General features: G+C 43.5%; 1 protein-coding gene across 1 annotated transcript; it reads right to left on the reverse strand.

Annotated features, from left to right (window-relative positions):
- Positions 1-32792: 32792 nt before the first annotated feature.
- LOC140074603 (uncharacterized) lies at positions 32793-53676 on the reverse strand. Its single transcript, XM_072119619.1, has 5 exons — positions 53526-53676; positions 45131-45484; positions 41732-41871; positions 34074-34179; positions 32793-33202 (listed from the first exon to the last, which is right to left on the reverse strand). Exons 1-4 carry the CDS (start codon positions 53599-53601, stop codon positions 34075-34077), a joined length of 675 nt encoding a protein of 224 aa, XP_071975720.1. The 5' UTR covers positions 53602-53676; the 3' UTR covers positions 32793-33202; position 34074.
- Between the last annotated feature and the right edge of the window lie 18413 nt (positions 53677-72089).

Here is a 72089-nt window from a genome sequence, read left to right on the forward strand (position 1 = left end):
GTGGCATCATCACCGATAAGCGTACACGCCTGTCGACTGACAGCGCTGACAGGCTGACGCTTATTAAAATGAATAAAGGCTGGATTTCTCAGAATTTCCAATCTCCACCAGGTGAAGGAAGCTCAACCTGAATAATTGATCCACTCCTCCTCCTCCTCCTCATTTTCCTCCTTCTCCTCCTCTTTGTACAGTAAAGCAGAGGAAAATGGCTATTTTTTGACAGGGCCCACTGGCTCTTGCTATAGTACTTCATGCATTTAATTTTTCTGGAGGGCCACCTACCCGGTCCTCTGTTTGAAACAATTTTTGTGAGTGCCACATACAGGCACTCAATCTATTCCATTTTTCTGGAGGGCCACCTACCCGGTCCTCTGTTTTAAAAAATTTTTGGGACTGCCACATACAGGCACTCAATCTATTCCATTTTACTGCAGGGCCACCTACCTGCTCCTCTGGTTTGAACAATTTTTGGGACTGCCACATACAGGCACTCAATCTATTCCATTTTACTGGAGGGCCACCTACCTGCTCCTCTGGTTTGAACAATTTTTGGGACTGCCACATACAGGCACTCAATCTATTCCATTTTACTGCAGGGCCACCTACCTGCTCCTCTGGTTTGAACAATTTTTGGGACTGCCACATACAGGCACTCAATCTATTCCATTTTACTGGAGGGCCACCTACCTGCTCCTCTGGTTTGAAACATTTTTGGGACTGCCACATACAGGCACTCAATCTATTCCATTTTACTGCAGGGCCACCTACCTGCTCCTCTGGTTTGAACAATTTTTGGGACTGCCACATACAGGCACTCAATCTATTCCATTTTACTGCAGGGCCACCTACCTGCTCCTCTGGTTTGAACAATTTTTGGGACTGCCACATACAGGCACTCAATCTATTCCATTTTACTGCAGGGCCACCTACCTGCTCCTCTGGTTTGAACAATTTTTGGGACTGCCACATACAGGCACTCAATCTATTCCATTTTACTGCAGGGCCACCTACCTGCTCCTCTGGTTTGAACAATTTTTGGGACTGCCACATACAGGCACTCAATCTATTACATTTTACTGCAGGGCCACCTACCTGCTCCTCTGGTTTGAACAATTTTTGGGACTGCCACATACAGGCACTCAATCTATTCCATTTTACTGGAGGGCCACCTACCTGCTCCTCTGGTTTGAACAATTTTTGGGACTGCCACATACAGGCACTCAATCTATTCCATTTTACTGCAGGGCCACCTACCTGCTCCTCTGGTTTGAACAATTTTTGGGACTGCCACATACAGGCACTCAATCTATTCCATTTTACTGCAGGGCCACCTACCTGCTCCTCTGGTTTGAACAATTTTTGGGACTGCCACATACAGGCACTCAATCTATTCCATTTTACTGCAGGGCCACCTACCTGCTCCTCTGGTTTGAACAATTTTTGGGACTGCCACATACAGGCACTCAATCTATTCCATTTTACTGCAGGGCCACCTACCTGCTCCTCTGGTTTGAACAATTTTTGGGACTGCCACATACAGGCACTCAATCTATTCCATTTTACTGGAGGGCCACCTACCTGCTCCTCTGGTTTGAAACATTTTTGGGACTGCCACATACAGGCACTCAATCTATCCCATTTTACTGGAGGGCCACCTACCTGCTCCTCTGGTTTGAAAAATGTTTGGGACTGCCACATACAGGCACTATCCAAATTAAATTGTCTCCATAGCAGCCTCCACACGTTGTCTCCATTGCTACCTCCAAAAGTCGTCCATATAGCTGCCTCCATACATCGTCCCTTTATCAAACGAGGTGTGTCAGGCAGAAATTTGGGTTGTTTTCATGGATTCCACATCAAAGTTGTTAACTTTGTCGCCACCCTGCTGTGTAATCCCCAAAATATACTGGCAAACTTTTACCATTTAGGGATATTATTTCAGCGCTTCTTGCGCATCTGTTTACATTCCCCTCACCCGGCATATCCTAAACTTATAAGAACGCTACTACACTTGATCTTATACAAAAGGTTCTTAGAAGTGCTGTTTGGGGAGTAGCCTAGAGACAGGGGCTTGGATTGGCGAAAGCTCGCCTGGCAGCGGAACGCCAGCTCCATGCGCATCATGCGCTTCTTGCGCATCTGTTTACATTCCCCTCACCCGCCATATCCCAAACTTATAAGAACGCTACTACACTTAACTTGGTGCAGGCTGGGACCGAGTCTGACCCTTGGGCTGGTCATATACTGCCAACGCAGAGAATTGCGGGGCCTACCTCGGTCCAGGTCTCAAAGGCCTACTATACCTCCTCCCACCCCTCCTCCACCTCCTCCTCCTCCGAATTACCATCCGTGGGCATGGCGCCATCAGTCGGTAGCTCTAGGCACAGCAGCAGTGCCGTCGCTAAGCGACAGCAGGCGGTGCTGAAACTGCTGAGCCTAGGCGATAAAAGGCACACCGCCCAAGAGCTATTACAGGGCATTCCACATCAAAGTTGTTAACTTTGTCGCCACCCTGCTGTGTAATCCCCAAAATATACTTGCAAACTTTTACCATTTAGGGATATTATTTCAGCGCTTCTTGCGCATCTGTTTACATTCCCCTCACCCGGCATATCCTAAACTTATAAGAACGCTACTACACTTGATCTTATACAAAAGGTTCTTAGAAGTGCTGTTTGGGGAGTAGCCTAGAGACAGGGGCTTGGATTGGCGAAAGCTCGCCTGCCAGCGGAGCGCCAGCTCCATGCCAAGATCCAACTAACATAGTTTTAACTGCAGCACCTTTAATCTACTACTAGTTCACTGCCTCCATACATGGTCCCCTTATCAAACGAGCTGTGTCAGGCAGAATTTTGGGTTGTTTTCATGGCTTCCATGTTAACTTTGTCGCCACCCTGCTGTGTAATCCACAAAATATACTGGCAAACTTTTATCATGTACCGATATTATTTGAGCGCTTCTTGCTCACCTCCTTTGGTTCCTCTCTGCCACCCATTGGTTTGAAGCCTGAGTCCATTTAGGGTATGTCGCCATGCCACTCTCTAGCCTGCCGCTGCTGCCGCTGCCTCTGCATGAAGTCCCCTATAGTGTCAGGGTCAATTATTGGATGTTTTAGATGCTATCTAGCTTCATTCTGTCACTCTGTCATGGCCATGCTGTTGCCCATAATTTTGGCATAATGGTGCGATTATGCAGCCTCAGAGGCATCCATGCATGCTGCCCCTGCTGTTTCCTGTCCATTTCCGTGGTGTTTCCATCCTTTTCTGAGGTTCCCAGGTGTTTGGCCAAGCTTCCCTGTGCAGAGCCTTGGTCCCCTTGAAAAATGCTCGAGTCTCCCATTGACTTCAATGGGGTTCGTTATTCGAGACGAGCACTCGAGCATCGGGAAAAGTTCGTCTCGAATAACGAGTACCCGAGCATTTTAGTGTTCGCTCATCTCTAATGTTAAAATATGAGGGAATAACATAAGGCTTCTTGTTTGCAACACCGGTTTTGGAGACCTGTCATGTGAAACATACTATATTTAACTGAAGGAAAGCGATGCTAATAAACTATTTATTGTAATTGTTTGTTCCATGTTTACAGAAAAAGTAAGAACTCCTACAATTAGGATGGTATACTACTGCCATCTACAGGCCACCAGCCATAAGTTAAGTTTAAAATTGAATGAATGTAAAACAGTAAATGACTGTTGTTCCCCAATTTTACACTAATATGCATTTTGTTGAGAGATTTGCAGGTTCTAAAACTCTTAGTTAATCATTCAGAGTAGTGCTCCTAAAGAATAATGCATGTCCCAGATGCAGGAAGTAGCTTAACCTTACCTCCCACCCAGGGCCGGATTAAGGTTGGTGGGGGCCCCTGGGCGCAAAATCTGGTGGAGGCCCCCATTGAGTGTAGCATGCATACACGTCCTCCTGCTCACTTTCCACTATCCCAGCTGTAACACAGCTACATGCAGCCGCCTCATCCCCAGTAACACAGCTACATACAGCCGTCTCGCCCCCAGTAACACAGCTACATACAGCTGCTTCGCCCCCAGTAACACAGCTACATACAGCCGTCTCGCCCCCAGTAACACAGCTACATACAGCTGCCTCGCCCCCAGTAACACAGCTACATACAGCTGCCTCGCCCCCAGTAACACAGCTACATACAGCTGCCTCATCCCCAGTAGCACAGCTACATACAGCCGCCTCACCCCCAGTAACACAGCTACATACAGCCGCCTCGCCCCCAGTAACACAGCTACATACAGCCGCCTAATCCCCAGTAACACAGCTACATACAGCCGCCTCGCCCCCAGTAACACAGCTACATACAGCCGCCTCGTCCCCAGTAACACAGCTACATACAGCCGCCTCGTCCCCAGTAACACAGCTACATACAGCCGCCTCTTCCCCAGTAACACAGCTACATACAGCGGCCTCGCCCCCAGTAACACATCTTTATATCTACCTTCACCCCTACCAGATATGCAGTCCCATGTAACATACACCTCAGCCCGCACAGCCACACACATTCACTGTATAGAGCATATACATACATACCATATACACAGCATATACAAAAACAAACATCATATATATACATATATTTTAAGGTGTATATGCTGATATAAATTTATGCGCGTATAAATACAGCATATACATACACTCACCGGCCACTTTATTAGGTACACCATGATAGTAACGGGTTGGACCCCCTTTTGCCTTCAGAACTGCCTCAATTCTTCGTGGCATAGATTCAACAAGGTACTGGAAGCATTCCTCAGAGATTTTGGTCCATATTGACATGATGGCATCACACAGTTGCCGCAGATTTGTCGGCTGCACATCCATGATGCGAATCTCCCGTTCCACCACATCCCAAAGATGCTCTATTGGATTGAGATCTGGTGACTGTGGAGGCCATTTGAGTACAGTGAACTCATTGTCATGTTCAAGAAACCAGTCTGAGATGATTCCAGCTTTATGACATGGCGCATTATCCTGCTGAAAGTAGCCATCAGATGTTGGGTACATTGTGCTCATAAAGGGATGGACATGGTCAGCAACAATACTCAGGTAGGCTGTGGCATTGCAACGATGCTCAATTGGTACCAAGGGGCCCAAAGAGTGCCAAGAAAATATTCCCCACACCATGACACCACCAGCCTGAACTGTTGATACAAGGAAGGATGGATCCATGCTTTCATGTTGTTGACGCCAAATTCTGACCCTACCATCCAAATGTTGCAGCAGAAATCGAGACTCATCAGACCAGGCAACGTTTTTCCAATCTTCTACTGTCCAATTTCCATGAGCTTGTGCAAATTGTAGCCTCAGTTTCCTGTTCTTAGTTGAAAGGAGTGGCACCCGGTGTGGTCTTCTGCTGCTGTAGCCCATCTGCCTCAAAGTTCGACGTACTGTGCGTTCAGAGATGCTCTTCTGCCTACCTTGGTTGTAACGGGTGGTGATTTGAGTCACTGTTGCCTTTCTATCAGCTCGAACCAGTCTGCCCATTCCCCTCTGACCTCTGGCATCAACAAGGCATTTCCGCCCACAGAACTGCCGCTCACTGGATGTTTTTTCTTTTTCGGACCATTCTCTGTAAACCCTAGAGATGGTTGTGCGTGAAAATCCCAGTAGATCAGCAGTTTCTGAAATACTCAGACCAGCCCTTCTGGCACCAACAATCATGCCACGTTCAAAGGCACTCAAATCACCTTTCTTCCCCATACTGATGCTCGGTTTGACCTGCAGGAGATTGTCTTGACCATGTCTGAATGCCTAAATGCACTGAGTTGCCACCATGTGATTGGCTGATTAGAAATTAATTGTTAATGAGCAGTTGGACAGGTGTACCTAATAAAGTGGCCGGTGAGTGTATATACACAGTAGATTCATATATACACATATCCACAGTAGATTCATATATACACTATATGGCGGGCATACCGCGTGTGAATGTATCCATACACAGTATATACACAGTAGATGCACATATACACGGTATATACGCAGTAGATGCACATATACAGAGTATATAATCAGTAGATGCACATATAGAGTATATACGCCGTAGATGCACATATACAGAGTATATACGCCGTAGATGCACATATACAGAGTATATACGCCATAGACGCACATATACAGAGTATATACGCCGTAGACGCACATATACAGAGTATATACGCCGTAGACGCACATATACAGAGTATATACGCAGTAGACGCACATATACAGAGTATATACGCAGTAGACGCACATATACAGAGTATATACGCAGTAGACGCACATATACAGAGTATATACGCAGTAGACGCACATATACAGAGTATATACGCAGTAGACGCACATATACAGAGTATATACGCCGTAGACGCACATAGACAGAGTATATACGCAGTAGACGCACATAGACAGAGTATATACGCAGTAGACGCACATAGACAGAGTATATACGCAGTAGACGCACATAGACAGAGTATATACGCCGTAGACGCACATAGACAGAGTATATACGCCGTAGACGCACATAGACAGAGTATATACGCCGTAGACGCACATAGACAGAGTATATACGCCGTAGACGCACATAGACAGAGTATATACGCCGTAGACGCACATAGACAGAGTATATACGCCGTAGACGCACATAGACAGAGTATATACGCCGTAGACGCACATAGACAGAGTATATACGCCGTAGACGCACATAGACAGAGTATATACGCCGTAGACGCACATAGACAGAGTATATACGCCGTAGACGCACATAGACAGAGTATATACGCCGTAGACGCACATAGACAGAGTATATACGCCGTAGACGCACATAGACAGAGTATATACGCCGTAGATGCACATAGACAGAGTATATACGCCGTAGACGCACATAGACAGAGTATATACGCCGTAGACGCACATAGACAGAGTATATACGCCGTAGACGCACATAGACAGAGTATATACGCCGTAGACGCACATAGACAGAGTATATACGCCGTAGACGCACATAGACAGAGTATATACGCCGTAGACGCACATAGACAGAGTATATACGCCGTAGATGCACATATGCGCAGTATATACACCTACATATTTATATACTTACATTTGCAGGTGACTGTTCGTAGCGTCAGACGGGTGTTCGAGCGGGGGGGGGCGCGGGCCGGACTGTCGCTTGTACGGGCGCGGGGGGGGGCGCGGGCCGGACTGTCGCTTGTACGGGCGCGGGGGGGCGGTGGGTTCGCATGTTAGGAGGGGGCGTGTTCGGGTGGGTGGAGTGGCTGAGGGTGGGTGCTTTTTCGGGCGGGGGGCGGCGGGAGTTGCTTGTTCGGCCGGGGGAGGGGAGCGGTGTTCAGCCAGGTGCTGCGGAGTTGCGGAGGGCAGGGGGAGTTGCGGAGGGCGGGGGTGGCGTGCGTACTAGCGGGCTGCTTGGATGGCCGTGCGTGTGGGCGGGTGTGGAGGCGGTCAACTTTTCCGGGGGGGCGTGTGTCTCAGCTTTGCAGGGGAATAGGCGGAGGGCTGGCGTGGGGCGGTAAGCTTGAACATGCAAGCAGATGGGCGGGTGGGGAGGCTGTGACCTGTGCCGGGGGCCCGGGAAGGTGGCACTGGCAGTCTCCTGTGCCGGGGATGCGGCCGGGCTTCAGGGAGATGTCGGCTCAGGAGGGGAGGCGCAGGGGGTGGCATCTGGTGGGGGCCCCCTGGGGGGGCAAGATGGCCCCGCCTATAATCCGGCCCTGCTCCCACCTTTTATGGAGGTGTAAGGGATACAAAAGATGCGGTGTGCAATGCCTGCCACAGAAAATGTTTGACCTATGCCACGCCTTTTGCCCTCCCCTTTCTGCACCCACACACAGTATAACTTTACCCTTAGTTTCCCCACCGCTCCCTGTCACTTTGTGGCCCCCTTTTATCCCTTAAATTGTAGCTTTGCCAGCTCCCCCTCACATTGTGCCTAGCTCCCCCTCAAACTGTGTTCCCACTTTCCCCTCATATTGTACTCCCAGCGCGCACTCATATTGTGCTCCTAACAGCCCCTCATACCGTGCTACAAGCTCTCCCTCAGTGTGGCCCAAGCTACCCCTCATACTGTGCTCCAAACTTCCCCTCTTATTGCACCCAGCTTCCCTTAATACTGTGCTCACAGCTACCCCTCATACTGTGCCCCCATGTTGCTACTTGATAAAAATAAAAACCACGTACTTACCTCTCCCAATTCCTCCACAGCAGTTCTCCTCCCTGATGCACACTTTCCAAGCAGTGCAGGGGTTGACAGATTAATTGAGGATGTGCACCACTTTTCATGAATCTGGCGCACACTGCAAACTCCATAAACTGCATACACGGGCAGAGTGCATGTTGCACTTCTTTTGATAAATGTTCAGCTGTATTAAAACATTGGGGGGAATGTATTAAGATTAGAGTTCAAAACAGCCCAAACTGTCAGGAAATGAGAGATTTAAGTGCCTTCTCTGCTCCACAATGGATTTATCAGTCACTGTGCTAGTTTATACTCTGCGACAGATATATCGGTCACTGAACTGATGTTGGTGCTTTTGGGTGGGGTACCGATTATTGCTATAGTAACCATGGGGTCCGTTCAGGACGCCTGGGCTGTCCATATTCAGTGCCTGTAAGATTCTGCCACACATATCCGCCTAGGCTGCATAAACAGTAATGTAAAAAGTCTAAAAAGTACATGATGTTAATGCTGCATTTATGTAAATACAATGTGAATGCAATGTTTACACAGCGTTTATGTAAACACTATATGAAGGCAATGTTGTGCTGTGTTCTGATTTAAACCATATTTGCGTTTATACAATGTGAACATGATATGTAAATAACGTTTACATAAGCAGAATATGGAAGCCACGTTAGGCTGTGTTTGTAAATGCAATGTAAACACGATATTTACACCTCATTTATGTGAACTCGATCGTAGGCTTCATTTACATTGTGTTGATGATATGTTTACTCTGAATTTAAGTAAACACAATGAGCCAGATCTATAACACTGGCGGCGCCAGTTTTCTGTAGTACTTTGCAAATAAAGGACCATCTTATGAGCTTGCAAATGTCTTTGAGAAATGTCTGCACTAGTTCTGTGAAATGGCTGCACCACAAAATCCTGCACCTAAACCCACAAGTTGCTGCAGAGTTGGACTGTGCACCGCATTTATAACAGCGACTCGACATAAATGTGGTGCACACTCATTAAACTGAGTACTACAAAAAAAATCAATAATCTGGCGCACCCTGCAAATTAGATTCAGCAAACTGCACAAATATTCTGCTAACATTTGTAACATGCCTTACATTTCATTTACACCATGTTTATGTAAACACAATGTGAATACAATGATAAGTTTTCACAAGTCTACATCACATTAACATTGTGTTGACTGAACCCCCCAATGTCCCTGGATGTAAATGTACGTCCTGGTCAGTGGGTAATTCCGGCCCCTGGACAAACATTTTCATCCTGTACTGCTGTCTTCATGACAACTGTAACTCATAGATGCGATTATAGGTGATTAACATTTAGTGCTTCGTTTCTCCCCTCCTATCCGACATAGGGATGCATAGGCTGAATACTGTAATACACTGCCATACTTCAGTATTACAGTGTATTACTTTGAACAAGTGATTAGATGATCGCTTGTTCAAGTCCCTGAATGGAACAATAAAAATAAAAAAATTACAAATAATAAAATAAATAATAAAAGTCCCCTAAATGCCCCATAAATGATCAAATTTCTACATATTAAAAAAGTGAAAATCACTAATATATACATACCGATAATATAAAACCATTACTAAACCTGTACGGTGAAAAATGATAAAAATATATATCTATAAAAACAAAGAACAAAAAAAATAAAGAACAAAATGTCACATTTACACCCCAATGATTCCAATAAGAAGTACAACTCATCCTGCAAAAAAAGAAGTCCCAATTCAGCTCAATCAAAAAAAAAAAAATCTAAATCTTAAAAGGTGGTGATGCAAAAACAAGTGATTTTTTTTCTCCAAATGGGATATCGCAATAATTGTACGGAGCGATATAAAATAACATGATATCCATGCTATATGGTATATAAAACCAAAATTAAAGAATAGACCAGAAAAGATTTTTTTTTTAATATCGGCCAAAAAAGTTAATAAAATGTAATCAATGCGGTATAGCAAGCCCAAAATAGTGTAACTATACTCCTTGAAGGGTTCAGTTTTCAAATGGAGTAACTTTTTATGGGTGCTGGTTTCTCTTGTTCTGGTATGTTATAGGCCTAGCAAATGCCACATAGTGCCAGAAATTTGCTTCAGCAATTTGCCTTCCATGGGCCCATAAAGTGGTTTATATGCACATGAGGGTTATTGCCATGCTGGAGAAAAACTGCCCAACAAAATCTGAGATGTGTTTTATCTCATGTTATGCTGCATGACATAAACATTTTACTGTCAAAATTTGAAAATTCCATATAGAACCTCAATTTTGTTTTATATGAGGGGTGCAATTTAAAAATGTGGTACTTTGCTGGGTGTTCCTAATAAATAGAATGTTTAAAACCCCTATAAATATGAATAGGCCTCTAAAATAATAGTCAAAATAGTCAAAAATTTTCTTGAACATTTGGAAAATTTCTGATTTATCTGTAAGCCTCCTAAGTACCTTATAAAATAACATTAAACATTAAAACAGACTTATGGTTTATGTTAGTAACCTATTTGGGAGGTTAAACTTACCGTATGATGAGCATAACATTTAGAAATCCGAAAATTTCTAATTTCTCAAATTTTTTTACCAAATTTTCAAATTTTTTTATAAATTAATGCAAAACATTTCAACCAAAGTATACCACTTAGGTGAAGTACATCATGACATGAAAAAACAACCTGAAAATCAGCTTGTTAAGTTAAAGCATTCTAAAGTTAAATTGCATTTAGTGACACATGGCAGATTTGAGAAAAATTTGGATGGGTCCTTATGGGGTTAAACTGTTTACATAAATTAAATGTCAACATAATATTCACAACAAAAGATGTACGTAATCGTACCTCATAGGTCGAGGTAACTTACTGACCTGTGCTGTATTATTACGTCGCGCTTCTGGCAAGCGCTCCCAGACGAAGTCCATGCCAGAAGCTGCAGACACCCACCTGTAACACTGCATCCGGAGATTCCTCCAATCGTGGGTGTTAGCCGCTTACACAATGCAGTCAGACATGACCGCTGTGTGGAACTAGCTTCCGATGGCGATACCAAAACAAACGAGATGTTTTTTATGTTAGTTTTTACTCAGTAAAATTGTAAAACTATAGAAAATCCACCGTAATCCTTGTGATCCATAAAATAAATGTTTATGGTATCCGGAACCTCCCCAAAAAAAAAGATGCAAAAAATTTTAAACCAGAATTTATGGTTTTCTTTTTCGCCATACACTCAAGAGTTAATAAAATCTCAACAATAAGTTAAAGACCCGCTGAAAAGAAGAATTTTTAAAGTGCATCTTTAAAATAAGCCCTTATGTCCAAATTGTCCCCAAAAAATTAAGATTGTATAGTATTAAAAAAGTAACAATGCAAATCTAAATGGTGCACGTTCCCTTCAATGCCCTGGTGTATGCCCACACATAAATTTACCACCACATACTCAGGAGAAATTGTGTATCAAACTTTGTGGTTAATTTTATCATTTTATCCTCTGAGAATGTGTAAAACCATTTTGTAATACATTCATTTGGCCCAAAAAAATTTTAATTACAAAATTGCATCTGATTTTGATTTAACTTCGGTGAAACAATTAAAGGATTAACAAACTTGCTAAAAGTTATTTTGCATATGTTAAAGTGTGTAGTTTCTAAAATGGGTTAATTTAGGGGGCTTTACTAGTATTTAGGTCTCTCATTAGGTGACTTGAATGCTGAGCAGGGCTCAGGTTCTAAGCCTCATATTCTACAAAAATTAGACGACGCATAAACAACCATTTGGGAAATGTTAGTTATCAAGTTATTTTGTTGGAAAAGTAGAAAATATTATCTAAATTTACAGTATAGACAACTCTCCTGTGTTTAGTATATTGGAACTAAGTGCTAGGTCCACGTGGAAGAAATATCAGGAACAGAGCAGATTTATTATGATCATGAAATATTTTAGAGTAACAAGAGGTTACAGTGAGTTATTATTTTTTATAGTTTTTTGTCTTACACCTTTTGCTATTTATCTGTATGAACATTATTAATTGAGTAAGTGATGAATGTCAATTGTGGAAAACCAAATTGAAGAGAAAAAAATCATGAAGAAATTGTAAGCATCACAGAGAGTAATCAGAGCTATCTAATATAATGGGCAGTTCACCTGTGTCACATAACATGAACATAGACCAATTTCTCTCCACTTAAAAAAACATCTGCAAAGAGTTTGTATGTTTTCTTTATGTTTGCATGGGTTTCCTCCGGGTCCTCCAGTTTCCTCCCACAATCCAAAACATACTGGTAGGTTGAGTAGACTGTGAGCCCCTTTGGGGACAGGGACCGATTTGGCAAGCTCTGTGCAGCACTGCGTAATCTGTGTGTGCTATTTAAATAAAGGAATTATTATTATTATTATTAAACATAGCAGCTTTCCATATAATGACAGAAAACAGTTGTCAAGAAAAATGTGGGGAATTAATACAGAAAATATATTGGAAAATTATATAACTCTACATGATACAAACAATAACATTTATCTACTGACACGGGAACATTCCTTTAAAGGGAACCTTTCAACAGGAATTGACCTAATAAGCCACTACCAGTATATTGCCAAGCAGCTGAACACCCTGTTTCTTTCATGACCCAGTGTGGTGGCATCATCCAGAAAATCAATTTTGAGGTGAGATGGAAATTGGCTGTATAAAGTCATGGAGGCGGAGATTTAATACTGCAGTCATGCTGTCTCTTTCTCAGAAAGCCCACATCACTGTAATTGAAGGTCTTGCATCCAGAGACATCACTATCAGGATCTCCTGAAGTCCGATGCATAATGTCAGTCACAGAGGAGGAGGCGTTCAGAGCTCCCCACATTGACTTCAGTGTTAAACTCTCTGCCTCCTTGACTTTATACAACCGATTTACTTCAAAGTTTGTACTTCAAAGTTGATTTTCTGAATGATGCCACCACATCGAACCATAAAAGAAACAAAACCTAGAAGTGTTACGCTATTGACAATATACTGGTAGTGGTTTATTAGGCCAATTGTTGATGACAGGTTCCCTTTATGTGTCAAGTTGAACTTTGGTTCATGCTTTAATTGATAAAGTATAAAAATAAAATATTTCTACCTGGCCATTTTCCTTCGATGAGCCAGTGTTCCTTGTGCAAGCTTTGCAGTTCCTATTGTGACCAATGAGGCAGAATTTTTTTTTTATTATTCTACATTTAGAAAACTCCTGACACTTCTATGGGCACGGGCCACTTGATGAATTGACCAAGGTAGCCTGAGAATTAAAGATTCTAGGAGGATATTTCAAGGCAATTTACTTGTATGATTTGAGTTGTAGTTCAATAAACAGATGTCTGACATGATGGCCAAAGAAGTAATGAACTGAGACATGTTTCCAATGTAGTATGAAAAGATCCCATTTACCAAAGTGCATATTTTATTATTCTATGCATATAAAGCACCACATTAAGGTCAATAAGTGAGTATCAATTGCATCCACATATACATACAGAAATAGACATCCTGCTGCTCCATTCTATTCCACCAAGGCAGTAAAACTGACATTTAAATCGGAAGACAGTCACTAAAACGACATATCTGACTATGAACAACTGATGTCTCTTGCAATGTTTTCTCTCATACACTATGAGACTGTCAATATAATCGTATATTGAAGTAATAACATTGTTACACAAAGGCGCATATGTCTGTATTTTGCAGAGTGCAAACAATGCATACAAATACATCAAATTAATCATGCATCTTGTAACCCCAGTAGAGCACAATGGTTCATAGATGGGCAGCTTTTACATCTTATTTATTCAGGATGAAAATTGGACTTTAAATACCATTTTCCTTTTAGTTTGCGGCTCATGACCCCAGTGTACAGTTTGCCAGTCTACCAACTAAGTAAGTGAAACTGAAATTGTAATATAACATACACAAAATGAACAATATTTATGTCCTGATATATTGTTACACCTACTGAATGTTAAAGGAGTTTTCTAGTTCAAGTAACCCTTTTTTCTATACCATACTAGGAATTCAGGGTTAATAGAAGGGAGCCCAGTCTTCAAAATTCATTCATTATTTTATTAAGTATTTCTGGCGCTGGTTGTTCTTTTTTGGCCCCACAATTTTAGCGTTGATTTGCACTGTGGTGTTATATTGTGAGGCACAACCTTAATGTATTTGGTGCACTGTAAGAAAAACAAATAAGTGTCAGAAATGTGGAACCACATTCATGAAGTGGTTTAGAAGTTGGTAGACTTGCTTTTTGGTAAACTAAAAAATGAGCCAAAAAATGCGCCAAAAAAAATTGTGAAACTAGGTACAGGAAAAGTGACTGGATTGAGCAACAAAAAAAATTGTGAGTGTCATAAAAGAACCCAAATTGTGGTACTGACACATCATAAATGTTACATCACAAAAATACACAGCCAACAAAAACATGGCGCAAACTTAATAATGAATCCCCCCTTTTCAGTGTCTGTTGCAGAGCCTGTTCTGTCCTAAAGGACAGCTTATTGATTCCAATGGTATCTGTGTAAGGCATCCTGCATACAACATTTTTTTTGTCCTTTTTTTCAGGTCATGTGTCAAAAGTATTTTCCCTGATTCTGAGTAATATGCCAGCAAATAAAAGTCCACATGTCACCCATATATTATCCATGTTTGTGGATCCACAAAAATTAACAGGAGGCTAGCAAATGATGAGAGTAGCTTGTCCTAATCCCTTGGTTGTTAGCTGGCAACTGACCTGCAAATACAGATGGCACAAGTGATGCTTGTGTGTCATCCGTATTTTTAATGTTCCCATCAATTACTTTAAGACGGCAGAGCTGCACACAACAGATCCATTGTCCATTTTTGCTATCAATATCTCATCAGTGCTTAATCAGTTTTTAAGATATATGTCCACAAAAATAGTAAGTGGTCCACCTGTATATAATCCACTTTGTGGATCCGCAAAAAAGAAAGATGATTCCCAACCTCTTGAAAGGTCACATGAAGTAGCCACTGATCTGCACATCCAGACCACATGCAAAGCTGATACCTGTGTGGCTTCAGTATTTTTCATGTTCAAGTATATCCATGGGGAGATTGTAAACAGCAACAGGAAGCAACTGGTCCTGATTTTTCCACAATTCCCTCAATAATTAGTTAAAAATTATTAAGAATGTGTCAGTGTGCCATCCACATGAGTTTATACATGGTGAAGAGAGGCAACGCCTGAATGTGAATAAGAGCTAACTGATGGATAAAAAATGTAATATGTACTAGACATACAATTTCTTACTTTGAAAAATAAATACATGGTGGAAAGAATCAGCACATGAATGTGAACTTAAACCAATGGGAAACATAGTAAGTATTGTAATAAGCATACCCTTTGTAAAACATATGGTGAAGTTAAAGAATGTTTATTCCAGCATCCAGGAAGAGCGTATTTTAAAGGCATAAGATTGATACCAATATCGGTTCTTAACCCCTTCGCATCGCAGTTTATTCGTTCATTTTTCACTTTCCACATTCAAAAATCTGTAACTTTTTAATTTTTCAGTGTACCTAGCTGTGTGAGGGCTTATTTTCTGTGTAGCAAATTTTACTTCTCAGTGGTATTATTTATTATTCTATTCCATGTACTGGGAAGCTGAAAAAAATGTAAAACGCTATGAAATTGGCAAAAAAAGGGCATTTTCTTGTGGCCTCATTTTTTACGACTTTCACTGTGCGCTCCAAATGATAAATCTACTCTATTCTTTGGTTCGGGATGATCATGGTGATACCACATTTATATATACATTTTCAAAAATTAAAAAAATTCAAAAAATAGTTTCATCTTCTGACGCTAATAACTTTGGTGTATGGAGCCGTGTATTTTTTAGACCATCTAGGTCTTCTCAATGCCGCAGGCAGCTCTGGGAGTAATACCAGCAGTGAAATATGCAGCGAAACCCACTTCTGTATGACAAGGGCTCACCCCATAAGCCTTCATCATAGACCCTTAGAAGCTCTGTGTCATATGTATATGTACGTGAAGAGGTGAATCATTATTGAACAAATGGACTCCATGTTGGATAATACTTCAACAGCATTGTCAATAAATTCAACTGCAGGTAACAAATTTCTTTTACACTTTTTTTTAAAAATCACATGAATAATAAAGCACATTTTATGACATGGAGGATTGAGAAAAAGAAATCCCTCTCATTATCAACATTAACCTCGCACATATCCCTAAACTTTTTCATTTCTACTTGGTTCTTGAAATGCACTTTCTCATATTTAATCACTTAGCTCACTAAGGCCGGCTGCATGCTAACATGTTCAGTTTGTGGAAACTGGACTTGTGGAATAAGCAAACCAGGTACAGTGCTGGGGATGGGATTTTTGTGGGGAAGCAGGAAATCCATGCATCATATTTCACTATGGACTATCCACTTCACTGTGACCCAGGGCCATTTCACATTTCTGTCATGTATTCAGACCTAGAGAGAGTGAGTAGCCAATATCTAGTGTTTTGTGAGTTTTCTAATTGATAAATACACTTTATTCTTGGGATTATCACTGCAACTGCTAGGTACTCGTGTATAACACAGGTATACATCCATATAATCTAACTATTGACTGCTAGACCAGTTGGGAATAGGTGCAAAAAGTATATAAGTTTGACATAAAAATTAGCTTCTAACCCCCAACTTGGTCTTCCTTAGCATCTTAGTTGATACCCAAATATTTTAACTTTGTGGTTGAGCCCTTCTTTTTTGACTTTTAATGTTTAGTTGTCTTCAAAATATGTATGAGTAATCAGTGTTCTGTGTGCTTCTAATAAAGCATTTAAGAAATCTTTTAAGCAAAAAAAGGTGTGAGGCTCTATAACTTAGTAGGGTTTCATGTATTCAGTTATTTGCATCAGTTATTGTGAGCCAAATCGGATGTAGTCTAACACACAAAACAAGTGCAAGTCTTTTCATTATTCCTTACTAGAGATGAGCGAACATACTCGTCCGAGCTTGATGCTCGTTCGAGCATTAGCGTACTCGAAACTGCTCGTTGCTCGGACGAATACTTCGCCCGCTCGAGAAAATGGCAGCTCCCGCCGTTTTGCTTTTTGGCGGCCAGAAACAGAGCCAATCACAAGCCAGGAGACTCTGCACTCCACCCAGCATGACGTGGTACCCTTACACGTCGATAGCAGTGGTTGGCTGGCCAGATCAGGTGACCCTGGGATAGACTAGCCGCTGCCCGCGCTGCTCGGATCATTCTGTGTCTGGATGCCGCTAGGGAGAGAGCTGCTGCTGGTCAGGGAAAGCGTTAGGGTGTTCTATTAGAATAGTGTTAGGCAGGAGTGATTCAACAAGAACCCAACAGCCCTTCTTAGGGCTACAATAACGTTATACTTTTTTTTTTTTTATTTGCAGCTAGTACCATATTGTGAGGAATTTGCAGGGGGACTTGCTACCGTTGTGTTTAGCTCTTAGTGACACACATATCCACCTCAAACACCAAAGTGGGAAAATTTATTAGGGGTTTGATTTCAATTAGGCACAGTCTGGCAGTTTCTTTTTATTTTACGTTTATTTTTTCATAACTCAGCGTCATCTCATCAGTGTGCTTTCCTACTTGGCTAGAAAATAGCCAAAGGAGAATCCAAACGGCTTACTTACGCCTACAATAGCGTTATATATATTTTATTTCTGGTTGATCTGCTGGTGGCTGTCCTTGCTGCAGTGCATATACTAGCCAATTGTCAGGAATTTGGAGTGAGACTTGCGACCGCTGTGTTTAGCGCTTAGTGACGCACATATCCATCGCAAAGACCGAAGTGGGACAATTTATTAGGGGTTGGATTTCAATTAGGCACAGTCTGCCATTTCCTTTTTATTTTACGTTTATTTTTTCATAACTCAGCGTCATCTCATCTGGCATAGCAGTGTGCTTTCATACTTGGCTAGAAAATAGCCATAGCAATAGGATAGCATTGTTTGGCTTTAAAAACTAAAAAACACAAAAAAAAACAAAAAAAACTAAAAAACACAAAAAAAAGTTAAAAAAAAAATTAAAGTTATAACTTTCATTTTCAAAATGTTTAACCCGAGGGCTAGGGGTAGAGGACGAGGGCGGGGACGTGGGCGTCCAACTACTGCAGGGGTCAGAGGCCGTGGTCCTGGGCAGGGTGAGACACCACCTGCTGATGAGGGAGCAGGGGAACGCCGCAGAGCTACACTCCCTAGGTTCATGTCTGAAGTTACTGGGACTCGTGGTAGAGCACTGTTGAGGCCAGAACAGTGCGAACAGGTGATGTCGTGGATTGCCGACAATGCTTCGAGCAATTTGTCCACCAGTCAGTCTTACACGCAGTCCACCCATGTCACCAAAATCGGCACTCCTCCAGCTCCTGCACCTCAGCCTCCTCCCCCCCAGTCTGCCCCCTCCCAGGAAAATTTGGCATTTGAACCGGCATACTCTGAGGAACTGTTTTCTGGACCCTTCCCACAGTCACAAACCACTTGTCCGGTTGCTGATGAGCAATTTTCCGATGCCCAGGTTTTCCACCAGTCGCAGTCTGTGGGTGATGATGACCTTCTTGACGTAGTGGAAGAAGTGTGTAAAGAGGTGTCCGACGATGAGGAGACACGGTTGTCAGACAGTGGTGAAGTTGTTGTCAGGGCAGGAAGTCCGAGGGGGGAGCAGACTGAGGGATCGGAGGATGATGAGGTGACAGACCCAAGCTGGGTTGAGAGGCCGGGTGAACACAGTGCTTCTGAGACGGAGGAGAGTCCTTGACCAGAACAGGTTGGAAGAGGCAGTGGTGGGGCCAGACGGAGAGGCAGGGCCAGAGCAGGTGCATCAGCGCCAAATGTGTCACGTAGTGAAGCTCCCGTGGCGAGGGCTCCCGCGGCGAGGGCTAGATTTTCAGAAGTCTGGAGGTTCTTTAAGGAAACACAGGATGACCGACGGACTGTGGTGTGCAACCTTTGCCAAACCAGGATCAGCAGGGGTTCCACCACTACTAGCTTAACTACCACCAGTATGCGCAGGCATATGAACGCTAAACACCCCACTCAGTGGCACCAAGCCCGTTCACCTCCGGCCGTGCACACCACTGCTCCTTCCCCTGTTTCAGCTGATAGTCAGCCCCCTGCCCAGGACCCTGGCACAAAAACCCCATCGTCGCCTCCACGATCCTCCACAGCATCCACCAGCGTTCAGCTCTCCATACCCCAGACGCTGGAGCGGAAACGCAAATATAGTGCAACCCACCCGCACGCCCAAGCCCTTAATGTCCACATCTCCAGATTGCTTAGCCTGGAGATGCTGCCCTATAGGCTAGTGGAGACCGAGGCCTTTGGCAACCTCATGGCGGCGGCCGCCCCTCGGTATTCGGTCCCCAGCCGCCACTACTTTTCCCGATGTGCCGTCCCAGCCCTGCACCAGCACGTGTCAGACAACATAATCCGTGCCCTGACCAACGCCGTTTCTGACAAGGTCCACCTGACCACAGACACGTGGACGAGTGCTGCCGGGCAGGGCCACTATATATCGCTGACGGCACATTGGGTTAACTTGGTAGAGGCTGGGACCGAGTCTGACCCTGCGGCTGGTCATATACTGCCGACGCCGAGGATTGCGGGGCCTACCTCGGTCCAGGTCTTTCAGGCCTACTATGCCTCCTCCTCCTCCCACCCCTCCTCCACCTCCTCCTCCGAACTACCATCCGTGGGCATGCCGCCATCAGTCGGTAGCTCTAGGCACAGCAGCAGTGCCGTCGCTAAGCGACAGCAGGTGGTGCTCAAACTGCTGAGCCTAGGCGATAAAAGGCACACCGCCCAAGAGCTATTACGGGGCATCACGGCGCAGACTGATCTGTGGCTGGCACCGCTGAACCTGAAGCCAGGCATGGTTGTGTGTGACAACGGCCGTAACCTGGTGGCGGCTCTGCAACTCGGCAGACTGACATATGTGCCATGCCTGGCCCATGTGTTAAATCTCATAGTTCAGCGTTTCCTCAAGACATACCCCAATCTGTCTGATTTGCTCACGAAGGTGCGCCACATCTGTGCGCATTTCAGGAAGTCCAGCACAGATGCTGCCACTCTCAGGGCAGCGCAGCGCCGCCTCCAACTGCCCACTCACCGACTGTTGTGCGACGTGCCCACGAGGTGGAATTCAACATTAACCATGTTATCCAGAGTTTACCAGCAGCGCATAGCAATTGTAGACTGCCAGATGTCAACTTCCACCAGAACTGGTAGTCAGGTCAGTCAGCTTCCTCAAGTCTACAATGAGGAGTGGACGTGGATGTCTGATATCTGTCAGGTGCTGAGTAACTTCGAGGAGTCAACACAGATGGTCAGTGGCGATGCCGCCATCATCAGCCTCACCATCCCGCTGCTTGGCCTGTTGAAAAACTCTCTGATCAGCATGAAGTCGGAAGCTTTGCGCTCGTCACAAGAGACGGGGGAAGAAGATTCCCTTGTTGATAGCCAAAGCACCCTTAGGTCTGTTTCTCAGCGCATATCGGAGGAGGTGGAGGTGGAGGAGGATGAGGAGGAAGAGGAGGAGAATGTTGGCGAGACACGAGGGGACCATTGTTCAGTCCTTCACTGTTCAGCGTGTATGGGCAGAAGAAGAGGAGTTGGAGGAGTTGGAGGAGGAGGAAATGGACAGTCAGGCCAGTGAGGGGAGTGAATTCTTACGCGTTGGTACTCTGGCGCATATGGCAGATTTCATGCTAGGCTGCCTATCCCGTGACCCTCGCGTTCAAAGAATTTATTCCAGCACCGATTACTGGGTATTCACTCTCCTGGACCCACGGTACAAGCAAAATCTTTCCACTCTCATCCCTGGAGAGGAAAGGAGTGTGAGAATGCATGAATACCAGCAGGCCCTGGTGCACAAGCTGAAACAGTATTTCCCTTCTGACAGCGCTAGCGGCAGAGGGCGTAGTTCTGCGGGACAAGTAACGAGGGAGAGTAGGCGAGCAGGCAGCTTGTCCAGCACTGGCAAGGGTACGCTTTACAAGGCTTTTGCCAGCTTTATGTCACCCCAGCAAGACACTGTCACCTGTCCCCAGTCTCGGCAGAGTAGGGCTGATCTTTACAGAAAGATGGTGAGGGAGTACGTAGCTGACCATACCATCGTCCTAAATGATCACACAGCTCCCTACAACTACTGGGTTTCAAAGCTGGACATGTGGCACGAACTGGCGCTGTACGCCTTGGAGGTTCTTGCCTGCCCTGCCGCTAGCGTCTTGTCCGAGCGGGTTTTCAGTGTAGCTGGTGGCATCATCACCGATAAGCGTACACGCCTGTCGACTGACAGCGCTGACAGGCTGACGCTTATTAAGATGAATAAAGCCTGGATTTCTCATAATTTCCAATCTCCACCAGGTGAAGGAAGCTCAACCTGAATAATTTATCCACTCCTCCTCCTCCTCATTTTCCTCCTTCTCCTCCTCTTTGTACACTAAAGCAGAGGAAACTGGCTATTTTTTGACAGGGCCCACTGGCTCTAGCTATAGTACTTTATGCATTTAATTTTTCTGGAGGGCCACCTACCCGGTCCTCTGTTTTAAACAATTTTTGGGAGTGCCACATACAGGCACTCAATCTACTTCATTTTTCTGGAGGGCCACCTACCTGCTCCTCTGGTTTGAAAACTTTTTTGGACTGCCACATACAGGCACTCAATCTATTTCATTTTTCTGGAGGGCCACCTACCTGCTCCTCTGGTTTGAAAACTTTTTTGGACTGCCACATACAGGCACTCAATCTATTTCATTTTTCTGGAGGGCCACCTACCTGCTCCTCTGGTTTGAAAACTTTTTTGGACTGCCACATACAGGCACTCAATCTATTTCATTTTTCTGGAGGGCCACCTACCTGCTCCTCTGGTTTGAAGACTTTTTTGGACTGCCACATACAGGCACTCAATCTATTTCATTTTTCTGGAGGGCCACCTACCTGCTCCTCTGGTTTGAAAACTTTTTTGGACTGCCACATACAGGCACTATCCAAATTAAATTGTCTCCATAGCAGCCTCCACACGTTGTCTCCATTGCTACCTCCAAAAGTCGTCCATATAGCTGCCTCCATACATCGTCCCCTTATCAAACGAGGTGTGTCAGGCAGAAATTTGGGTTGTTTTCATGGATTCCACATCAAAGTTGTTAACTTTGTCGCCACCCTGCTGTGTTATCCACAAAATATACTGGCAAACTTTTATCATTTACCAATATTATTTCAGCGCTTCTTGCGCATCTGTTTACATTCCCCTCACCCGCCAAATCCTAAACTTATAAGAACGCTACTACACTTGATCTTATACAAAAGGTTCTCTTAGAAGTGCTGTTTGGGGAGTAGCCTAGAGACAGGGGCTTGGATTGGCGAAAGCTCGCCTGGCAGCGGAGCGCCAGCTCCATGCGCATCATGCGCTTCTTGCGCATCTGTTTACATTCCCCTCACCCGCCATATCCCAAACTTATAAGAACGCTACTACACTTGATCTTATACAAAAGGTTCTTAGAAGTGCTGTTTGGGGAGTAGCCTAGAGACAGGGGCTTGGATTGGCGAAAGCTCGCCTGGCAGCGGAGCGCCAGCTCCATGCGCATCATGCGCTTCTTGCGCATCTGTTTACATTCCCCTCACCCGCCATATCCCAAACTTATAAGAACGCTACTACACTTGATCTTATACAAAAGGTTCTTAGAAGTGCTGTTTGGGGAGTAGCCTAGAGACAGGGGCTTGGATTGGCGAAAGCTCGCCTGGCAGCGGAGCGCCAGCTCCATGCGCATCATGCGCTTCTTGCACATCTGTTTACATTCCCCTCACCCGCCATATCCCAAACTTATAAGAACGCTACTACACTTAACTTGGTGCAGGCTGGGACCGAGTCTGACCCTGGGGCTGGTCATATACTGCCGATGCAGAGGATTGCGGGGCCTACCTCGGTCCAGGTCTCAAAGGCCTACTATACCTCCTCCTCCTCCCACCCCTCCTCCACCTCCTCCTCCGAATTACCATCCGTGGCCATGGCGCCATCAGTCGGTAGCTCTAGGCACAGCAGCAGTGCCGTCGCTAAGCGACAGCAGGCGGTGCTCAAACTGCTGAGCCTAGGCGATAAAAGGCACACCGCCCAAGAGCTATTACAGGGCATTCCACATCAAACTTGTTAACTTTGTCGCCACCCTGCTGTGTAATCCACAAAATATACTGGCAAACTTTTATCATTTACCGATATTATTTCAGCGCTTCTTGCGCATCTGTTTACATTCCCCTCACCCGCCATATCCCAAACTTATAAGAACGCTACTACACTTGATCTTATACAAAAGGTTCTTAGAAGTGCTGTTTGGGGAGTAGCCTAGAGACAGGGGCTTGGATTGGCGAAAGCTCGCCTGGCAGCGGAGCGCCAGCTCCGTCCAACTAACATAGTTTTAACTGCAGCACCTTTAATCTACTACTAGTTCACTGCCTCCATACATGGTCCCCTTATCAAACGAGCTGTGTCAGGCAGAATTTTGGGTTGTTTTCATGGCTTCCATGTTAACTTTGTCGCCACCCTGCTGTGTAATCCACAAAATATACTGGCAAACTTTTATCATGTACCGATATTATTTGAGCGCTTCTTGCTCACCTCCTTTGGTTCCTCTCTGCCACCCATTGGTTTGAAGCCTGAGTCCATTTAGGGTATGTCGCCATGCCACTCTCTAGCCTGCAGCTGCTGCCGCTGTCTCTGCATGCCGTCCCCTATAGTGTCAGGGTCAATTATTGGATGTTTTAGATGCTATCTTGCTTCATTCTGTCACTCTGTCATGGCCATGCTGTTGCCCATAATTTTGGCATAATGGTGTGATTAAGCAGCCTCAGAGGCATCCATGCATGCTGCCCCTGCTGTTTCCTGTCCATTTCCGTGGTGTTTCCATCCTTTTCTGAGGTTTCCAGGTGTTTGGCCAAGCTTCCCTGTGCAGAGCCTTGGTCCCCTTGAAAAATGCTTGAGTCTCCCATTGACTTCAATGGGGCTCGTTATTCGAGACGAGCACTCGAGCATCGGGAAAAGTTCGTCTCGAATAACGAGTACCCGAGCATTTTAGTGCTCGCTCATCTCTATTCCTTACCTATGTTTAGTTCTCTAACCTGGTTGTGGCTCATAATAACAGATGCAGATAACTGAAGACCTAACAGAGAGGTTAACATTACACATGTTCCTCACATCCATTATCTAGTTACCGTATTTTTAGGCCTATAAGACGCACCGGAGAATAAGGCGCACCTCTAATAAATGCCTGCTAAGACATCTAGGTTCATATATAAGGCGCACTGGAGTATAAGGTGCAGGATCAAATGCAGTACCTAAAAATGACCAGCAGGTAACACAGACCTGTGCACAGTTTAAGCCAGCTACACTTCCCGGGAAATTTGTCTTCAGCGTTTCAGAGAGCTCCGATCTCAGAGGTATGGGCTGGGTGATGCAGCAGGGGTTAAGCGGTCTCCCTCTGCCCCTTCTCCTTCCCTCCTCAGCCAGGGTGTTATTCCTGTGGAGTTCCCTGTGGCTCCTTCTCTTTCCCCTGTTACAGGGCTGTCAGGTATGGGGGATTTCTTACTGATGATGATGATTGCCTCGTGGTCGGCACTATGGCGGCTCCGGTCTCTCCGTGCTAGGGGAGGGCAGGATGGGCACAATGTTAGTTGTGGTCCCAGGGCACTTCAGGAGCTAGGGACCCTGTATACTGTGTGGGAAGGTGCAGGACATTTCTGGGGATGGAGCTTTTAAACACTGGTAAATGTACAGTACATCTTGTCTGTAGTACATTTCTGTATAAGTTCATATATAAGGCGCACTGGCCTATAAGGCGCACCTTTGATTTCTGAGAAAATGGATTTTTGGTGCGCCTTATAGGCCGAAAAATACGGTATTACAATTTTAGCCAAAAGGGTGCATTTGCTGATGGTTATTTATAATATTCTTAGAAAGAGGAGGTTATTGGTTTGGGGTTAAAACAACTAAGAAGGATTAGTTTAGCAGGGAAAAGGAGTTTTCTGTATTTTAATGACTATAAAAATTGTAGAATCACACTCTTTCCACCTGTCCATATGATGCACACTTTATGGTGACACTATGAATTACATAATCGGGTAGTGCAAGATGGGATTAATAAATAAATATATATATATATATATATATATATATATATATATATATATATATATATATATATATATAATTTCAGCAGTGTTGCATTTTATCTTGATATGAATTCTATATGTATTCTTTTGTATGCTGCACTAAGACATTCCTCCTTATATTGATTGTGTACTATGTTTCCTATATATACCTAATGTGGGTCACTTGTTAGTTGCTTGATGAAGGTGTTGTACACTGAAACGTCACAACTTGTTCAATAAAGATCACCCTGCTTTGAATAAGGAACTCTGAAGTGCTGCCCACTTTTTACCTTTTTTGTCTATAGGACCAAGCCAGGAACTATGGGGGCACTGCACCCCTCCTTCTGCTGACTTGAACTTTATCTATCTATCTCTTCTATTTTTATAAATCCCTACCCATTGTTCAATGAATTCCCTATATTTTTTCCCAGTGTTTTTTGCTGTGAACAATAGTAAGCAAAAACTCCCTATATATCAACTTTAGATAAATAAATCTTTAGAATTATGTTCTTTTACTCACCTATTTTAACCCCTTAACGCTCTGCGCCGTAGCTCTACGGCGCAGAGGTATAAGGGATGTATGAAGAGGGCTCACGGGCTGAGTCCTCTTCATACAAAGGTGGGGGTTTTTGCAAAATGCATAAAACCCCCACCGCTAATAACCGCGGTCGGTGCTAGCACCGATCGCGGCTATTAACCCCCCCGTTGCCGCCGGCGGCATTTAAAAGCCGGCGGCATTTAAAAGACGGCGGCGCGCGGGCGCCGCCATCTTTTTTTCGATCGCCACGCCCCCGAACGTCATCGGGGGGCGGCGATCGGTTGCCATGGTAGCCTCGTGTCTTCTTTTGACACGAGGCTATCTGGCAGCTGCAGATTCGTTACAATGAGCCAGTGGCTCATTGTAATGAATGTGCTGCAAAAATGCCATATATTGCAATACAGAAGTATTGCAGTATATGGTAGGAGCGATCTGACTATCTAGGGTTAATGTACCCTAGATGGTCTAAAAGATAGTGAAAAAAAAAAGAAAAAAATAAGTTTAAAAAATAAAAAAAAATTAATAAAATATTAAAAGTTCAAATCACCCCCCTTTCCCTAGAACGGATATAAAACATAATAAACAGTAAAAATCACAAACATATTAGGTATCGCCGCGTCCCAAAATGCCCGATCTATCAAAATATAAAAACGGTTACGGCCGGCGGTGACCTCCGAGACGGGAAATGGCGCCCAAATGTCCGAAATGCGACTTTTACACCTTTTTACATAACATAAAAAATGAAATAAAAAATGATCAAAATATCCCACAGACCTCAAAATGGAAGCAATGAAAACGTCGCCTCATTTCGCAAAAAATGACACCTCACACATCTCCGTGCGCCAAAGTATGAAAAAGTTATTAGCGTCAGAAGATGGCAAAAAAATGTTTTTCTTTTTTGTACACATTCGTTTAATTTTTGAAAATGTATTAAAACACAATAAAACCTATATAAATTTGGTATCACCGCGATCGCACCGAACCAAAGAATAAAGTAGGCATGTTATTTGGAGCGAAGAGTGAAATTCGTAAAAACTGAGCCCACAAGAACGTGACGCACGTGACGTTTTTTTTCAATTTTTCCACATTTGGAATTTTTTTTCAGCTACGCAGTACACGGCATGTTAAAATAAATAACATCACGGGAAAGTAAAATTTGTTACGCACAAAATAAGCCCTCACACAGCTCTGTACACGGAAAAATGAAAAAGTTATGGATTTTTGAAGTTGGAGAGCGAGAAATCGGCCGAAAAACCCTGCGTCCTTAAGGGGTTAAATCTGAAGGTAACATTGTTTATCAATCCCATTTCTAAGCCTAACATTAGTAGGATACCCCTAAAAAATGCCAGTTTTATCTGAAAGTCTAAAATATGTTGGTGTGAATGTTGTGGGTAAAAAGTGGCCATTAAGAAATACTTGAGCACAGAATTTCATTTGTTTTGTTTTTTTTCTTCATTGATTTAGCAAGGAGCCCTTTTTAGGATGAAATGTTCAGGTTACTACATAATCAAAAATGAAAATATTTTTTGCAGAGGCTAGATCACATCTCTTTATCTCTGTATCTATTTCAGTATGTGGAAAGTATAGGTATGCTTGTATTCAAATTTGCGGCACAAACGTCTTTGCATTTTTCAAAAACTAAATAGCAGTAAGGAACTTTCTGTGGTTAATGTGCCACCCCAAAAAGTCATAGCTATGACTTATCTGAAACAAACATATTTTGAGCAATGCACAAAATAGGACGGATATTGCAACTTTACTAGCATGCTAGTACTGACTGTGACCTTTGAAAAGCAAAAATTATTTAAAATTTCCTAATTTCTCAAAAACAATTATAAACGTATTACTTATTTAAAAAAATAAAATTAATTTGGTATGAGTAATGTGGCCCACTTAAACAGAATTTATCAACAGTTTTGACCAAAGGAAGCTGAGGACAGTGTCAGGTAGAGGTCCTGGAGATCCATGTGAACATACATTTCTGTGAGCTAGAAGCAGCAGGACTGTAAAAAATGGATTTATGTTACAGGATTGTGACTGGACTTTGAGCACTCTGGTACACTGGTGTGTGAGATCTCACCTCTCCTCGCTGTCATGAGTCACTGATGTACACTGCTCATAAACGGATCTGACACTACAGACACAAGCCTGATCCTCTGCGGCCTATCGGTAAGATGGTCATGAATCCAACACACCATACCCTGACTCACATGCATGTCCATTAATATTTTAGATAAAATGTAGGGCTGTATAGTGTTGAACGCACTTGTTAGATAAAAAAAACATGATGTGCACCATGGTATTCACACTCTTCTCACTCCTGTACGCTCTATGCAACATGTGCAAAGAGTCCTCAACTCCCAGACCCTTTCTATAGCCAAATTGAAGTGGATCTATACTGTACACAGTTCAACCGCATTTGAAAGATGACATAACACCAGGAGATCAAAAACCTTAATTACTACCAGTGTTAAAGCTACCGATAGAAAATTTTCAAATTTACAGGGTGATTACCTTTCGCCAATGGCACAATAGAAGATGATTTCCAAAGAATTGGTACTCTCTGTTGCCGTAGACTCGCATTAAATAAGAAAGTAAGTATGACAGCTAACTCCTCACTACAGCATTGTAATACTTTATTCAGTGTATGCAATGTTGTCCATCTATTGTTGTGGGACACAAAGAGGACTGTCCTTTTGCAACATGCATTCAGTTGGTGAGTTGATGTCTTCTGATGTTTGAATAAGACCTTATTATTAGCCTTGTTTATAACTTGTAACACTTCTGTTATATGTTTAATATAGTATTTTTATATTACTGTTACACTTTTGTAAATATACTGATAATTTTAGAAAATCTATTATTATTATTGGTAGTGAAATTGCCAAAATATGTGGAAAAAAGGAATAAGGACATAGTTTATGTCACAGTCACACAGACTACAGAACTAAAAGTCTCTATGGGAAGAGTCCGGAGGGAGGAGTCTGTGGATCAGTGGACTCTCTGGACCACCACGGGAGATGGTATGCGGCCCGCGGTGGCAGCCAAGGTACAGGGAAAAGTCCAAGCATGTGATGACAGCAGGAACACAGAGGAACACTGGTAACGCTGGCACGGACTGGAGACAATGATGGACTGGAACCCTGGAAGGCACAGCAGGAAGCACGGAGGCAAACTGAAGACTTGACACAGGATGGCAGGAGTACACAGAGGTACCCTGGTAAAGCTGGTGACAGGAACACGGAGGAACACTGGTAACGCTGGAGACAGGAACACCAGGAGCGCATGGGAACGCTGGAGACAGGAGACATGGAGGTGTCTGGAAACGCGGAAGACAGGACACACCAGAAGCATCTGGGAACGCTGGAGACAGGAGCATCTGGGAACGCTGGAGACAGGATCGCCTGGAAACGCTGGAGACAGGAGCATCTGGGAACGCTGGAGACAGGACCGTCTGGGAACGCTGAAGGGCGATCACTTCAACAGGAACCGCTGTGGAAAGCGAGTTGTAGAAACCTTGGTAGTTCCATAGAATGTTGAAGATCCAGCCAGGAAGGAAGGAAGGTGCCGGATTATAAAGGGTGAGCCGGATTAGCGAACTCCAATCAGGAGGACGCTGGCCCTTTAAGGCTTGAGAAGTCTGTGTGCGCTCCCTAGTGCCTGGAGCACGCGACTGTAGGGAAGGAGCGTGCGGCCTACACGCTGGGAGACAGAACACAGACAGGAGTCAGGAGAGATAAGTGAGGGCAGGGGGACGGGGACTGACAGGTAGCAGAGCACGGGTGTACCCACGATCCGTGACACTTTATACAGATATTTGATACATATATCTAAGGAATACTTTAATATCTGTGTATTGCATTACTTATATGAGGTGTAAAGGTGAATAAATGAGTTGGCTATCTTTGTCAAAAAACAAACCAATCCTGCGTCAGGTTGGTGAAGAAGAGTTTCTGGCTTGTATTATCTCCATTACAACTAATATACAAAAAAAGGACCACATTTTAACTAGATAGGAAAGAAAAATTGTAACTGTGACAAATGCAATCATACAAAGTGAGAGGCTCTCTGTTTGGAGCATTTGTAGGCAGCAATAAATGTTTAAGTTATCAACATCAAAAGAAATGAGAATTTGAAGCAAGAATGTTCTCAAACTTCTGCTTTAGCACAATAAACTATAAGCATGCTATATAAATAAGTTATTACTATGTTATAGCACCATACCATGACCATATGGCATATCTCTGGACTATATCTATACTTATTTGGGTTTCACATTATATAAATTAGTTTTCTCAATGCTAACAATAAATAATGCCCAGCTATAATGAACAAAAAATAGAGACTTTGTGGCATAAGAATGGTAGCTAGTTCAAGAAGGCCCAAAGCAGGCAGAGTAATAAGGGGTTAATTAGATCATTCCTGTGCCACTCGGACCTCATGGGCACAGAAGCATAGTTAATGTAATCACTGTAATTGACAGACCACTGCAGTAACCTTCTTTTTTTTTTTTTTTTTACATTTTTAGTTAATATCAGAGAAGCATACATATAATAAACCACAATTAGGTCTAATAGGGTTACAGTAAAGTCCTTTGAGGTTAAAGGACATTAACGGAAGTTCAGGAGTCCAGAGATACAAAGAGGCGATGGAATGGTCCAATGTCGAGAGTAGTAGGGTGCCAATTTGTTCCTGTGTATCAGATGGATTTTATTCTGTATGGAGAAATCTGGAAGTCCATCATAAGTTGTTTCTGTAATCATCTAAGAAGGAAATAATAACTGAATACTACAGAAGATTAACAATCAAACAGGGGAAAATAACTTTGCCCATATATTCAAAAAGTAGGGATATTTCCTATTCATGGAAATAGAGTTTTACCAGATATCCCAATGTGGGAGTTTTGTTGGTATGAGAGTGCCTATTCATAGCGATAGTTTGTGTTAACTTGTTTATTGTCTATAAGGAGAAGAGTTTTCTCAGGGGAGTCTAGGTTTTCTGTAACTCCTAATCTGGCAATAATTGTTAGGGCCTCTTTCCAGAGTGCTCTTATTTTTGGACATGACCATAAGGTGTGTACAAGTTTTTCTCTTTGGCCACAGAGTCTCCACCAACCTGGGGGGGAGGGGGTTGGGAATATCTTATGGAACCCGAGAGGAGGTAAAGTACCATCTCATTTGGGACTTTGACACCGGTTCTTGGTGGGCAACACAGCCCGTAATTTGTTACGCAGAAAATAAGCCATAACACAGCTCTCTACATGGAAAAATAAAAAAGTTATAGATTTTTGAAGGTGGGGAGTGAAAAATGAAAACGAAAAAAACAGGCTGCGGCATTAAGGGGTTAAAAAATGATTCTGGATGGGGATAGGGATGGTCCTAAATAAATATAAGAACTTGGGGAGTATCATCATTTTATATGTCGCGATACGCCCACACCACGAGAGAATATATTTGGATTAGTCTTTCAATACTTACGTTATTTTTGTTACTAGTGGAAGGAAGTTTAAGTGGAATAATTCTGTGGTTGGGAAAGTAAGCTCTATCCCTAGATATGTGATTTGTTTGGTTTGCCAATCCAGTTGGAATTGAGATTTAAGCCTGGTTAGGACGTTAGTTGGGATATTTTCTGGCAGGATCTGTGACTTAGTATTATTAATATTTTAGAATGACAAAGAGCCAAATTCTTGGGCTGGGTGGAATATAAGGGGCAAAGATTTTTCCGGGGATAATGTCATCCGTGAAAAGCGGGATTTTGTGTTCCTGTCCTCCTACTGTTATGCCTGCAATTTCTGGATGCGCTATAATAGCTTCTGCCAGGGGTTCAATTGAAATCACAAAGATAATGGGTGAAAAGGGGCAGTCTTGGCGGGTGCCGTTCGACAGGGTGAATTTATGGGATAGAGTGCCATTTACAAACACCTTGGCTTACGGGGCAGAATATAGAGTTTATATGGCCATATACATATGCCCTTCTATACCAAACTTCCGCAAGGTCAGAAAGATGTATTCCCAGTTCACCCTGTCAAACGCTTTTTCTGCATCTGCTGTTAGAAAAGTGGCAGGGGTTTTGTTTAGTTGGCATACCTGCATTAGGTTAATCAGACTGTGGGTATTGTCTAAGGCTCGATGATTAGCTTGACCATAACTGGAGCATGGTCAGACCAATGTATGCACCCTATTTCAGAGCAGATAACATGGTCTATCATTCGTCTATCCACTATGATAGAATTAATGCGCAAGTACATCTGGCGCTGTCAAAAAGCATGGCGCGGCTGCTGTCAGTGTGGCCGCATCAGAGAGAGCCAACATATGCGCTGCTGCCGGCTATTCTTACAGGTCCCTGCTGACAGGGGCGTGGGGGGGCTGTGTCGGACGGCCCCCAAATGGATAACACCGACTGCAGCTCCCAGGATACGATGATCCGACCTCTTACCTGGTTCTATTAAAACATACTTTCCCAACATATTTTTTTTATAAAAATGGCATAAATAGAAACTGGCTGGGAAGAGGATTATGGGGGCATATTTGGTGGGGCTATTTTTGGGGTTGACAGGTCCTCTTTAGGTGTATGAAATGTTACATTTCCTTTTGTTTTTACTGTTTTTGTTAAACTATGAAGAACAAAGCTACTTTACAGGAAAATTTTTAGAATTGTAAAGGTTATAACTTTCTCATTTGTTAATCTCTTCTATTGCAATATGTATTTTCCATACCGTTCAATATGCTTTTTAAAGAACTATAAACCTATCCAAAAATAAAAAAATATATGTTTATAAATAAACACAAATATATAGCCACTGTAAATGTCTACTTGATATATTTTTTGTTACTTTCCTGCAATTTGTGAACTGATTAAAATAATATTTATTACAGTGTCAGGGTCTCAATTAGTATGCAGACATATGAGTATCAGGCATGCAATTGAGGTACAAGCTTGGGAACTGGGTACAGGCTCTGGACCAGTCAGGATACAGGGTTCAGGTCAGATGAGGATACAGGGACAGGATCAGGGTACACAGGATTCCCCACAGGTTCAGGGTACACAGGATTCCGCTTTTGCTGGGGTACACAAGGTTCCAGATCATTTCAGGATTCAGGGTTCCAGATCATTTCAGGATACAGGGTTCAGGATCAGGACTGGGTTCCAGATCAGGATTCTGGATCAGGCAGGGGTCAGGATCAAGGACAGGTTACAGTTCAGACTGGTGTTCAGAGTGCCGGATCAAGCTGGATACCATCTCAGATACAAGTTCAGGGTTTGAAGTCCAGCAACACGGAGACAGACAGTAGTTCTGCAGGTCACAAAAATAAGTATAACCAGCTCCAGTGAAATGGACATTTATCCAGCTCCCAGCAGCTGACCCTGCATCATTCAACCCACAGCTGAGTCTAAGGCTCCTTCCACACTTGCGTTACAGATCATGTCAGAGTCTGATCAGGGTGCGGTCAGGGTTTGGTCAGTGAAAAACGCACATTTTTCATCATAGTGCAATCAGTTTTCAGTCAGAGTTTGTTCAGTGTGTCAGTTTTTCATGAGCGTTTTCAATGCAATTTCAATGCTTTTTCACGCGCAGATAATGCGCGTGAAATGGACTCAGGGCTGAGCTCTATCTTTTCAATGGCAATTGATGCGTGAAAAACGCATTGCACTTGCGTTGCACTGGCAAGTGTCTCAGAGTGCGATGCGTTTTTGATGCATCTCCATAGACTTGTATGGTGCATTTTTCACGCGTGTGACTTGCAAAAGTAGAGCATGCCGAGATTTAAACGCGCGTTTAAAAAAGCGCATGTGTGCGCGTGAAAAAAATGCAAGTCTGAAAAAGCCCATTGATTACAATTGAGTCGGAGTGCAATGCACATTCTGCGCGTCAAAAGCATGCGCAGAAAACACATGTGAAAAACGCAAGTATGAAAGGGGCCTAACATTGAGCTCTATAATTAAACTACCCAACTTTCCAGGTATCAGATACTGCAAGGTAGCTGTCAATCAGCTCCCATCAGGGCAGCCCTGGATGTGGCTCACAAGCTCTGAGTCCATTACTAGGACTTCCATTTATGAAAAATATAGTCTTAATTTGCAGTACTTTTTCCACATCAAAACTTTTCCATATGTAAATATGTTTAATGTTAGACGTAGTAAATTCCAGTACAAATTCATCATACCTTAGCGCACTTTGCATCTTGCAAGAGGGACAGAAGCCATGTGCATATATTCCCCATTTTGCTCCTTTGTCAGTTCAATGTTTCTAGCTTTACATTCTCTGCAATGCTGTGGAAAACAGCAATTATTAAACTATTTTTTTATTATTTTATTATTTTGATTTGTTGCATTATTACATTCACACAAAGAGATAAAGCTTTTCTACATTAACTTATTAGTTGTTTTTTAGTAAGAAACTTTCTTAATAAAAAAAAAAACATGTAAAGCCAGTTTTACTTTTCATTTAAAATGTCTTTGCTGTCTAGAAAACAATTACTTAACTCACCAACAATTCACCAATCATGCATTTCTTGGTACCTCTCTGACACCACATAAAACACTCTTATTTGACCGCTCTGCTAATCATTGGCCAAAACAGAGACGTTTAGCCAGGATTTGGGCAATCATTCCTGTGTGCCAGGAAAACAACATCAGTGCAAAAGCAGAAAGAGAGAATGCTTATTTACACTGCTTAATGGAAATCTACCATCAAAATCCATCATGATAGACCAGGGACACTTACTGATAGATCCAGGCACTGTGACTGTGGTAATCTTCTTATATATGTTATCCATGGCCTCCTTCCTTCTAAAATCAACTTTTATAATACTCTTATGAACCTGAAGGGCTCTTGTTGGTGTTTCCAAAGCCCCTCCATTCTGTAGTTTCATAGGCTTTTACATTGAGCGAAGTAGGACTCCTCTCCCCTTGCAATTACTGCTGCTGCTGCTAAATTAGACAGGAAGAGGGACGAGGGAGAGAAATGGGGATTGGGAAAGGCACGTTCTGCCCATTGTGAATCTGCAGCACTAAGGGGTTCATTAGCATAATTTTAAAAGTTGTGTTTAGTTTCAACAAGATTTTAATGAATTAAAAGCATAACAGTGCCTTACAATAGGTCATGGCATAACAAATGCTCCTCGCAGGGGGATTTCACAGAAATGATTTCAGAGTGATGCATAGCCAGCTACTATATTAAACAATTCAAACAAATGAATGGGGGAGGAGGGTCGGATTAACTTGATAATGGAGTTAGTACGAGATCTGTATAGGTGGTCACTAAAGGTGAGAGTGGTAACACATGGTGAGCCATGTGTAATCTACCAATGACCTTATAACATAATAAATTCTATGTAGTAACCAAAGGGAGGTCTCCGTTAATGATACCTGCTGGCTGCCCTTCGCCAGAGTGGAGCAACAATGTCCCATCTCGCTAAGGACAGCACTATTTTAAAGTGACTTGAAGACTAAGGGAGGAGCAAGGAGGAGTGGACAGAGCTGGATTATCATTGAAGCCCCTTCTTAGGGCCTGTGATTTATCCTGTTAAGGGGACCTTAGAGGGAAGCTACAATAATAATCCGAATTTCTCCATATTTCTACTGTATTGGTGTCTTCAGGGTGCCAATACATTCAAATATGTGACACAGCAGGGAGCAATAAGTAACTTTAAATTGGCATTTGGCACTTTGTGAAGAATATGTGGCTTTCGGTTGTAGTTTTGGCACTCAATCTAAAAGGTTCGCCATCACTGGTATAGTCAATTCTAGAGTAGGATCTGTGTACTGGGGAGAAATAAGTGTAACCTCGTATATTGCCATGTGACTATCGCCAAGGGTCAGCTAAATTATGTGTTTTGATCAATTGCAAGAAGACGCATCTACCCAGACAAGTCATGTCACACCTGCTTACAGCTGAGCTGTCCACAGCAGGGTTGACTGTAAGGTTAAGGTCTCCACGCCAAATTATAGAACGATAAGAAAATTGGCGGAGTTTGTGGTGTTTGATGATCCACCCTGTGGGCGTGTCAAACCTGGATAAGTGTGGGAGAGAAGAGAAGGGAGAAAATTACAAGTGAGGGAACATTAACATACGAACAGTACGTTCAGATAAAGGTGTATAATGGGAGAAAATCATAATTAAGAAGTCACCCCACAAATGACACCACAGAAATCAAATGTTACTAGGGTCATGAGTAGCAATGAGACTGTGATACATTACAGACATTTGTGTATTTAGTATACACGATTACATTAGGTGCCAAGGGAATGGAACTAATGAGAAGGAGAAGAACCTGAAAGAAAAACAATATTGGACAGATATATCAGGAGTTCTCAAAAACATTGCCAGGTGTCACCTTAGGCAAATTCCCGCTCTCTCTCTGTGCATAGCAGTTCTGGTGTGATAAGGCGAGTGATCATTGTGGTGTGGTATGGTACACCATTGTCGAGACAGTCTAGAGGCCCATTGAGGAAGTGGTGCTTGCTCGGCATAGGGGATCCCGGCTCATTCGATGGCTCTGCTACCCTCCTCCAGAGAGCGAACCAGGATTGTGAGCCGTTATGTGTAATTGCCAGGGAAAATGGGAATCTCCAACGGTATCGGACCTGTGCAGCTTGGAGTGCCTCTGTCATAGGATGCATTTCTCGGGGTCTGGCCAGTGTGACAGGCCAGATATCATCATACAGTTTCACAGAATCAGGAAAATCGGGTAAAGCCGCAGTATCTCTGGTGGCATTGAGAATCAGATCTCTGGAGTCCTCATGTTGCAGTTTGAGAACCACATCCCTGGGTGAGCCCTCTGGTCTAGGTCATCCCAGTGCCTGATTAATCCTAACAATATAAAGCAGGTTGGGATCAACCGGCAGTAGGAGAGCAGGGAATATTTTGGTGGCCATCTCCTTGAGGGCTGTGATAGACTCGGGGAGAATCCACCGTGACCTATTTTCTAAGTCCTCGCATTTCAATTCCAGTGCTGTTATGCAAGTGACATGGTCTTCCATTTGCTCCCGGTCTTCTTCGAGATCATCAGCTGTTTCATCCATACCACACTCTAAGTCATCGTTTCTGGTTGCAATGTCCTGGAGTTGCTCAGTAAAGGTTTCCACAGCTGTGGACAATTTCTTGTGGAAATTGTCTACAAGACAATGTTTCCTGGATGGAGCATAGGAACTCCTCGGTGGCAAGCGGTGTCGGCTGTGATATTGGCCAGGGAGGGTTATCTCATAGAGATGCCTGGGACAAGTGCCGCCTAGCCTGAGGAAGCGGTGTTGGTGCCATAGCAGGTCTGTTTGAGGCCCGGAGTTGTTGAAGAAGATCCATTATAGAGGGTCCTGAAGGTTACGGGTCCTTCTTTCAATTTTGGCCTTGTCATTCCTCTCTGCAGAGTTGCTCAAAGTATTATGCAGGCGGATAGGCGTGGGTTAGCAAATGTCTGTTAGTGGTGACCCTCATAGCAGGACTTAGAGGAGCATTTTTAATCCCTCTGGGCCCCCGCATGTTAAGAAAAAATAGCAGTTGCTAGGGTGTTTGTGCAGTATGTAAGGCACAGTAGCTGTTAATGTGGAGAGCGTACTGGCCCTTTAAGAGACGGTTGTTGCGGAAATTAAAGATTGGGCTGGAAGAGTCCCCCTTCTGATTGAAGCACCTGAGCCAAGTAGTTGCAGGATACTGCAGGTGTGCAGGGCGTCTGATGGTGGCGGTACAGAAAACAGTACGTGCATAGGCCGCCTGCAGGTGATCATGCTGAACAGGCCTTCTGTCTCCTGGTGATTCTTGAGATGGCAGAGGGTGTAGATTGCCCCAGTGGTGGTGCGCTGCGCCTGGACTCCTCCACTAATATGTTCTTGTAGGCCACAACCCAATGGGGCCTATCTCGGGCTCCCCAGCTGCTGCAATTCCTCCCAGACTGTGCCCTGGAGGGATTGGAGGCTCTCTCATTGCAGGGCAGGCAGTCCCGGGCCGGATCGGGACACCTGCGATTGGGGATAAACAACCCGCGGCCGCTGAGCGATGTAGGGCACACTAGGCCGCAGCTGTGGATTTTCTTTATGACGCTCATCGGGGCTCAGGGGATGTGCTGGCGACTACCCTGGGCTTATTAAGTGGCCCGGTGAGGTGATGGAGGGTGCCGTTGGGCTTAGATTTTATTACACGGCACAGAGCTGCCTGTTTAATGGCTTGGCCACGCCCCCCTTAAGTTGTTTTTAAAGGAAAGGAGGCCATTGGTAACAAATACAAGGAGATTACCACAGTCAAATTGCCTGGATCTATGAGTTTATTTCCCTGGTTTAGAAAGCAGATGAAAAGAAGGACAAAAGAACACATTTTAATAAAATACATTACAAAATTTATTATTATCTGCAATATTAATTTATAAAATTTTGTTGAAAGTTTTGTTATGCTTAAAACCATATTGCTTGCAACATATATTTATACTTTAAAGTTAAAAGGGTTTTACAGAGAGGAAGAGTACAGTTTGTGGCTGCTAGGAAACCACTGCTAAGGACAGGCAACAAGCAGAAGAGACTTGTTTGGGTAAAAAGAACACAAGGAATAGACAATAGATTAGTGGAAATCTGTGCTTTGGTTTGATGAGTCCAAATTTGAGATCTTTAGTTCCAACCATTGTGTTATTGTGCGAAGCAGAAAAGGTGAACAAATGGACCCTACATGCCTGATTCCCACCATGAAGCATGGAGGAGGAGGTGTGATGGTGTGGGGGTGCTATGCTGGTGACAGTGTTGGGGATTTATTCAAAATTGAAGGTATACTGAACCAGCATGGTTACCACAGCATCTTGCAGCAGCATGCTATTCCATTTGGTTTGCATTTAGTTGGACCATCACTTATTTTTAAACAGGACACTGATCCCAAACACACCTACAGGCTGTGTAAGGGCTATTTGAACAAGGAGAGTGATGGGGTGCTACCTCATGACCTGGTCACCAGATCTAAACCCAAACCCATGGTTTGGGGTGAGCTGGACCGCAGAGCGAAGGCAAAAGGGCCAAAAAGTGCTAAGCATCTCTGGGAACTCCTTCAATACTGTTGGAAGACCATTCAGGTGACTACCTCTTGAAGCTCATCAACAGAATTCCAAGAGCTAGATATTTTTAATAACAAAGTATGTTTGTTTATTTTTTGTCCATTAATGTTTTTACACATTTTATTCATTAACCTATTTGTTTTATACTATTAGACAAACACTTACAATAGAAATGATAGTCTCTGGCTACCAAGCAATCAATAATGTCTCTACAATCATACTGCAGAGGAGAGGGAAGCAATTGTGGTAACAGTATCTTGACAAACCTTTAAATACTAAGTTCATGGTTGACTGCAACATTTAAAGTGTTAAATGGGTATGATCTGTGCTCTCACCAACCCTGCCTGGTGAAGTGATGCTGGATAGTGATTACACAGCACAGCTTTGGAGTGTAGGAGGATCTGGGCGTCTTCTACTAATATTAAACACATGAAGCAGGTGTTATGTTTACTATAATCACTGTTTATAAAATATTGTTATACATAAGCTTTATATCTGTTTTTTGTCTATTAGAGGATTATGTATCTCTTTTTAAACATGTTTTTATAAAGGTTATTGAATGTAAACTGGAAATTATGTCACTATGCACCTTTTGTATATATATGTGTTGGCAATGGCCATGTTTTTATGCTTGATAAAGATTCATTGTGAATCGAAACTTCGTGCCTGTTACGCCTGAATAACTTGTGAAAAGAGCCTTTTGGGATTTAACCCTGCGGTGCTGTGACTTCCTCCATGAAAACTAAGCACATTGTCAGCACACAGCATCTCATAGCATAGAGGAATCATTAAGTGTCTGCATCTGTAATCTTACGATGACCAAAGTTGAGTTATATGAGCTAAAACAGCAATAAAACTGAGTAAAATTGTAAAGTAAGGTGGTTAAAGTTATCCTTATCGGATACCCTCCATTAGTGGATTAAAACTCGACAACTTTATTTTTATGGGAAAACCCCTTTAAGTAGTATATAACATATAATAGGGAATTTGGACCACTACATAGTTTATAAAGCCATCTGTTTCCATCCCTATACACTGTGTCAAATTGGGAGACCCAATTGTCAGACCCCTAACAATCGCCAATAAATAAAAACACCTAAGTATAAACTATTAAACTATTAATTATGAATGGATGCTAAATAAACACCCTAGTTATACACCAAGAATTTGAGTCATGCTGCCTTTCCTATATGGAGTGACCTGAGGAGATCCTTGAACTGGAATCATCAGGTTACGTTCACTCACTTTTTACTAACTATTTTGTACTTATACTGTCTGCTTCGGTATCTCTACTATTAGTTCTGAGTCACAGACATCCCCTTTAACTGTAAGTATACCATGATTTACAGGTAAGCCATGTGTTGTTTTCTATGGAATTCCTTTATATTTTAAAGTCCATGTAATAAAGTTTTATGCCCACATTTTATGGCTCAGTACAACAGAGTGTGGTCAGGGCACTCAGAACTGAAATTGTTCCATGGTCTGCATTCAATATTTAAAGTGTAACTATCATTCTGTTAAAAAAAACTAAAATACATGATTCTGCTCCAGGTGTCATCTCTTCACAAGCACCTACTGCTGACCAATGAGATCATATTTATCTATCTGATATCTATCTATATCTATCTATATCATATCTATCTATCATATCATATACAAAAAAAGATTTCCTTGGTGGCACTGCAAAAATAAGAAATGGGTACACGCTACCACCAGACAGCCACATCCTTACAAATACGTTTCAGCTTCATCCGAAGCATTTCTCAAAACAAGGCTTGGCTTGAGAAAGGCTTCGGATGAAGCTGAAACATAGCAGCTTGGGAATAAACACCGCTTGAATTATTCCACTCTTTTGGAGTGCCGTTCGTTTTTGTTTTTCTATCTATATCATATCTATCTATGTTTATTCTATCTATCTATCTATCTATCTATACATTAATCATTTTCACAGCTGCACCACTTTAAGAAGTTTAGTTTGGATACTCGCCCTTCTCAGTGGTTTGACTCTCCACCTCTTCATACATAAAAGTAAAAAATAGGCTGCACACCACAATGTAAAAAAGAGTGGGTACTTTATTCACTTGGGTGAATAAAGTACCCACTCATATTTATATTGTGGTGTGCAGCCTATTTTTTACTTTTATCTATCTATCTATCTATCTATTTATCTATGTATCTACCTTTCTTTGTAAAACTTCAGCAAAGCAGAGTCTCTCCTCTCCTGCAATTTCCTGCTGTGGAGTGTGAGGTGAGGGGGATTGTGATCGCTCTGCAGTTTGTGTCTGTGTGGATTTTTTGTTTATATACAAGTGTAGGGAAAGCTGAAGGAGAGATAAGTGTAGGTGTTTTTTTACTACATTAGTTAGGGCTTCTGGAAGCACTGGTACACTGAACCATGAGGTAATCAGCTGTGTGCAGGGAAAGGTGGTTCTATCCCTCCGTAGTCAGCTTCTCAGTGAAGATGGAATGTGCCTAGCAACAGCCATATGAGAAGACACTAACAACAGGGGAAAGGCTGCAGAATACAAGAGGAAAGAGCAAGATTTGGGTAAGTAATCCAATTGCAAAAGGGCTTAAAATGACCTGCCCTACAACATATCAAACATTTTTCAAATGACGGTTACACTTTAATATAATCTATCAGATTCTATTCTGCAGGAGTTTTTATCGAGATGCATCTTTCTGATGAAAATCATGTAATCGTGTAGTGGAGGCATATGGCTTAACACAAAGTGACCCATCATAGGGACTCTACTGCATATGTGGTCTTCACATTTATAAAAGAAGTGTGTTACCTGGTTAAAACTCGCCTTCTTTTTGGAGCTTATGAATAATAATACCATGAAACATACAAACAGGAAGACAGAAATTCCAATTAAAACCCATGTCTCTACAAATGAATATATAGGGTAAGCTGAGGGTTTCCCACTATTTTCTAGAAAGAGAAACATAAAAAATATGGTCACAAAGTTATAAATCAATGTAACTTATATTGTATTCTGCAAATACTTTACATTATTTATACTTATGATGTATCCAAGGATAGTTGGGACACTCAATCATAGATCAGCTTTGGCTCAATACAAATAAATATTTTGTAGTTAAAGGGGTTTTCCCACGAACAGAAGTTAGGCCCTTTTCACAGGATAGGGTGTAACTTGCTGATCAGTGGGGGTCTCGGTGATGAGAAACCAACAGATCACGAAAACGAGGGGTCCCATGGGGTCCAATGTACCTCCGTCAGACCCCTTGTTTCTCCCTCAGAGTAATGGAGCAGACGGCCGCGCATGACCACTCTACTCCATTAATCTCTATGCAGCAGATGGAAATTGATGAGCGCCCCGCTCTGCGATCTCCATCAGCTCCCTAGAGACCAATGGAGCAGAATATTGGAAGAATTTTTTTTTTATTGTATCAGATATAAGTTACTATCTGAACATCGTAAGTACATATGTGGTCATTTTAAGTTATCCAATATTGTTTTTATAAACTAATGTATAGTACAGTCTTGAGAACTTGTTTGTTTGCTATCGGATCTCCCAAATCTTAACCCCCTTCCGGACATTTGACGTAATAATACTGCATGGCGGGAGGTGCGTTCCCACATTTTGCTTCTGCTTCCATAAGCATCGAGTGCCGGCTGTATGTTACAGCTGGCACCCGTCTCACCACATACGTAACAATCTGTACAATAACTCAATTACATTATTGGACCCGCTTGGTGAGCGCCGTAAAAACTAAACCCGAAAAACTCGCCAAAATTGAAAATTTTTAATAAAATCCCTTCATAAAAATGTTCTCAAAAGAGATCAAAAAAAGTTATATGTGCCAAAATGGTATCACTGAAAAGGACAACTCAACACACAAACAATAAGCCCTAAACCAGCTCTGTCAGCCAAAAAATATTAACGCTATGTCTCTGAAAAGATGGCGATACAAAAATAAATGAGATTTTCTCTGTATTAGTTTTTCTTCAGTAAAATTGCAATAATATATTAAAAACTATATAAATGAAGTATCACCATAATCGTAGTGATCTATAGCAGTGATTTTCAACCAGTGTTCTGCGGCACACTAGTGTGCCGCGACACATGGTCGGGTGTGCCGCGGGGAAAGTTCCACAAACTATGGTGGTGTTTTGTTTCCCGGCAATGCGCAGTCACGGCTTCTTACAATGTAGGAGACGTGTACAATAACACTCTTGAGGAGAAGTTATCGTTCTATTTCTCTTCAGCCTTCACAGAATGCCTTGACAGGGTTAGGGACCCATACAGCTCATTATCCGTTGCTGTAAAGGACATGACTTTAAAGGAGCAAAAGGAACTCATTGAACTGAAGCAAGATTGCGGTTTAAAGCTAAAGTTTGCTGATCATCCTTTGGACAGTTTTTTTTCCCCATTCTGGCCAACAAAGCTATTTTGACATTGCTCCCATTTTCAACCAAATATCTTTGTGAGCTGGGCTTCTCAAGCTTGACTGCGATAAAAACTCAGGGAGAAACTGAGAACTGTTGAGGAAGAGCTTTGTGTGTGTCTTTCCACCATTCCTGCCAGGATATTCCTGTTGTGTTTATCGAAACAGGCCAAGGTTTCACACTGAGTAAAATAAATTTAGAATCTATATTATTAACTATATGTATAATATGACTGTTTTAGTGTCATTTTGTGCTATTTTGGTTGGTGGTGTGTCCCAGGATTTTCTAAGCATAAAAAGTGTCCTGTGGCTCAAAAAAGGTTGAAAATCACTGATCTATAGAACAAAGATAATGTTATTTTTATAGGAAACCAAATTTTTTTCCTACATACATTTAAGAGTTAATAAAATTTCATAAATGACCCACTAAAATGAAATGTTAGTAAAGTGCATCTAATGTCTCAAAAAATAAGCCCTTATTTGTCCAAATTTCCAAAAAAATAAAGATTGTATAGCCAATAAAAAGGGACAATGCCTAATCTGCTCTGAATGACTAAGTGGCAAGAGAAAACAATTTCAAAATCACTTGGATATGTTAAAGCATTCCTAAGTTATAACCACTTATAATGACACATGTCAGATTTGAAAAAAATGTGCCGTGTCAATAAAGTGAAAAGTGGCTTCGGCGTTAAGGGGTTAAACTGTTTCAGGATAGGTAATTAATCATAAACCACGCATAGGTAGGGGTTGCATTGAAAAACGTACTAATCAACAAGCGTATAAAAAAAAAAAAGGAAAATGGGGTAGCTAGACAATTTCAGGAAAAAGGACCCACTGTAAGTGGTAAGTGACTTATGCTGGATGATACTCGAGTAGATAGATGGCAGTGATAATGAACAGATGAGGAATAGTTTGGTAACTTAGTGGGAACACATAAGTAATTTAGTATGACGAAACCATACGTCCCAATTATTTTAGGAAGTTATGTGTCTCCTTTTTGCTGCAGTTTTATTATCCACCAACCTGAAAGGACTTTCAAGACATTGGGGGACATTTACTTACCCATCCGGTCGCGATCCCCGAGGTGCGTTGCCAGACGAGGATTCAGAGCTGCCGCGATTCACTAAGATCTTGCATCCAATTTCCTATATGTGTCGCTTCCCTGCTGAGGTACGCCAGAGTTCACCTTCTATTTCCCGGTGCATGTAAGTGCATGGCTTGCGACACAATTTTGAATGTTGAATCCCTCTGAATCAGTCGGGTTGTCCGACGGCCACGCCCCCCGATTTGTGTCGCATGAAAGTCAGTGTGATTGCGCCAAGATCCAATCGCGTTCCAATTAAATTCGGCACAAAACGGAACGTGGTCCTCGAAGCCTTAGTAAATGTGCCCCATTGGAGAATTTACTTCTAGGACTATAATACATGTATTCATCAGAGCATTATCTTTTTGCAGGTATAAAAAAACTGTTTGTATTATGGCCACAAATCTCATCATTGCCTGTGGTCCAATGAGTGATTGGACAACATTTGAATGTGTTAAACTTTTTACATACTGATGAATGGTACAAAATTTATGAACTCAATAATTTATGTACAACAAATCCCAGAATATATGGCAGTGTATATTCAGTTTTAAAACAACTGTTTGACTTTCTTAAAGGCTTATGTCAGTCTGGTATGCTATTTTACAGGATGCAAAGTGCATATGATACGTCATAGGGTAAATCTAACTTTCTTGTGACCAAATTCATGATAAATGAATGAAAAGTAAAGACTTACCGAGGACATATAAAAGTGTCCTATTCACAATTGAATTTTTAAAGGGCGGTGGAAAAATTTTTGTGTTATAACAAATATAGTTGCCAGCATTTTCCTTTTCAATATTAATAAGGCTTAAAAAAAAAGTGCCACCCATTTTGAAAAAATGGCATTGTGTTTTGTTTGTCCGGTTTTGCAATTTTAGTTCCGAACCAGAATTGTATAACAAGCACGATTCATTTCTGTCATCGAGTTTTTCAAGAGTCAGGTTAAATTTAGAACCCATTGAAGTACTATATTGGCAGAGTTCCACTTCTGCCATAGGGGAGGCAACCACTATATGTGGACATATATTGTTGTTCTCAGTAGTTTGTCCTGTTAAAAAAAAATCAAGTCATTATTAGTCATATTTGCTATATTTGGTGTATTTATTCATGAAAATACAAAAGTATATAGTATAAGCAATTTCAAACATGTCACTAAAACACTGGATAAAGTAAATGTATTCCTTATGTTATATGAGTGATATACCGATATTTCTATTTTCTCATTCTATTTTGTTCTTATTCTAACTTGGATGCAAATATTTTGCTTACATAATTGTGTTTTAGGCCCGAGTGCTAGTCATTTTCTTAGCTGCTGGTCAGAGCCCCATCTATTTTTATGGACTCATGCATATAACTATGGATTCCGTGGTTTTATCTTTGAACTGACTGCTGGACCTTGAGAAACAGAGCAGGACCTATTCCAAGCCATCTTTGAGGCTGTGGCAGTCTTTTTATCGACAGATGACAGACAGACCACAAACAATCACAGCACCTTGTTTGTGGCCTGCAAAGAGCACACGTTTGTAGGTAGAGGTAGCGTTTGTAGAAAAGATTACACACATGGTTCGTGGCCTGTGCAAATGTCATTGTGGAGAGATGGGTTAGTGAATAAACTCAATCCAAGATTGTCATGCAGGGATCAATCTGGGTCTGTCAATGTTGTGGGGTTCAGAGAGACAGCAGAAAAGCTGGGTACAAACCCTAAACCCCTACATTAAACTATACTTCCCAAAACATTTGAAGCAAACGGCAGAACAGGAAGGTATATTGTCCCTGCACTGGCCATCAGTGTGATGATGTTACTGTGTCATGCTGCCTGCTTTGACTGAACAGAGTGCATTAGCCACATCCCTTCATTGGTTTTGGGGGTTAGGTGGCTAATAGTTTTTCTTTTAAAATACATTTTTAGAACAACATCATTTAACCTAGGGAGGCCTCAAACAAGGACCACTGCTATATAACACTGGGGATAGTGTACTACAGGAGACATACACTCACCGGCCACTTTATTAGGTACACTTGTCCAACTGCTCGTTAACACTTAATTTCTAATCAGCCAATCACATGGCGGCAACTCAGTGCATTTAGGCATGTAGACATGATCAAGACAATCTCCTGCAGTTCAAACCGAGCATCAGTATGGGGAAGAAAGGTGATTTGAGTGCCCTTGAACGTGGCATGGTTGTTGGTGCCAGAAGGGCTGGTCTGAGTATTTCAGAAACTGCTGATCTACTGGAATTTTCACGCACCACCATCTCTAGGGTTTACAGAGAATGGTCCAAAAAAAAGAAAAAACATCCAGTGAGCGGCAGTTCTGTGGGTGGAAATGCCTTGTTGATGCCTGAGGTCAGAGGAGAATGGGCAGACTGGTTCGAGCTGATAGAAAGGCAACAGTGACTTACAACCAAGGTAGGCAGAAGAGCATCTCTGAACTCACAGTATGTCGAACTTTGAGGCAGATGGGCTACAGCAGCAGAAGACCACACCGGGTGCCACTCCTTTTAGCTAAGAACAGGAAACTGAGGCTACAATTTGCACAAGCTCATCGAAATTGGACAGTAGAAGATTGGAAAAACGTTGCCTGGTCTGATGAGTCTCGATTTCTGCTGCGACATTCGGATGGTAGGGACAGAATTTGAAAGCATGGATCCATCCTGCCTTGTATCAACGGTTCAGGCTGGTGGTGTCATGGTGTGGGGAATATTTTCTTGGCACTCTTTGGGCCCCTTGGTACCAATTGAGCATCGTTGCAATGCCACAGCCTACCTGAGTATTGTTGCTGACCATGTCCATCCCTTTATGACCACAATGTTCCCAACATCTGATGGCTACTTTCAGCAGGATAATGCGCCATGTCATAAAGCTGGAATCATCTCAGACTGGTTTCTTGAACATGACAATGAGTTCACTGTACTCAAATGGCCTCCACAGTCACCAGATCTAAATCCAATAGAGCATCTTTGGGATGTGGTGGAACGGGAGATTCACATCATGGATATGCAGCCGACAAATCTGCGGCAACTGTGTGATGTCAATATGGACCAAAATCTCTGAGGAATGCTTCCAGCACCTTGTTGAATCTATGCCACGAAGAATTGAGGCAGTTCTGAAGGCAAAAGGGGGTCGTACCCGTTACTAGCATGGTGTACCTAATAAAGTGGCCGGTGAGTGTATAATACAGGGTGTCACTCTTCTAGAAGGGATGATTAAAGGGGTTATCCGGGTTTTAAAAAATACTGAGGGCAGGGCTGGGGAGGGCTAATTAAAAATAATAAACAGGTACTTACCTCGTCTTCTCTGTGCGTTGGTTTCATCTAACGCTGAGAGATAGGGACGGATGGCAGGAGCTGGCCACATCACGGACCGGAAGCCCCGTGTGTGCGACTTCTGTGCCCCTGTAAACAAACGGACCGCGGCGCTGTTCATCGGCGGCGCCGGAGGAGGTAAGTACAAGTTTATTATGTTTAACTAGCCCACCCCAGCCTGGCCTTCAGTAATTTTTAAAACTCGGATAATCCCTTTAATATAGTACAGTGGGTCCACCATACAAATGCGGGCCTATGGGACAACTGGAGTGTGCCATACTAAATGGGCCTAATGTACCAAGGGGGTGGTTGTCATCTATACCACAGTGTGGTTACTAAACTATGCTACTATTGCATCTACAGGGAACTACCCCATGTATGGAACATTCTATTTAGAGTGCTGAAAGTCTGCTACATGATGACAAACAGAGACTCATTACAATTAATTATGCTATAAGGTGTGAAAATCATCCATGGAGAACTCTATGGCTGTAGAGTTGGTCTTTTTAAGTAATTTGGGTTTTTTAATCAATATGGTGGTATTATTCAATCACAATTTAGTGGTGACAGGACTGGTCATGCTGTGGAGGTATTATCAAGGCCTTGTCAGGGGGGAATTATGTTAATACTTATGAATTTGTACGACTAATATGTGGTCCTGGGACAATCATATTTGTAGTCTGAATCTAGTATGGTAATGGCAAACATCACTAAATAGTGGTCATGGTACACTGGCAGATTATGGTGCTGGCATGATGACTCTGTCAGACGGAGTAGGGAAGCAACTTTTGAGTTGCTGGAAACGTATTAACTTTTTAGATCCTTCCCTTGTAATTGTGAATGGAGGGCTCTTTTTTATCTATAGATATTACATGTCATTGAAAAAAATTGTGATGCTAAACATAAAAACTTAATGTTGACAAAATCACTTATCCAGTTATATAGTAAATACATACCATATAATCAAGCAAAGAACACATTCCTTTGACAACATTAGAAGTGTCACGGGTGCCAATGCGATCCCCATCTTGGAACCAATGCCCCTCTCCGCTCCCCCGGACCTCACTTACCTCTCCTCTTTCCTGCTCCCATCTTGGCTGGTCGATGGACCTCACTTAACTCTCCTCTTTCCTGCTCCCATCTTGGCTGGTCGATGCACATGTCCCTGCTCCTTAGGACGCTCACGCCGGCACTCGCAGCTTTGAAGGGCCAGCGCACTGCTGATTTGCGCTGGCCACTTCCCGGGATTCCATTTAAGCCAATTTCTCCCAGTAGCCCCTGCCATATCTTCATGCGATTGCCGATGAGAAAGCTGGCCTTTGTATCTCGTGCTTGTGTTTTTATTTTCTGTGGTGACCCCGGACCTGTTTTTGACTTCGCTCCGAGCCCTGAGCCCTTACTCCGTCCCTGACCTTGATCTAATGCCGCCTGCCTTGACCATTTGCCTGTCCCCATCTATGAGATTGCCTGCTGGTGATGTAGCTCAACCATGGCTGCTACCGCGGAGAAATCGCACATTTGGAATGTTCTGATGGTACTACGTCACAGCAAGACCAACCTGCTTTGCGCAGGCTCTGATGAAGACCGGGTACCACTTAGATTCCGGTCCCAGGTGTCGGCTTGTGTCATTGTCTTCAGTGGTCCAAGGGGCTCACTAACCCCCAGCCTTGACAGTAAGATCCGGCTAATGACCCCGCCAAGGTGACACTTCCGAAACTGGCTGATCTTACCACTGTTGTGGTCCAGCAGTCCCAGCAAATTGCTTCGCAAGGAGAACAGCTAGGACAAGTCACCGCCATGCTGTGACAATTGCTTGCCACTCAACATCAGATTCCTGAGAGTATGCAGTACAGTTCCATACCTGACCTCCATCTTTAAAAAGGGTCTTTCAGCTCAGGTCAATGACTCTTTGGCTGCACGTGACCTGCCGTCTACCCTGAGTGGTCTCCTGGCCATTTGGACTTGGTTTTGGAGCAAGCGGAAGAATTACATTTTTAGCATTCGCAAGGCTGGGTTAGACATTTACCACGCTTTGTACCTGCCTTCCAAAGGCTGCTCCAGCCTCCGTCTGTATTGTCTGCAGAGAAACCTATGCAGGTGGACAGAACTTGACTCTCCCTCCAGGAGTGTTCCAGACGACATCAGGAGAACCTGTATTGTGCCAGTCCGGAGCACTTCTTGACCTCCTCCATGATTTCCAAGTTTTTGCAGGGCCTACCAACATGTTAATGGGACTTTGCTGACGTGTTCTCCAAGAAGCAGGCAGAGTCCTTGCCATCACGCCGTCCCTATGACTGCCCTATAGATCTGTTGACGGTACCTCTCCTCCCCGGGGTTGGGTGTTGGAATATATTAAAGAGAACCTGCAGAGAGGGTTCATACATAAGTACTCCTCTCTTGCTGGTGGTGTTAAGGTATGGATGGTCACAGCCACCTTTTTGTGACCAAAAAAAGGATGGTTCACTCTATCCTTGCATTGACTATCACCAGCTTAACAAGGCCATGGTTAAGAACCACTATCCATTGTCTTTGATTACCAAGCTTTTTGACCGCCTGTGCGGTTCCAAGATTTTTTCCAAACTGGACCTTCATGGGGCTTACAACCTCATCCAGATATGGAAGGGTGATGAATGGAAGACAGCCGGTCTTCTAAGATGTCCCATTTCGTTCCCCTTCCAGGTTTCCTGTCTGCTCCATGTCTTGCCAACTTGTTCTTTCAACACATCTTCCGACTGTATGGACTTCCACAACACGTTGGGGGTCATTTACTAAGGGCCCGAATTGCGTTTTCCCGACGTATTACCCGAATATTTCCGATTTGCGCCGACTTTCCCTGTATTGCCCCGGGATTTTGGCGCACGCGATCGGATTTTGGAGCATCGGCGCTGGCATGCACGCAACGGAAATCGGGGGGCATGGCTGAGCCAAAACCTGACGGATTCGGAAAAACCACCGCATATAAAACAAAAAAAGTGTTGCTTGGGACGCGCTTACTTTCACTTGGTCCAGCCCGGTGAATTCCAGTGCGGAACGATGCTTTTCAGCGCAGCAGCGCCACCTGGTGGACGTCGGAGGAACTGCCTTAGTGAATCCCGGCCAGACCCGAATCCACCGCAGAGAACGCGCCGCTGGATCACGAACGGACCGGGTAAGTAAATCTGCCCCCTTGTATGTGATCGAGGGGTTCAGTTTGTGTGCAAGCTTTGGCATTCCTTGTGCAATCAGTTGCAAGTGACAATGGACTTCTGCTTATCACCCTCAGTTGAATGGTCAAGTGGAAAGGTGAACCAAACTTTGGGCTGTTATCTCCTCCATTTTTTATCTGCCTAATAACTCCTCTTGTCTGTTGCTGTTGGCTGATTTCTCCTATAATTCCCTGGACTTAGAGTTTGCCGGAGCAGCTCCCTGCTAGAGCAGCTGATACAGGACCTCAAATCTATTTGGGAACAGACTCACCAATTGCTCCTTCGGGCAATTGCCAGCACCAGGAGTGCAATGGTTTCTTCAGACCAAGAAGAGGGGGAGGCCGAAGGGGGGGAAGGGGTACTGTCACGGGTGCCCCTGCAATCCCCATCTCGGATCGCAGGCGAATCCGTGCCCCTCTCCGTGGCACCGGCGTTCTCTGCACCCCCGGACCTCATTTACCTCTCCTTGTTCCTGCTCCCATCCTGGCTGGTTGATGCGCGCATCCCCCTCCTTATTGGCACTCACAGATTTAAAGGGCCCACTGCTGATTGGCGCTGGCCACTTCCCGGGATTCCATTTAAGCCAGCTTCTCCAGCATCCCCTGCCAGATCTTCTTATTATTGCCGATGAGAAAGCTGTTCGCTGTGCCTCATGCTTGTATTTTGATTTCCTGTTGTGACCCCGGGCCTGTTCTTGACTTCGCTCCTCTGCTCCCAGTCCTGACCTCTTGCTCCATCCCTGACCTTGATCCATTGCCGCCTGCCTTGACCATCTGCCTGTCTCCAACTATGAGATTGCCTGGTGGTACCATGCCGCAGCAAGACCAACCTGCTTTGTGGAGGGCTCTGGTGAAGACCAGGTGCCACTTACATTCTGGTCCCAAGTGTCGGCTCGTGTTGTATTATAAAAACTATTCACTGTTTCACTTTTAGAATAAATAAATGCCCGCTTGAAAACGTTGGACAATTCTTCCTGGATCTAACATGAAAGTTAGACAATTGTTCATGTGTTCCTGAATTACAGAGTCAGTTAAACTACAATTCTCTAGAAATTCTCTTCAAGGGTCTTGGCTAATAGGCATGGCTTATATTCATTATCACCAACCAGTGGCAGGAGTATATATCTGCAGATAGTGATGTTAGACAGACCGGATATTATTGAAGGATCAAATTTAGTCTTAGTTCAGCTTGTATGTACAATGCAACAAAATTAAATAAAGGTACAAGGACACTTTTAAAAAGAAAGGAAGTGTTGGATTTTTTTCTTATAATTTCTGTTTTTTCTGTTCATTTGTTCATTTCAAGGTACTTAATTTTTAGCAGGTGCATGGGGCCATATATAACAATATTGATATATGTAGGGCAATCATTTTCTCAGTGAGCGAGAACTCATATGGTTCATATGGATCAAAACTTGACAAACTAAACACTTAAAACAATAGGAGCAGAGTTCTAGAGCTAACAATCTGTAAGGAAATCGGCGTGACCAAAGTAATTGCTTTTACAATATTCCCATCTAGTATGGTTTTGATCATATAACCGCCTTGAGACTGTGATACCACTGAACAGCTAACTGAAATATAAGATGTTACAAGCAAGCTTTCAGGACTGCTAAGGTCCCTTCATCAGGCATGATAAGATATGACCTACCCTTCACCTGGCTAACACGGTACAAAATTAATTTTCTTGTGACCTATCTAGTATATCACACATCTACGTATGTCCATAAAACAGGAGTAAATAACATGCTGTGAACTGTGCATTCAACAAAATCTTTTTAAAAGAGGTGGTCTAGTTGCAACAAATTAATGTTACTCTTTGTATATTTAAAATATAAACCACACAAATTTATTAAAAATACATTTCCCCAATATACTTTGAGTTTCAGTTCCTCACAATTTTCCAGATCTTTGCCTGCTTTCACTCAATATGAAGTTTTATTGTTTGGTGGATGAGTCAGTCATGGTCATCGGACGGAGACACACGTGACAGCCCAATATTGTTTTATAATATTACATGCCAAATAGGTACAGAAAACTTTTTTTTTTTTAAATTAAGTTTAAATGGTATTTCTTTCATTCACATTGCATTTTGTCTCTGTGGGTTATAATATTGTCTGACCATGGATACTGAATATAATGACCATAAAATAACAGGAGTGGGCTATAATTTGTATTACAGGGATATTGTTCAAATGTTCTAATATTCATGGAGATATTCACAGAACCCTCACTCCTATCGTTTCATAATACCATATTCTTATTCTGTAAAGTCGTATCTTGTGTATATATATATATGTACCCCACAATTTGTAAAACCCTGCAGAATCTGGTACCACTGTATCAATAAAGATTTCCACTTATTATTTCAGATATTTTTACATTATTTCATCTAAATCAGATGGTTAGAAAAGAATTGAGAGTAATGTAATGTGTCCAGAAAAACACTTTATAACTCGATCAAATGTAAATTAGTAAAGCAGAACTGACTTGCTTATACACATAAAATAATGCAGCATTTTGCATATTTTTACATTTTAATATCTTACTATATTATACAATTTCAGTTTGTGAAAAATTTGAAAAATAGTAAAACTCACCAGAAACCTGCAATGAATTTAGTAGAAGAAAGCCAACAAGCAACGCGTTCATTACAAAGGTTGTTTTGCTTGACATGTATATCTTTTAATCTTGTATTGTTACAAATGATAGAGGTTAAAGGCTCAGAATCTCTCTCTGTCGTTAAATGAGGTAATAGATTTGATCTGGGTGGAACATCTAGTTAGTGGAACAGGTTATCTGGCAAGTTTTGCACGTTATGTGTTCCTTGATGTGGTTTCACAAAAACATTCTGACTAAGATATTTTTCATTGTAGATTTTCCCTCTGCTAATTTATAATAAATCAGTCCAAAGCCTTGAAAAAATGTTTTCACAATGAACATTTAACATAATATAAACACGATTTGAACCTTTTCTTTTTAAAAATTTCCATTAATTTAGCTGTTTTGCAGGGAAACTTTTGAGATTATTTTTATCACCACATTGTAACACCCATAACTTTTGAGAAGTGTGTGACCTTTTGACTTTGTTCACCATATTCACCATTTATAATAAATATTTTTAGATTTTATCAGGCATTTCAATACATAGGGATAACTAATTATACTATGGTATATTATTTATATACTAGGGAAATGGGATTGATTTGAATGCTGTTTAGGTACCACCGTTCATTTTAATTGCAGCATCCAACAGGTTCACGGCCGTTATCAATGAAACAAACACAACATTGACCTGCATTGTACAGAAAGAGGAAAACTGTATGATTTTTTACATTATCAATAAAGAACTTCCAACGGTATTATGTTTACTTGAAACCCATATGGTTCCTTAACATGTAGTGAGGTTAACCCCTCTACAACTGCCGTACAGTTATATTTGCACATGACCCCTGCAAAAAGGACGTTAATAAACGCCTTGACAGTGATCAACTTCAACCGGCCTTATCTCCTGAACCCTGGCACAAACAAACATACTTTTTATTGCATTGTAAACAGAAGAATCTTCCCTTCAAAATGATGCTGTATGGATGCTTAACTTGACTAAAAAAAAAAAAATTTTGTGTACAGCTTTCCATTCCCAATTGTAACTTTAAGAGTAGATATCTCCGGTTCTGTTAAGCATCCATGCCCAATCCATATATCATATTAAAGCGAAGATTAAAGAGGGTTGAGAACATATAGGCATCACCGGCTCTCGGTCCAGGGAGGAGGTTGTAAGTGCAGCCCTAAAGCCTCATTTGCATAGATTATAGAATCCTTTTTTTCCCTAAACTATTTCCTTTTGTCCCTAAACAAAATATGATCAGTGGTACAGAGCCCAGAGGGTGGTGTGAGGATGTCATTTCGACCGGGATCCAGTGGTAGGTTTCCTTTAAAGGTGCACCAAAAAAAGATGGTGAACTCTGTTGAGCCAGTGCGGGGAAGTGCCAGATTCATGATTTCTTTTGCACAGTCTTAGTGAATCGCTGCATGCTGCATTTTACATGGAAATAGCACTTGTAGTGCATATTTCGACTTCCTAAGTAAATGTGCCCCATTATTGGAAATAAGCAGGTTCATAGGAAGTTCAGGCTCTTTTATTGGGAATTGTGCAGTTCAAGTTAAAGAAGGAATAGGGAAGATATTGAGACTTAGATGAATAGGATTAACTTTCCCCTATTATCCACAGCAGAGAGAGAGATGCTTGACTCATCCATGAGAATAACTGAAAGAAACAGTGTGTACCTGCTCAAAAGATGCATCCCAGGGGCCAGATGACTCAATTTGGATTATATAGGAAATATGCACACATGTTAATATCATATTTTTTAGATATTACAGAATGGTAGGGTCTCAGACTCAATTGCCGAAGCAAATATTACATTCATGCCCAAAAAGGAGAAATGTCTGTTTAATAGAGGTTCACACAGACTGATGCAAATATTCTAGTGTAATTGCTAGCCTGGAGACTTCTCAAACTAATTACTATAATTACTAGACTTGTCCATCCAGATCAAAAACAAATTTATTCTGGGTAAAATATTAGGAGACCGAGTCCAAAGGCTTTATGCCACAAGGATATGGGTGACAGGGACTACACTCGATCCTGTCATTAGACGATGTAAAGGGGTTTGATAGGGTCTAGTGGAGGTTGGGAAGTCAAAGGTGATTTGGATTTGGGCCTAATTTCATATGTTGGGGGAAGAGTTTAACTCCCCCAAAGCCAGAATTGTGGTTAATGATAGTTATTGATGTCAGAAGACATAACCGTTTCTGGGGGAACAAGGAAAGGGTTTCTCTTCTATCCCCTTCTTTTTTCATTGTTTATATTTTCAATAATATAAAACAGAATTACAAATTTTAAAAGACCCATGCAAGAAAAAAGGGAAAAGGATTGGGGAGAAAAAAAATCCACTTTAGATCAACCATCCTGTCTATTTAAATCAGCAAAATATAAGCCATTAGAAAAGGTAGAGCAGAAAAGTAAAGGGTGTTGCTGCTCCCCTTCTGGGATGGTATGGTGTGGTGCTCCCCAATGGGAAATAAGTCCAGAGAGTCAAGGTCTGCAGTAAAGATTTTCCTTCTTTTCTGAAGAAATTCAGGTACAAAGCAATACAAGCAAACCATCTCCAATCTCCTCTCTGACAGAAATGTTTTACACAAAGGAAAGACCTAGCTGTCCTTCTCTTTCCCAAAAGGCTGGTATCCTGGTTCAGTGTCAATTGCAGAGTATCCCCAGCTCAGCTTCTTCATCTCGATGTCTGCTAGGCAGAAAACAGTTTCTGGGGACAGTCCTTTTTATATACTTTCTATTTCAGCACAAGCAATCAAAGAGCATTCTCTCGTAGACTTACATTAAGTCCCCATAGTTTTCTATGACAGCAAGCTTCTAAAGTGGTAAACAATTTTCCAGATAGCACCTGTCATTCTAAAGATCAGTCTGTCTACTTTTCTGGTAATCCATGTCTATGTTTCTCCTGTGTAACAATTTTTTATCTGTAGTTGTGGAAAATTACTAGCTTCTCCTTAGTTATAGATACCGTCAGAAATGTCTCTCGGTGTTCATAACCCTTTCTATAGGGTTATTCAGATACAATACTAATGAATAGACTGTATATAACAAAACACTTTAGATTAATGCAAATTAACCCTGGATGTAAAATAAAGTAAGAAGTGCTGACTTCATATAGGGGAAATATTCAAATATCCACAAATGTACAAAGTTCAATGCTCCTCTAATCCAGGGCACTGTAGCCAGTCACTTTATTAACCCCTTAAGGACCAGGCCCTTTTTCGTTTTTGCGTCTTTATTTTTCACACCCCACCTTCAAAAATCTATAACTTTTTTATTTTTCCATGTAGAGAGCTGTGTGATGGCTTGTTTTCTGCGTAACAAATTGCACTTCATAGTGATGGCATTTAATTGTCTATGCCATATACTGGAAAGCGGGAAAAAAATTCTGAATGCAGTGAAAATGGTGAAAAAACGCATTTGCGCCGTTTTCTTGTGAGCGTGGATTTTACGTCTTTCACTGTGCGCTCCAAATGACATGTCTAATTTATTCATTGGGTCAATACGATCACATGGATACCAAATTTGTATTGGTTTTATAATGTTTTCATACATTTACAAAAATTAAAACCTCCTGTACAAAAAAAAATTCTTCATTTTGCTGTCTTCTTGCGCTAATAACTTTTTCATACTTTGGTGTATGGAGCTGTGGGTGGTATCTTTTTTTTGCGACTTTTGATGACGTTTTCAATGCTTTTATTTTTAGAATTGTACGACCTTTTGATAACTTTTTATTGAATTTTTTATATTTTTCAAAACGGCAAAAAAATGCCATTTGCGACTTCGGGCCCTATTTTCCGTTACGGGGTTAAACGCAGTAAAAAAACATTCTTATATTTTGATATATCGGGCATTTTCGGACGCGGTAATACCTAATGTGTTTATGATTTTTACTGTTTATTTATATTTATATCAGTTCTAGGGTACTTTAACCCTAGGTTGTCTGATTGATCCTATCATATACTGCCATACTGCAGGGCCCTACACCTCGTGTAACAATAAAACCTCCTGGATACTAATCTACCCTCTAAATTTTATCTTTTCAACATATTTTGATACAGATTTTTATCTTCCATTATTTTATATTTTTCATTTTTATGCATGCAATTTTTCATTTTTTCATTTTTTATTTTTGCCATATACCCATTAGAGCAGGGGTCCCCAAACTTTTTACATAGGGGGCCGTTCATTGTCCCTCTCAGACCGTTGGAGGGCCGGATAAATAGCGGTACACGTGACCGCATCTGTAATACACTGCCCCCCCCTCAATTAATTATTTAATATACTGCACCCCCTTGTGAACTATTTTATATACTGGCCCAATGAATTAATTAATTGGGTCAATTAATTATTAATATACTGGGACCCCTCTCCATTAATTATTGAATATGATGCCCCTCCACCATTAGTTATTTTATGTCCCCCCCCACCATTAGTTATTTTATATGCCCCCCACCATTAGTTATTTTATATGCCCCCCACCATTAGTTATTTTATATGTCCCCCACCATTAGTTATTTTATATGCCCCCCACCATTAGTTATTTTATATGCCCCCCACCATTAGTTATTTTATATGCCCCCCACCATTAGTTATTTTATGTTCCCCCCCACCATTAGTTATTTTATATGCCCCCCACCATTAGTTATTTTATATGCCCCCCACCATTAGTTGTTTTATATGTGTGTGTCCCCCCCGCACCATTAGTTATTTTATATGCCCCCCACCATTAGTTATTTTATATGCCCCCCACCATTAGTTATTTTATGTCCCCCCCCCCACCATTAGTTATTTTATATGCCCCCCACCATTAGTTGTTTTATATGTGTGTCCCCCCCCCGCACCATTAGTTATTTTATATGCCCCCCACCATTAGTTATTTTATATGTCCCCCCCACCATTAGTTATTTTATATGCCCCCCACCATTAGTTATTTTATATGCCCCCCACCATTAGTTATTTTATGTTCCCCCCCCACCATTAGTTATTTTATATGCCCCCCACCATTAGTTATTTTATGTTCCCCCCGCCCACCATTAGTTATTTTATATGCCCCCCACCATTAGTTATTTTATATGCCCCCCACCATTAGTTATTTTATATATCCCCCACCATTAGTTGCTTTATATGTCCAGGCACCATTAGTTATTATTTTTTTTATTTTCCCCCACCATTAGTTATTATTTTTATTATTTGCCCCCACCATTAGTTATTTTATATGATGCTCCCATAATGAATTATTTCATATATTAGGGCCCCCCGCTGGCACAATGTTTTTATTGCTGCTTAAAAAAAAATTAAAAAACCCTGTACTTACCTCTGGCCTCCGCGTCTTCTTTGTTCTCGCGGCTGCCGGACAGGAAAAGGTGCGCGGCCGCGTGATGACGTCATCACGCGGCCGCGCATGCAGGTTCAAAGAGCGATGTGCGCCGGGGTGGTTTCCCGGCCACATCGCTCCACCTGCAATAATAGTGCTCGAGCGGCCGTTTCCGGCCGCATCGAGCACTATACTGTGACGGGCAGGAGCTTCCTGTCCGAACGGACGGAAGCCCCTGCCCGACTGCCGGGGGCCGCATAGAAACGGTCCGCGGGCCGCATGTGGCCCGCGGGCCGTAGTTTGGGGACCCCTGCATTAGAGGAACCAAACAAATAAGGATTAATCCAACATCCTCATCCTTCTGCCTAAAATTTTATTTGTGACATTATATTGTATAGGTTTTTTATAAGTGTACACAGTATATGGTTCCACAAGGAAGGGTATTACATACACATAAAAGGACCAACCAAGTCCTTGTACCCCACGATTAAAACACTAAGATACACACAACATCCGTTTGTGAATATTGCTACATTATTTGTTATAATTTTATACTAATTGTTTGTTACATTTAAAAGAACTAATGTTCTGTTAGTAGGGCATTTCACATACATAAAAGGACCAACCAAGTCTCTGTACCCGCACTAAGGTGTATATAATATCCGTATGTGGATATTTCTACATTGTTTGGTATAATTGTATATTTATTGTTTGTCATATTTTAAAAGAGCTAACGCTCCATCAGAAATTAAAAATTATATTTTTTCACTTCTGAAACCATTTTTTGAGCGTGCCCACACCCACAAAAATTGTTATTTCTCTCATTTGGTCTTTTTGGTGTTAAGACCTATTGTGGTTGCACCCGAATTCGGCTTAACAGAAATCGATAAGTGCCACCATAATCTTTATACAACCTATCTCACCACAACACTGGCCATACTGGATGCACTGCAAGCAACCCAGGCAGGTGCAAGACATGTGATGTGGAGAAGACATCTTCTGTCCTGTGCCTCCTCCATAGGGAAACAATCATTTTAGTGTATGTCCACATTTGTATGCAAAGGGGAGCAGAATTTAAAACAACAACAAATTACATATAAGCTTTTATTTTAATGACCCATAAGCATTATGCTTATTCTTCGATTACCCCTTTAACCCCATTCTATTTACAATGTGGTCAGACCACACATGGAATATTGTGTACAGTTTTGGGCACCAGTATATAAAAAGGATATAGTAGAGCTGGAACGGGTGCAGAGGAGAGCAACCAGGATTATTAGGGGAATGGGGGGACTAGAATACAATGACAGATTACAAAATTTGGGATTATTCAGTTTAGAAAAAAGACGACTGAGGGGAGACCTCATTACAATGTACAAATACCTGAACGGACAGTACAAGGATCTCTCCAAAGATCTTTTTATACCTAGGCCTGTGACCAGGACAAGGGGGCATCCTCTACGCCTAGAGGAGAGGCGATTCTACCATCACCATAGACAAAGGTTCTTTACTGTAAGAGCAGTGAGACTGTGGAACTCTCTGCCGCAGGAGGTTGTTATGGCGGACTCTATGTACATGTTCAAGAGAGGCCTGGATGACTTTCTGGAGAGAAAAAATATCACGGGTTATGGGGATAAAACATTTATTTAATTCTTGAAGGTTGGACTTGATGGACTTGCGTCTCCTTCCAGCCTTATATACTATGATACTATGATACTATGAATGGGGGAGGCAGTTGTTAAGTAAAGAGAATGATATGGATCAGTGAGAGGAGTGAGTGAGTAAAGTACATTTCACAGCAATATTTTATGTCAATGGCATCATTATAGTTGATCAGGTAAGATGTGTTTGCTATTGCAGCATTTTGATTCCAGACTGGCCCTGTTTGTGCGTTTTACTGATACTTATAAACTTTAGACTTGTGCATCTGTGTATGATAACCCATTAATAGGCTTATGTGTGTAAAGTTGGTGGCTGCAGAGAGTGTGCGGACCACTCACCCCTTCACACACCCCACACCCATTCACGCCCCTCCTGGCATAAAGAGGAAAATAATCATAAATACTAGTGATACTCTAGCATTTGTGACTATTTCAGGACCTAAACGCCATTGTTCTGGTGCAGAAGCCCTGATAAATAAGCCCCTATGAGTGAGCAGTAAAAAAACAGATCCGACTAAAATAAGCTGCATGATAATGATAATGTGTTAGGATCAGTGGATCCTCTGGACCACCGCGGGAGATGTAACTAGCCAACACCCGGAACCGGAGCCTAGCGGCACCTGGTTTTCACCAGAGCCCGCCGCAAAGCGGGTTGGACTTGCTGCGGCAGGATACCACTAGGTCGTTCCCAGGTGTGACTAGCCCACGGTGGCAGCCGAGGTCGAGGTACCTTAACGGATGACAAACTCGTAGTCGGGTCCAGGCACAGGGTCAGGGCAGGCGGCAGAGATGCAACGTCAGGTTCAAGTCCGGGGTCAGCAACAGGAGGTCCAGGCAGGAGGGAACGGGAACACAGGCACACAGCAACAGGGAGGAACACAGGTAACACGGCAACACAGGACTCAGGAACGGGAACACACAGGAATACACTGGAACGCAAGAATACAGGAATACGCAGGAACACAGCAATACTCGCTAGGAAGCTTTCTCTAAGGCTAAGAGGCACAAAGATCCGGCAGGGAATGATGGGAAACAAAGGGTTATATACAAAACAGGAAATGACCAATACTAATCACCTGTGCGCTGGCCCTTTAAATCTTGAGGCAGTGCCGCGCGTGCGCCCTAGGGAGCAGGGCCGCGTGCGAGACCCAGTCCGGACGGGAGCGGGAGCCAGGAGAGGTGAGTGCACCGGAGCAGCACTGGGGCAGCGGAGGGAGGCACGGGGGCCGCGATCCATACCACGATCCATACCACGGGTGCCCGGGACAGTACCCCCCCCTTCGGCCTCCCCCTCTTCTTCTTGGTCCCAAGAAACCTCTGGAGGAGAGTCCGATCAAAAATATTCTCTTCAGGCTCCCAGGATCTCTCCTCAGGCCCGAACCCCTTCCAATCTACAAGGAAGAACCGCTTACCCCTTACGAACTTCATGTCCAGAACCTCCTTGACTTCATATACATCTGGAGAATCAGCCTCAGGAGCCAGAGGAGGGGATTGCTGGGTGAAGCGGTTCAAGACGACTGGCTTCAGGAGGGATACATGAAAGGAGTTCGGGATGCGCATAGATGGAGGAAGGCGGAGCTTGTATGCCACTTGATTAATGCGCTTGATTACCTCAAAGGGGCCAAGGAACCGGGGCCCAAGTTTATAGCTGGGTATCTTAAGCCGGACGTATCTGGAGGATAGCCATACTTTGTCACCAGGAGAGAAGACAGGAGGAGCTCGACGTCTTTTATCAGCCTGGGTCTTGGTACGGTCTGAAGCTCGTAGAAGGGACTGGCAGGTCTGGTCCCAAACAGCCTTGAGATCCTGCACCAGATCCTCCACCGCAGGGACAACAGAGGGAGTAGACAGCGGGAGAGGTGGGCGAGGAATACGTCCATAGACCACGAAGAACGGAGCCGAACCAGTAGATCCCGAGTCCAGAGAATTGTAAGAGAACTCAGCCCAAGGTAGAAGGTCAGTCCAATTGTCTTGACGGGCTGAGACGAAGTGGCGCAAGTAGCAGCCCAAAGTCTGGTTCACCCTCTCTACTTGACCATTCGACTGAGGGTGGTAAGCAGAAGAAAAGTCAAGGATGACCTGCAGTTGGTTACTTAAAGAACGCCAGAATTTAGAGACAAACTGGACTCCTCGATCGGACACAATGTGAAGCGGAAGGCCATGCAGACGGAAGATATGTTTGAAGAACAAACTGGCAAGCTGTGGAGAAGACGGAAGACCTGGAAGGGGAACAAAATGGGACATTTTGGAAAACCGGTCCGTCACCACCCAGATGACAGTATTGCCCGAGGAGACAGGCAAATCAGTAACAAAGTCCATTGCCACGTGAGACCACGGGCGACTGGGTATCGGCAACGGGAGTAACAGTCCAGCCGGTTTGAGACGAGAGGCTTTATTGCAGGCACAGGAGGAGCAGGATCCCACAAACTCCCGAACATCTTTGACCAGGTCTGGCCACCAGTAATAGCGGGAGATGAGGGCCAAGGAGCGCTGCACCCCAGGGTGCCCAGCCAGACGAGAAGAATGTCCCCAAGACAGAATCCTCTTCCTGAGAGCAGGTCTAACATACGTCTTGCCAGGAGGCAGCTGCCGAAGGTCCACCGGAGCTGCAACAACAAGCTGATCAGGAGAAATTATGTGCCGAGGAACTGGTTCATCTCCAACAACATCTGACGAACGGGACAGAGCATCAGCCTTGACATTCTTGTCTGCCGGACGAAAATGAATCAGCAAGTCAAAGCGGGAGAAGAACAAAGACCACCGGGCTTGCCTGGGATTCAGGCGCTGGGCTGTCTGGAGGTACAGAAGATTCTTGTGGTTAGTGTACACACAAACAGGATGGAGAGCTCCCTCCAGAAGATATCGCCATTCTTCAAGAGCAAGTTTGATGGCTAATAGTTCTCTGTCTCCAATGGAATAATTTCTCTCAGCTGGAGAAAAAGTCTTGGAAAAGAAACCGCAAGTCAAAGTTCGGCCCTTGGGCCCTTTCTGAGTGAGCACCGCTCCAGCTCCTATGGAGGATGCGTCCACCTCCAGAAGAAAGGGTTTGTCCGTATCTGGCCTAGAGAGTACGGGAGCCGAGGAGAAAGCAGACTTTAACTTGGAGAAGGCCATTTCTGCAGCTGGAGACCAGGCACGTGGATTGGCACCCTTCTTGGTGAGCGCCATGATGGGGGACACCAGAGTGGAGAAATGGGGAATAAACTGACGGTAATAGTTCGCAAACCCCAGGAACCTCTGTATGGCTCGGAGACCCTCTGGACGTGGCCACTGAAGAACTGCAGACAGCTTCGCGGGGTCCATCTGGAGGCCTCTGTTGGAAATTATGTAACCAAGGAAGGGAAGGCAGTGCTGGTGAAACAGGCATTTTTCTAACTTGGCATAGAGGTGATTGGCACGAAGTCGACCTAGAACTTGTCGTACGTGTGCCTGGTGGGACTCAAGGTCTGGAGAGTACACCAAGATGTCATCGAGGTAGACCACGACACAAGTATAAAGAAGGTCCCGAAAAATGTCGTTCACAAACTCCTGAAAAACAGCAGGGGCATTACACAGTCCAAAGGGCATCACTAGGTACTCAAAGTGCCCGTCACGGGTGTTAAACGCCGTCTTCCACTCATCACCTTTGCGGATCCGGATGAGATTGTAAGCACCACGGAGGTCCAGCTTGGAGAACACCTTGGAACCACGTAGGCGATCAAAGAGTTCTGTAATCAACGGCAGGGGGTAACGGTTTTTTACCGTGATCTTATTCAGCCCACGATAGTCTATACAGGGACATAGGGAGCCGTCCTTCTTGGTAACGAAGAAAAAACCTGCGCCAGCCGGAGAGGAAGACTTGCGTATAAAACCCCTCTGCAGATTCTCCTTGATGTAGTCGGACATGGCTAGAGACTCAGGTACAGAAAGAGGGTAGACACGACCTCTGGGAGGAGTGGTGCCAGGAAGAAGATCCACAGGGCAATCATAGGGACGATGTGGTGGTAGAATCTCCGCCTGCTTCTTGGAGAAAACGTCCGAAAAGTCCCGATAACAAGCTGGCAGACCCTCCAGAGACTTGGGAGCCAGAGTCGAAGTCCTCACAGGTAGCGGACTGGGAATCTGCATACAACGTGAAGCACAGTTCGGACCCCAACGGAGGATATGCCCGGAGGACCAGTCCAGTACAGGGGCATGAAGCTGCAACCAGGGGAGACCCAGCAGTAGAGCAGATTTGCTTTGGGGCAGCACAAAAAACGAAAGTCTCTCTTGATGTAGGGCACCAACTTGCAGAAGCAGGGGCTCCGTGCGAAACCAGATGGGTACGGAGAGAATCTGGCCATTGACCGAGGCAATAGACAATGGCTTCTCGAGACGAACCATCGGGTAGTGATGCCAAGAGACCAAGGCTGCATCCACGAAGTTCGCTGTAGAGCCCGAGTCCAGGAAGGCAGTAACCTGGATCTGGGTACCGGTGCCAACGCTGAGGAGCGCGGGAAGAGTCAGACGTGGAGAAGCTGTATTTACACCTAGGGACGCTTCTCCCAAGAAGCCTAGGTGCTGGCGTTTCCCGGACGTTGAGGACGGACAGGACAGGAACCGATGAAATGCTCAGGGCTGGCACAGTACAGACAGAGGTTCTCCTGTCGGCGTCTTGAACGCTCTCATAGAGTGAGCCGGGTTCGGTCAACCTGCATGGGTTCCTCAGCAGAAGATTCAGGCGGACCCTGGAGCGGCCTTTGGAAGACTGGCGCCAGGCGAGGAATGCGTCTAACACGGCCTTGGGGATACTCGGAGCGTAGTTCCTCAGCTCGCTCCTTAAACCGAACATCAATTCGAGTGGCCAAGGTGATGAGGTCACTCAGAGTAGATGGAAGATCCCGAGCTGCCAGTGCGTCCATGACCTGCGCAGAGAGCCCTTTCTTAAATGTAGCGATGAGGGCTGCATCGTTCCACGCAGGTTCAGAAGCCAGGGTGCGGAATTGAACTGCGTACTCTCCCACCGATGAGTTGCCCTGACGCAAGTTCAACAATGCAGACTCCGCAGAGGAGGCTCGTGCTGGTTCCTCGAAGACTGACCGGAACTCTGACAGAAACGCAGTGAGGTTAGACACAACCGGGTCATCTCTGTCCCAAAGCGGAGTAGCCCAGGCCAGGGCTTTCCCGGAAAGAAGGCTGAGGACAAATGCCACCTTGGACCGCTCTGTGGCAAATTGCGACGGCATCAGTTCTATGTGCAAGGAGCACTGGGTTATGAAGCCCCTGCACATCTTTGGATCTCCATCATACTTGCCGGGCAAAGAGAGGCGTAGCCTGGGTTCAGCAGCAGGAAGATAAGCCGGGGCAGTAGGGGTCGCAGCGGCCGCTTCAGGAGACTGTTGCTGATGTTGGGTAGCAAGTAGTTGTTGGAGCATGGCGGTGACTTACTCTAGCTGATTCCGCTGTGCTGCAATCTGCCGGGACTGGTGGATCACGATGGTGGCGAGATCAGGCTGACTGGGAGAAGGAGCCTCGGCGGGATCCATGGCCGGATCTTACTGTTAGGATCAGTGGATCCTCTGGACCACCGCGGGAGATGTAACTAGCCAACACCCGGAACCGGAGCCTAGCGGCACCTGGTTTTCACCAGAGCCCGCCGCAAAGCGGGTTGGACTTGCTGCGGCAGGATACCACTAGGTCGTTCCCAGGTGTGACTAGCCCACTAGCCAAACTCGTAGTCGGGTCCAGGCACAGGGTCAGGGCAGGCGGCAGAGATGCAACGTCAGGTTCAAGTCCGGGGTCAGCAACAGGAGGTCCAGGCAGGAGGGAACGGGAACACAGGCACACAGCAACAGGGAGGAACACAGGTAACACGGCAACACAGGACTCAGGAACGGGAACACACAGGAATACACTGGAACGCAGGAATACAGGAATACGCAGGAACACAGCAATACTCGCTAGGAAGCTTTCTCTAAGGCTAAGAGGCACAAAGATCCGGCAGGGAATGATGGGAAACAAAGGGTTATATACAAAACAGGAAATGACCAATACTAATCACCTGTGCGCTGGCCCTTTAAATCTTGAGGCAGTGCTGCGCGCGCGCCCTAGGGAGCGGGGCCGCGCGCGAGACCCAGTCCGGACGGGAGCGGGAGCCAGGAGAGGTGAGTGCACCGGAGCAGCACTGGGGCAGCGGAGGGAGGCACGGGTGCACCCGCGATCCGCGATATGGATCGCGGGGGTGCCCGTGACATAATGCATGATCCACTAAAAAACGGTTGTTTCATTTTTGCATTTAGTGCAGTATGGGCTGTCTGCTAACATCACATAGTTGTTATTCACAAATGTTTAAATAATCCCTAATTCATGAAAACCCCTTAAATATGCTTGCTTATGTTACAATGTCTATGAGGCTTATTTATCATTGACTTTTTGGCATAAAAAGAATTGCCAAAAAATACAAAGACCTTTTTTCAGCCACTCAGAAATAGGGGTTTAAACATAGAACCACTGCTTTTGCAACTGCATGTAAAACCAGATTTAATTTAATGCTGGGGGCATTTGAATGCCTATATTAATCTGGTATCTTTGTGATCATACCGACCCAAAGAATAAAGGAGAGTTGTCCTTTATAGTGCACAGTAAGAGCCGTAAAAACTTTTTCGTAAATGTCATCACATTTTTTCTCACTTCCCAGTACACTGCATGGAATATTAGATACCATCACCATCACAGAAAACAAGCCCTCATACAGCTTGGTACACGGAAAAATAAAAAGATTATGGATTTTCGAAAGTGGGGAGTAAAAAATTGAAGCACATAAAAGAAAAAGGGCTGTTTCTTTAAGGGGGTTATTAAATGTGATGGGCAGCAGAGCTCCAAAGGCATTACTATTTGCGAGGATCCAGCCTAATGGTAAATAACCCACTATATGTCTACATTCAATCTAATTTTGTCATATTCAAGTTTCTTTAATTTATAATGTATACCACTGGGTGGTGCTACTGCATCATCTAATTTATAAAGCTGAACGTATGTATGTATGTATGTCCACTAAAGGAAGCTGCACCCTCACATTTACAATCACCAAATTTTGCACAGCCACTACGTTTCCAACCATCATATACAGAAGCCCCTGGGGCTCATTTACTAAGGGTCCGGGTAGCGAATTTTCATCGGGTTTCCCGACGATTTCCGTTTTGCAGCGGATCGCGCCAGGGATTGTGTCGCACACGATAGGATTTTGCCGCATGGCATCATGCCGTGTACTTTGAAGCAGGAACAAAAATTCAAATGCAGTGAAAAATGTGCTCTGTTTTACATCTTTCACTGTTTGCTCCAAATGACAACCCCTTATTATTTTTGTGTCAGTACTAATAAGGGCATACAAAATTTACATAGGTTATATTTGGTTTTAATAGGTTTTAAAAAATGTTTTTGTACAAAAAAAACTCCTTAATTTGCCATATTCTGACTCTAATAACTTTTCCATGCTATACTTTGGCTTACAGAGCTGTGCAAGGTGTAAATTTTTGTGCTACATCACAATCTTTTAATTGATGTTATTTTAGGGACTGTGCAATATTTTAATCACTTTTTATTCAATTTTTATGTATTTCAAAATTACAATAAAGTTTCATTTTCGGACATTTGGGTGCTTTTGCAGCTTCTGCTTTGACATCCATGGAACCCTGTGTTAGGGTCCTGGCTGTTGTTATAACTGGCCAACAACCAGGGATGATGTCAGACAGGCAGTGGCCAGATCCACAATGGCAGCGCCCTAAACTCATACATTCACTTTTATATACTCGTATACACTTATACGAACAGATTTATGCACTCATATATACATTTATACACTAATACATACAGTATATAGAGACACATAGTTTTTACACATATAGTATATACACGTCACATTTGCACACATACTGTATAGTACATACACATTATATACATACATATAGTATATATACATCATATTCTAATACATACAGGATACACTTGCAATACATACATTTAAATATGATGAAAGTGATAGGAAGGTTTTTGATGATGATTTTGTATTAGGACCTGGGAGCCCAAATGTGGTGCAAAGGACTGGGTTCAATTTTGGGAAATTTTGGGAGCAACAAAGGGATTTTCAGGAGTAAATTTTTCTTGAGTACATTTTTCCAGGGAATGTTTTTCAGGAGAAATTAATCAGGAAATTTGTAAATTTTAGGATTATATTCAGAAGTAGATGTCACGGTTACACCCGCGATCCTGCTGCCGCGGTCCCCGCTTCCCCAGCCTTCACTTACTTCTCCTGGCTCCGGCCTGCACTCTGGCTCCCAGCGTGTAGGCTGCATGCTTCTTCCCTGCAGTCATGTGCTACCGCTATTAGGGGGGCGTGCGCTGACTTCTCCCAGCCTTATAGGGCCAGCGTCCTCCTTATTGGCTCTGGAATTCCCGGCTCGGCTATATAGCCTGGCAACTCCCAGCATCCCTTGCGGCTCTTCATGTCCTGTTACTGAAGAGAAAGCCCTCCGTGTTCCAGAGCGTTTCTATACGCCTTCTTGTGTTCAGTGATTCCCGTGTTCAGTGGTGTTCCCGGTCCTGGTGTCCTGTGGCGGTCCTGGTATCCTGTGGCGGTCCGGTAATCCAGTAGCCTTCCGAGGTCCTGCCTGCCATCCAAGGTCCTGCCTGCCATCCGAGGTCCTGCCTGCCATCCGAGGTCCTGCCTGCCATCCGAGGTCCTGCCTTCCCGTGGTCCCCGTGTCCCTACCCTGGCTGCCGCCGCGGGCCAAGTCACACCCACGGAGCGACCTGGTGACTCCCCGCCGCAATAAGACCATCCCGCTTTGCGGCAGGCTCTGCCGGAGACCAGGAGTTCACTTAGACTCCGCTCCCGGGTTGTTATCTCCCGCGGTGGTCGAGGGAGTCCACAAGACTTTAGTCCCAAGGGACTATTGCCCTAAGATTGTGACAGTAGATTTGTTTAGGAGGAAATATAGGAGGAAAGAGGCACTTATTGCTATTCAATCAAATTACATTATTACGTTTGATTGATGGGTTAAGCCAGTCATGTGTAATCAGGTCTGCATCTTTAGGAAAAAGCATATGACACGCTTTGGCACAGTGTACTTTATTAAAACACCATTTCTACATACCTTCAAACATACCTATTTCAAGGACAATTATAGCAACATTGAGATCACTAAGGTGCCTGATTATATAGGAGTTCTAAAGAGAAGGGAGAATAAGGCAATGAACAAAGAGAAGAACTGCTAGAAAATGAAAATTAAATCACCACTGTACACAAACTTCACATTGATAAGTTAAAAAAAAAAACCTTTAGATTTAAAGTAAACCTAACATCAGAAATCTACCTATTAACCACATGTAAAGTATAGAGGTGTGGTGGAATTATGAAGAGGGCTCACGGGCTGAGCCCTCTTCATACAGGTGTGGGGTTTGCTGCGTATTGCAGCAGACATGCACCAGTATTACCTGCTATGCAGGTACTAACCCAATGCAGCTGGTGAAGCCAGCAGTATTGCAGTATATGGTAGGAATGATCAGAACATCAAGTGTTAAAGTGTTCTAGAGGGTCTAATAGAACCGAGCTGGTGCCCGGTATTTCCATCGGAAACCTGCCACTACAAGTGGTAGGTTTCCTTTAACTGTAATCTCTGCATTTCCCATGGGGATTGGAGGAAGATCGTTAGCCACAATTCAGCCTGGTGTAATAATCACACACCGATGCAATTTTTAAAGCTGTTTTTATCTGGTGTAAATGTCGGTATCTGTCTATTCAAAAGATTTTCAAAATTCTTGCAGGTTACTTTATCTCCTGTAGTGGCACCATTTTTGAAGGAATAATATTTAACAGAAGATAAGCCCTCACACAGCTCTGTACACAGAAAAATTAAAAAGTTATGGATTTTTGAAGCTGGAGAGCAAAAAATGAAGGAAAAAACCTTGCTTCCTCAACTTACTAAGCCCTTATATATCTATATGTAATCCTATCATGCTTTCTAAAATAAGCTAAATGTTTTCTAATTAATATGCATATTTTCCAGAGAGACTACTGGAGCATGGAGTAGCCTCTCCAGGAAGTGGGAGCAAAGGCTACACAACGCCACAGTAGCCTCTAGGTAAAGATACATTAGGGCTTGGTAGGGTAATAGCAGTCATGTAACAAGACCCCATTGGGCCCCGGTGCGAAATGGCGCCCCCCATACACCCAAACCCTTGCTGCTGGCCCGATAGTGCATTTTATTCTTCAGAATACACATATACCATATATAATTTGCACAGACATAAGCACACATACACTACTTATGCATAACACATATATATATATATAGCCAGACAGCCCCCCCCATACACAGCCAGCCCCTTTTGTAAATAGCCAAGCAGCCCCCAGTATACAGACAGCCCCCCTGTATATAGCCAGACAACCCCCAAGTATATAGCCAGCCCCTCCCCAGTATATAGCCAGCCAGTCCCCTCTGTATATAGCCAGCCAGTCCCCCCTGTATATAGCCAGCCAGCCCCTCCCCAGTATATAACCAGCCTGCCCCCTAATATATAACCAGCCAGCCCCCCAGTATACAGCCAGCCATTCCCCTTGATGCAGTGAGTCTGGCCAGCAATGACAGCTTCGTGTGCGCCGGTGGCTCACAAACTATGATGTCAGCCACTTGCCGACGTCATAGTCTGTGCGCCCACTGGTGCGAACAGAGCCATAACCTGCGGCCTGAAGCAGAGCTTCGGGGGAGCACCGGAAAGGTGAGTACATGTATTTTTTATTTTTCGACTGGCCCCAGTCCCACCCACCGCATTTGCCGGCCCGCAACACCTGTCCACTCGACTCGCCCAACATGATCGAGCCCCCCCGCCCGCCTCACCCACCAGTATACTCACTGCAGGAGGGCCCAGGCCGCGGCCTTCTCTCCCAAGGGCCCAGCTGCAGTCGCACCCCACTGCGACCGCAATCATTATGCCCCTGGGTAATAGGAACTTACCATCAGATCTACCTTGATAGGTAAGTTTCCTTCTAAGACCAAACCTTTGCGTTATGAAGTACTTTCGCTGATTCTGTTAGATATTTTATATCGTTGCCAGGGCTGGATTAAAGGAGGGGCTCCTGGGGCTCGAGCCCCGGGGCCCCCACCACTTTTACTTTTTAAGGGGCCCCCACCAGTTTCTGACAGTCAGTCAGTTTCTGAGTCGCTGACTGTGTGTGAGTGTGATGTGCAATGGCCCGTGGCCGCCCGCCTCGCACATAGGGATCTAGGATATCACTGTCAAAGCTGCCATCGCTGGGGGAGATCACCGATGCACTGACGGCAGCAGTTTGTGATGGGACGCCGGCAGTAAGTGATGACGTCACGCTGTCGGTGTCCGATCACTACATGCTGCTGCCAAAACAGTGCATCAGCAATCTCCCAGAGTGATGGCAGCTGTGTCTTCAGTGGCCGGCGGCTGTCTGAAGAGCGAGGAAGTGCCTGCAGCATAGTGGGATCACTGGAAGGGAAGGTGAGGTAAGTATGAAGTTTATTATTTTGTGCCCATTTTCTACAGGGGACAGGCGTCTAAATTCTACAGGGGGCTGGTGGCTGTATAG

This window comes from Engystomops pustulosus, chromosome 8, assembly GCF_040894005.1.
Source record: "Engystomops pustulosus chromosome 8, aEngPut4.maternal, whole genome shotgun sequence".
Taxonomy (NCBI): domain Eukaryota; kingdom Metazoa; phylum Chordata; class Amphibia; order Anura; family Leptodactylidae; genus Engystomops; species Engystomops pustulosus.

What these genes read in the sequence shown, in the direction of transcription:
- LOC140074603 (XM_072119619.1), bottom strand. Translation starts at nt 53,601, where the DNA reads ATGTCAAGCAAAACAACCTTTGTAATGAACGCGTTGCTTGTTGGCTTT. An exon ending in AAATTCATTGCAGGTTTCTG is followed by an intron (nt 45,485 to 53,525) that starts GTGAGTTTTACT and finishes TTTTTTTAACAG; the next exon opens with GACAAACTACTGAGAACAAC. An exon ending in GACACTTTTATATGTCCTCG is followed by an intron (nt 41,872 to 45,130) that starts GTAAGTCTTTAC and finishes TTCTCTTTCTAG; the next exon opens with AAAATAGTGGGAAACCCTCA.